Source organism: Elaeis guineensis, chromosome 13, assembly GCF_000442705.2.
Source record: "Elaeis guineensis isolate ETL-2024a chromosome 13, EG11, whole genome shotgun sequence".
In the NCBI taxonomy this organism is placed as follows: domain Eukaryota; kingdom Viridiplantae; phylum Streptophyta; class Magnoliopsida; order Arecales; family Arecaceae; genus Elaeis; species Elaeis guineensis.
The window spans coordinates 22,328,748-22,400,836 of NC_026005.2; the positions used below are offsets into that span (position 1 = coordinate 22,328,748).

Below are 72,089 nucleotides of genomic sequence, written 5' to 3' on the forward strand. Positions count from 1 at the left end.
GGTCCTTAGTATTTCTTAAATACTTCAGGATGGTTTTAACAACCTTCCAGTGATTCTTCCCTGGATCAGATTGGTATCTACTCACTACCCCTAGTGAGTATGCTACATCTGATCGTGTACATGTCATGGTGTACATGATAGATCCCACTGTCGAAGTATATGAAATCCTACCCATACGCTCTCTCTCTTGAGGTATTGTCGGACAATCCCTCTTCGAGAGAGAAATTCCATGGCCTATCGGTAGATAGCCTTTCTTGAAATTCTCCATGCTGAACCTCTTCAGCATAGTATCTATGTATGTAGACTGGGATAAACCAAGCAACCTCTTAGATCTATCCCTATAGATCCTCATCTCTAGGATGTAGGAAGCTTCTCCCAAATCCTTCATGGAGAACTGTGACGACAGCCAAATCTTTATTCTCTGTAATGTAGGGACATCATTTTCGATTAAGAGAATATCATCCACATACAATACAAGAAATATCACTACTGGACCATTAGCCCACTTATAAATGCAGGGCTCTTTTCCATTCTTAACGAAGCCATACGTCTTGATCGTCCTATCAAAACGTATGTTCCAACTCCGGGATGCCTGCTTAAGTCCATAAATGGACCTCTGTAGTCTGCACACCTTAGACTTAATAGTGGATGTGAATCCTTCATGTTGTATCACATACACCTCTTCATCCAGCTCTCCATTTAGGAAAGCTGTCTTCACATCCATCTGCCAGATTTCATAGTCCAGATGGACAGCTATTGCAAGCATAATCCGAATGGATTTGAGCATTGCCACAGAAAAAAATATCTCGTCATAGTCTATACCATAATGTTGACGATATCCCTTGGCAACCAGATGGGCTTTATAGGTTTTCACCTTTCCGTCTATGCCCCTCTTCCTCTTGAAGATCCACTTACACCCTATGGGTTTTACTCCTTCGGATGGGTCAACCAATGTCCACACATCGTTGACCTTCATGGACTTCATTTCGGATTTTATGACCTCTAGCCATTTCTCAGAGTCAGGTCTCTGCATTGCATCCATGTAGGTGATCGGATCTTCATCGTTTTCATCAAGTTCGATAGGATCTCCGTCCCGAACCAAAAAATCATAGTATCTGTCTGGTTGACGTGGTACTCTACCAGATCGCCTTAAGGGTGCATCAACAATGGGCTCCGAATTTGGTCTAACCAAATCCGGTTCAGGTTCAGCTACTTGTGTCAATTTTTTCACCTGCCGAACTTCCTCAAGTTCGATCTTAGAGGCAATAGTCCCTTCACCAAGGAATTTCTTTTCTAAAAAGATTGCCTTAAGGCTGACAAATACCTTTTGCTCATCAGCTAGATAGAAATAATACCGTTTGGTCTCTTTTGGGTACCCTATGAAATTATACTTGTCAGACCTAGGTCCAAGCTTGTCTGTAATTAAATGTTTAACATAAGCCGGACACCCCCAAACTCTTAGGTGCGAGAGTACTGGCTTACGTCCTATCCATATCTCATATGGTATTTTGATTACAGACTTACTCGAAACTCTATTTAGAAGGTAACAAGCCGATTCGAGTGCATATCCCCAGAAGGAGATCGGCAGACCAGCAAACTCCATCATGGATCGAACCATGTCCAACAAGGTCCGATTCCTCCTTTCAGATACACCATTATGCTGTGGTATTCCAGGAGGAGTTCATTGAAAGAGAATCTCATTCTCCCCAAGATATGTCAGAAACTCATTGGAAAGGTAATCACCTCCTCGATCAGATCGAAGAGTTTTAATACACTTTCCAGTTTATTTTTCTACCTCATTTCGGAATAGTTTGAACATTTCAAATGACTCTGACTTATGCTTCATTAAATAGACATACCCATACCTCGATAGGTCATCTGTGAAGGTTATGAAGTAGAAATATCCACCTCTTGCATTTGAGCTCATGGATCCACATATATCAGAATGTACCAGATCCAAGAGTTCACTGGCTCGCTCACCTTTTCTAGTAAAAGATGACTTGATCATTTTACCAAGAAGACAGGACTCACAGGTTGGAAGTGATTCATAATCACCTACTTCAAGAATTCCTTCTTGAGCCAACCTGTTTATCCTATTCTTATTGATATGACATAGCCTACAGTGCCAAAGGTAGACTTCTGACACATTATTTATTCTAGAACGTTTACCGGAGGTTTGAACCACATTAACAAGTTATGATAGAAAGTAAATTTTATTATAAAGTTGTCCAATAAACATTATAACACCATTCAAAATGATATTGCAAACGTTTTCTTTTATTAAAAATTGATAATCGTTCATGGTCAAAAGGCCTACAGAAATAATATTTAATAAAAAGCTTGGACAATAGTGACATTCACTCAGAATTATATTTCGAGAATTGATTACAAGGTTCATGATTCCTAATGCTAGAACTGGAACTTTGCTTCCATCTCCAACGTTCAGGAACCTCTCACCTTCATCAAATCTCCTACTGACCTGCAGACCCTGCATCGAATTGCAAATATGATAAGGGCTTCCGGTATCCAATACTCAGGCAGTAGTATCACAAATGAAAAAGTTGCAAGGTGTTATCATATAAGTACCTTGTTTCTTCTTTGGCCTGTTCGAATCCAGTGAGGCAATGTATAGAGGACAGTTCCTCTTCCAGTGCCCCTGCTTCTTGCAAAAGAAGCACTCCGCCTGGCTCTGGTCAGACTTGCGCTTCTTGGTCTGATCCTGTGCAGACGTCCCAGCATGCAGCTGCACCTTCTTATTCTTCTTCTTCTTGTTCTTCTTCCCTTTCTTAAAGGGTCGACGACCAGAAGAAGACCCTCCCACAACATTCACAGACTCCTTATGGAGCTGGTGATCTTTCTCAAAGTTCTACAGCAACCCCAACAAGCCGTGGTAGTTCACTACAGGCTTTGTCATTCGAAAATAAGTAAGGAAGGGAAGGAAGGACTTGGGCAGAGAATTAAGGATCGCATCCTTACCGAGCTGCTCGTGCAGAAAAAAATCCAGTTTACTTAGGCGCTCAATCATTTCGATCACGTACAGTACATGATCAGTGATTGAGGCTCCATCCCTCATCCGAGCATTGAAAATGGCACAACTAGTTTTGTGCCTTTCAACATCGTCAAACGTACCAAAAGAGTCGTTCAACATTTGAAGCATCTCCTGTGGCTGGACATTCTCGAACCTGCGACTGAACTCATCATTCATTGCCACCAGCATTATGCACCAGACGTTGGTACGGTCGTTGAGCCACTTCTGGTAAGTGTCTCGGACTGTCCCTCTAGCGTTCAGAGCTGGCTCCTCAGGTGTCGGATCCGTTACTACATAAAGGATCCGCTCATGCTCAAGGATAATTTTTAATTTTCGATATCAGCTATCAAAATTAGGTTCCATGAGCTTGTCATTATCTAATAATGATCGGAGCGACAAGGTAGTGGCCATAGCTGCATAAAGGAAAACCAGACCTATATTAGTACATAAATTATTAATACTAAAGACTTGGACTTTAGTCTAAAGTTTCTCTCAGTATTTTTACGAATTGGTAGCCTCAACCTTCAATTCGAAGAATTACTTTAATTCCTTAGTGGGTACTAGAATCCACACAGACTACACACGAGTCCAACTTTGGTTGGTCAACCCATGTGCATCTATGGGTAGGTTCATAATAAGTTATTTCTCTAAACAACTTCTAGTAATTAATTTTGTCCCAGAACCTAATCAGTAGACTTTGTCCTCCACTGAAAAAATCTGGTTAGGTCCAACCATTAACATGATTTGATTTGATGAATCGGACCAATAAATGATCAAGCCCGACTTTGGTCGGCCAACCTAACCACCATCAGAAAGACTCAAACCAAATTATCATACTATGAATGATAATTTCATTAGTCAATAAGCACCAGGCCTTTGGGCCTCCAATGATTATTAAACTAATGGACTCATTATCACTCACTTAATGGGAGGCTATGACTTAGTTATCAATATAACTTAATCATTTTTAGGACCTAATAATTTTTGAGAATTTTATTAAAGAATCGAAGAGAAAAAAATATCCAGCCAATTTCAATCCTCCCACTGACTTCACCAAGTCAGATTAAAAAGGATTTACTTAAAGCTGGCATTAAAAGCACCTAAATCAGTCAAACTGATTTACCTATTGACATGGGTGAGCCCTAATCACCAAGTGATCTAATCAAAACCTAATTCACCAGGTTGGCCAGATAAGTGAGATCAGTTGTGGGGATAAGCCATTAACTCATCAGAGATCAAATCACTGCGAGTAGCTCCCGCTTAAAAACCACTGGTCAAACTGCCAAACTTACCTTAGACACCAACTGGTTCATTAGTTTTAATTTGATCAACTTAGTAAATAGGGTTCCACCGCGTAGCCATGAATTAAGTCCATCTTGGTCTAGTTAAAGACATGGACCCATTCAACTACAACTATTGGAGTTGAGTCTAGAGTATCCTTGACCTAATCTAATTCAACTTTTGATTAGATTTGACCAATTACTCTAATTTAGTCCATTTCTTTAAGCTAACCTTAGGTCTAACCCAATTATGGACCTAATCCATCTAACCCATTGACCCACAAGTTTATGCAATTATCTTAGGTCTTAATTCACAATTCTAGACCTACTAGACAACACTTAATTTTTTTAATTAAGTATTTGGGCTGATGGATCAGGATTTGGTATTTCGAAAATAATTTTCAAATTTGAAAGGTTTTATTTTTTATTCACCAAATATGTTAACTCATTACACAAATAGATCAGCACATTTCATAAATAGCAATCCTATTACTAATTACATAACAGAAAATAACTCAATCAAAATAAATCATGAATATTCCTTTCGCTACTTCATCTGTATGGGATATAATTGCATCGGCACCCCTACCACCATAGGAGATCCCATCGAATGGGAAGAGAGGGCCTTTAAACCTTACTTTTCTCCTATGACCGGACGGTCATGGCAACCAACCCAATTCGATTACTTGCTACTTGGATCAAGTATATCTAAATATACTAATTTTAAAATTTAAATTTTAAATTTCAAATTTTAAATTTTGAATTTCAAATTTCAAATAAATTTCAAATTTTAAATTTTTGAATTTTAATTTTTGAATTTCAAATTTTAAATTTTAAATTTTAAATTTCAAATTTGAAATTTCAACCAAATTTCAAATTTCAAATTTCAAATTTTGAATTTCAAATTTTTGAATTTTGAATTTCAAATTTCAAATTTCAAAATTCAAATTTTAAATTTTGAATTTCAAATTTTTGAATTTTAAATTTTAAATTTCAAATTTGAAATTTCAATCAAATTTTGAATTTTAAATTTTTGAATTTTAAATTTTGAATTTCAAATTTCAAAATTCAAATTTCAAATTTTGAATTTCAAATTTTTGAATTTTGAATTTTGAACAACTTTCAAAATACAAATTTCAAACTTTAAACTTTTAGATTACAACTTAATCTACACATGCAAATATATATATCATATCTAAGAACCCGCTTTGATACCATTTGTGAGAAAAATTCAGTGCAGGGATAAAATGATAATTTTAAAACTTTTTCAAAATCATTATTTTACAGTAAAAATTATTAATTAATTTAATTAATTAATAAAAATTTATTCTATACTAGGATCTAAATATGATATATAGCATGCATGCATTTAAATTTGAAATTTGAATTTGAACAATAAACACTTTACTGTAATGTGTTCAGAACACAATATCTTTATGCGGATAGTAGATCGCCGTAATCTGATCACCGTCGGAAGAGTCTGATCATTATGATGTAGCTACACAGCATGTCTGACCTCTGTGGATCATCCACATGAAGCTCTCGGTCTGATCGACTCCTCACGAGTGCTAGCTCGTTGTAGAGCCCTTTCGATGGCCGATGCTGATCGAACTCCTTCGATTGATATCTGCTGATTCTTTGGATACTCTGAATCATCAGCAGATGTGCTTGAGAAGATGTTGAAGATCTTCCTAAAATTTGATGGGCTCACGACACTCGTAGCTCACCTTCTCACTTCCCGAACTCCAAGCTGAAACCCTGAAGAACTCACTGAAACCCTGCGCACACTTTTTCTTTCTTTTCTTTCTTTTTCTCTCGGAAGGATATAGACCTTCACCTTGCACACAAGGATTTCTCACGCCCAGATTTTCTCTCCAAAAATTTTCTTGCACACGTCCCACACTTCTCCTCCTTTTAAAACAACAACCAAGGTCTTATCCACGTGAGAGGATAAAGATGAGTAATTGCACATTTGAATTCAAATCAAATTTTGAATTCAAATGAAAACTAATTTATCCCTATCCACTAAGGGTGTGAGAAGAGGAGGGCGTGGCTTAATTTGTGCGTGAGTGATTTCATGAGAAACATTTTCTCGTGTAATAAATGGGGCGCTAAAAAAGGATAAGGTCAAGGCGCTAAGATTGGTTGCTCATTCAAATTCAAATTTTGTTTTGAATTTGAATGGTCAACCAATCATCCTTATCCACTCATTTGACGCATTAATGTAGGGCATGAGGAGAGCTTTGCATGAAAAAAAATTCATGAGAACTTCCTTCTCGTGAATTTAAATGGGCGCAGTGGAAGTGAGGTGGCGCAGGGAGAATAGGTCAAGGTGGTTTCATTATTTAAACCAACCTAATTGAACCAAATAAGTTAGGCCCAATTAAACTAATTTAAACCCAACTAAATTAAGCTTAATTAGGCTCAATAAAATTCTAATCAAATTAGGAATTGATTAAGTCCAACCCCTGATCAAATCAGGGACCAAACCATCTCGACGATTAGGTCAACTCTTAACCTAATCGGGTCAAATCCAACTGAATCCAATTCAATTGGACTTGATCCAAAAATAATTACTCAATCAAATTGAGTTAATTAGTGATCAAATCACTAATTAAATCTCTCATAAATATTAAGTCCAAATCCGATGGGTAATTGGACATCAGAATTCATCGATATGTAACCCTGATCGAAGAGTTCCAAACCAGTGGGACTCTTGACCCCGATACCCAAAATGTGTGGGACTCATGATCAGAGAATCTTGATTCTTGATCACAGAGTCTCAGACACATAGGACTCATAGTCCACGAGTATTAGGACTCTTCATCAGCCATCAGATCAGATAGGAACCTCTAATGTGTGTGACCCCGCAGGTTCGAACCTAAACCGGTAGCACAGGAACTAATTCCTGTACTAATCGAAATGACCATCTAGCAATGGTACCCGATGATCGGATAGGTCGAATAGTCACAATCGCAACACTCAAAACCTACGTGAATATGGTTACTGTATAATTCATCCTTTTGACCTCTGTGTTTAGGACGACTCAGGGTTAAACTGTCAACCCTGATTAGATCATCCGAATCGTGCTCAACTCAAACAGTCCTGTGACTCCTCACAAAGACTACCCTGGTCAAGGTTTTGCTAAATTGAAACATGACTATACACAGCTCCTGAACTGGAGTGGTCAATCCCATCTTGACACATGCACCGACAAGTCAAGTACTTGACTACACCTAGCAGCCTTCCGTCACTGAATTAGAAATTCAGGTAGTCCAGTGTCTAAGTGCAGTGAGTTGCTTGTAAGTCACCGTGACGGTCTCAGATCAGAGGAATATTTATACCCATATTCCATCAGAGCAAATCTTGACAGCAGAAATAGCTCCAGAGTCGGTCACGTTCAGTGCAGATGTACCCTTACATCTCACCTGTATGCCATACCAGTGTCTCCACACTCATTGGTTAAGAGGACAACCAACCTATATGGCATACAACGACCTATGCTTGATAAACGTTGTCATCCTTGGTAACAACGTATCATTTGGTCATGAACAGATTTAAGGACTAAACGATAAATCCTCCTTTGTCGAGTCTAAATAGTCCTAAAGACTTCACCACAATATAGGAGTTCATTAGAAGATGAAATATTTTGTGATGAAAAATACTAAAATAATTTTTATTAATTCATAATTCATGTACATATATAAAAATAAACACAACCATCAACAGGCTGACGATTGGCTTTGGGATACTATTCCCAACACATAATTCACGAGAAATTTTTTGATCTATTTTTCTAGATTATTGTTTTCCATCAGCATCAATTATCATTTACCCTACATCATGAAACTTTCTTGTAGGACACTTTGGAAGATGATGGATCATAGAAGAGCTCCCATATTTTTTTCCATCACATTTATACTGGCTTTTACATCCATTACAAGCTGCCCTTTCTACACCATCTTTGCCTTTTCCCATTTTTGTAAAATAATTTCAAACATCAGAATATTCTCTTTCCCTCTTATTTGATTTCTCAACCTCAGGTTCAGTTTCACTTTTACTATCTAATTTAGATTCTTCAGGTACTTCATCATCATCCACATTTACAACTGGATTTAATATACTCATAGACCCAGTCATGATGTAAGCAATCAGCCACATGCCCACATAATAGAGAAATAAGTTAATAATCTATCAATCAACAAAAAAAAATCAATTAAGACAACAATCAAACAAAACAAAAACATAAATAAAAGATTCAAATAGTAAAATCAGCAGTAAGCCAAAAGATTCATAGCAGGTACCAGGTTGTAAAATAAGTAGATAATGGAAACTGGGCGATGGCATTCGGATGCGGCCGCAGCAGCAGCTCTTCGATCTCTCCTCTCTTTCTCACACAAATGCACTATAGAGGGGTTGCTAGTATGTATAAGACTCGATGGTTGGTATGGCTCACGCAGACAAAAAAGTTAAAGGAGATTTGATTTCAAATTTGGGAGTAATTTCAATATATAAAAAAAAAGATGGGCCAGCCCGTCCTGACCTGCCACAATCCACAACCCAAATGGGGTGGGTTATTTAATCCGCTTTTAGATGGATGGCTAAAATATGAACCCAATCCGTTCTATTTACATAGTGAGATGAGCCAATCTAATGGGCCCAACCTAAATTGACAGCTCTAGTCTCACATTTAGCCGTCCTGATTTGATTAGGATAGTTATAGCTTTAATTTGACTTTTTTCGACCTCCTTTGGATAGGTTAATTTTTTTTTGTCCTCATTTGGATAAATATCATCCCTTTTCTAATCGGATATTATGAACTTGTTTGGATGAAATCCTTGATACTATCCTCGTTCGATCAGACTTCATAGCCTTGTTTGGATAGGTTTATCTTTTGATCAATTTGGTACCGATCTGATTTGAATATGAATTTCATTTATTATTATCCTCATTTGATCGATTTTCATTGATCTAGTGTGGATGAAAAAAAATTCTTCGACAGAAAAACTATCTTTATTCAGATAACCAAAAATTTATCTTCATTGAGACAAAAATTAAAGGTTTTATCAAAAGACTTTATTGATAGTACATTCTAAGATTTTTAGCATTTCATTTTTATGGAATAACTGTGCCATCTAAATTCTCAATTCGGTAAGCTTTTGGATGAATCACTTCTATAATTCGATAAGATCCTTCCTAATTCGAAGTAAGTTTCTCTTGTTCTATGAGTTTTGAGACTTCAGCTTGGTAAAGGACTAAATCTCCTTTATAAAAAGTTTTAGGCTTTACTTGAGCATTATATTATCTGTCTATTTTTTTCTTATAAGATGCCACACGGATCTGAGCTTTTTCTTGGATTTCATCAAGTAAATCTTGATCCGTTTTTAGCTGATCTGAATTATTTTCTTCATAAAAATTTTTTGTTCTGATCGTTGGTAAACCGATCTCTATAGGTATTATAACTTCTACTCAAAAAATGAGCTTAAAAGATATTTTCTCAATTAATTTTTGAGGTATAGTTCTGTATGCCCACAAAACACTATAAAGTTCTTCCGCTCAAAGATCTTTTGCTTCAGTGAGTCCTGTCTTCAGACCTTGAAGAATAGGTTTGTTGATGACTTCAGCTTCTCTGTTTGATGTGGATGTCCCACCAAAGTGAGTCAGTAATTTATATGAAGCTTGAAATAGAATTCTTTAAACTTTTGATTATAAAACTACCATCTGTTATCGGTGATTATGATTGGAGGCAAACTAAAATGGTAGATTATTAATTTTCATACAAATTTCTGTATTTTTTTTCAATGATTTATATCAGAGGTTCAGCTTCTATCCATTTGGTGAAGTAATCAATAGCTATAACCAAAAATTTTCTCTATCCCATAGCCATCGAGAAAGATCTAAGAATATACATTCTCCATATAGCGAAAGACTAAGGTACTACAATAGAAATGAGTTTGATTATAGGCTGATGTTGAATATTAGCATGCCTTTGATGTTAATCACATCTATTGATGGGTTGGCAGTATCCTTTTGGATGGTAGGCCAATAATAATCTTGTCGAATGACTTTGTAAGTTAGTGATCTGTCCCTCAAGTGATTACCGTAGATTCTTTTATGAACTTCTCGAAGAGCTTAATCAGTTTCTGATGGTCACAAACACCGAAGTAATGGAAATGAATATGATCTTTTATATAATCAATTATCTTGAATAACATACCATGGAGCCTATCTTTTAATTCTTCTTGTTTCAATTGGGTCAGTCGACAGGATTCCTCTCATAATATAATCTATTAACAGATCGATCCAACTTGGCTCATGCTTAATTTGGATAATTGACAAAGCTTCAATGCTAGGCTTTTCAAGAACATTAATAAGAACTTTTTGGTTGAGCTCAAAAAAATACGACATGGTCAAATGTGATAGGGCATCAACTCGAGCATTCTCTGATCTTGATATTTATATGACTTCTAAATTTTTAAAAATTTTTGATAGTTCTTTTATATTCTACAAATATTGAAATATTATAGAATCTTTAGTCTCAAATTGATGTCGTACCTATCCGATGATCCACTGTGAGTCGGTAAAGACTTTAAGTCTTTTAACATCAAGCTTCTTGGCCATTTTGAGTCCAACAAAAAGACTTTATATTCTGCTCTATTGTTCAAAGTGTTGAAGTTGAATCTCAGAGCTTGTTCGGTGATAACATCTTCTGGATTGGTCAGAATCAAACCAGCTCTACTTCCTTTAAAATTTGATGCTCCATCAATATGTAGCACCCAAGAAGAGTTTTCATTAATATCTTTAGGACCTTCCGAGATCGATTTTTCATCGGGGATAGAACATTCCATAATAAAATTAGCTAATATTTGAGCCTTTAATAAAGATCGAGGTTGGTAATGAATATCAAATTTATTCAATTCAATTACCTACTTGGCTATTCGGCCTGAAGCATCAAGTCATTATAAGACCGATTTCAAAGGTTGATCGGTGAGAACAATAACTGAATGAACTTGAAAATAAGGTTGAAGTCATCTAGCTGATATAAAGCGTAAATCATCTTTTCAATTTTAGAATATCGAGTTTCAGCATCTTAAAGTAATTTGCTAATATAATATATTGGCTTCTATGTTCCCACATCATCTCGAACTAAAATCAAACTAATAGCGTTAGTCGAAATAGATAAATATATGAATAATTCTTCATCTTCAATTGGCTTTGATAGCAATGAGGCTGTATCGAAGTACTCCATAAGATCATTAAAGGTAGCTCGGCACTCATCTGTCCAGTTAAAATCTTTGATTTCTCTCATAATTTTGAAGAAAGAAAAACAGTTCTTAGCCGATCTGGATATGAATCGATTGAGTTATACTATCCATCCAATACGTCGTGTACCTCCTTTATTTGCCTTAGATGTTTCATCTCGAGTAGTACTTGAATTTTTTTGGGATTAGCTTCGATTTCTCTTTGAGTTACAAAAAAATTCATAAAAATTTTTGATGTTACTCCAAAAGCATATTTGTTAGGGTTGAACTTCATTTGATATTTACGTAATTCTCCAAAAACTTTTTCTAGGTTGGTAATGTGCCGATCTGACTCAATATTTTTTACTAATATATCATCAACACAGACTTTCATATTGCAGTCAATCTGTTACTTGAAGATCTTGTTGACTAAATGCTGGTATGTATCACCTGTATTTTTAAGATCAAAAAATATCATTTTATAATAATACAAACCTCTTTCGGTGATAAAGTTTATATTTTTTTCATCTTTAGATGCCATTCTGATCTAATTATAGTTAGAAAAGGCATCCATGAAACTCAGTTATTTATGTCCTGAGGTGGCATTAACAAGCTGATCAATCTTTGAGAGACGAAAGGTATCTTTTGGACAGACTTTATTAAGATCAGTATAATCAATACAAATTCTTTATTTTTCATTTGTCTTTCTGACCATAACAATATTTGCTATCCACTTCGGATATTGCACTTTTCTGATGAATTCAACTTTTAGAAGCTTATCGACTTCTTCATCTATTACTTTTTATCTTTTTGGATTGAAGCTTCTTTTCTTTTGTCATACTGATTTATGCTTTAGATCAATATTCAGCTTGTGCATAATGACACCGATCGAGATTTTGAAAATGTCAAAGACTGACCAGGCAAAGATATTGGTATTTATCTGAAGAAAAGATACTAATTTTTTTCTTAGATCAAATTTTAGTTGAGATTTGATTCGAATAGTTTTCTCCGAATCTTCACCTAAAAAAACAATAATAAGTTGTTCGGTTCATTTTCCTTGATTTTTGCTAATCTCAACTTTATCATTTTGATTTGATATTTTGATCAGCAGAGCCTCTACTGGTTTCTTCATCTTTATAGCTATCAAGAAGTATTGCTTAGTAAGCATTTGATCTCTCCGCATCTCTCCGACTCTATTCTTGATCAAAAATCAGACTAACAAATGATATGTAGAAACTACAACCTTGAGGGCTTTGAGCCTAGATCGACCAAGAATAATATTATAAGCTGATGATATTTTGATAATCAGAGAAGTGAGCGACACAATGGATTGGTGAGATTCTCTTTTATGGTGACTAATCGAGTAATTTTTTCTTCCACAGCTGCAGAATCTCTAGAGAATCCGACCAGCTGGGCACTGATCTGTTTCAATTGACCTAATATATTCATTTTTTAGAACGCATTATAGAATAATACATCAGCGGAGCTTTCATTATCAACTAATAACCTTTTTACATCATATTTTGCTATTATCATAGAGATGACAACAGCATCATTATGAGGAGTTTGGACCCTTTTGATATTATCATGAGAAAACAAAATGGTATTGTCGATACACTATTGCTTCGGAGAAGGGTTCTTGGTTACTTCCGCTATTCTCCAAGCTCCATTGAGACCTAAGATCATGTTAATGACCCTAGTAGTGGGCTTGTTGAGCTTATTTTCATTGTGTAATCATTGTTCCGTAGTTTGGTTTATCCGATCTGAAATATACTTGCCAAGATGACCTTGACGAATCAGTACCTCAATCTCATCTTTAAGTTGTCGGTATTCTTCAATATTATGACCATGATTTCGATGGAAGTGGCAATACCTCCTTTTATCTCTTTTTATAGATGGCGCCTTCACAGGATTAGATCGATGAAGATATCCTTGATCTTCGATTTTCATTAGTATTTGCGTTCGAGAGCAGATAGTGAGGTGTAAGTATCAAATCATCGAGGTAGGCTTTTGGACCTCGAAATTTTTTGAGGTCGATTAGAATTATTTTCTTGTTGATTTTTGTGATCTTCTTCTTGAAACCATTTTTTTTGTTCTTTTCTTTCTTTGCCTGACGAAGTATGCACTCCTCTTCTTTAGCTGGAGCATATTTTTGAACTCGGATCAATATTTGCTCATAAGTATCCGGATAATTCTTATTAAGAAAAAAAATCAATCGATTGCTATGGAGTTCTTATTTCAAAACAACCATGCCAATGGACTCATTGAAGTTTTTTTACTTTCAATATGGTGGCATTAAAGCATGCCACATATTCTCGAAAAGATTCGCCCTCCCACTGTTTAACAGTAAAAAGACTATTAGTGTTCTTCAAATGGACTTGATTATTGTTGAAATAAGTAATAAACAGCTTTGCCAACTATTCAAAAGAGAAAAAAGATCCTGGTTGGAGTCTGGATAATCAAATTTTTGGGGATTTCTTAAGAGTCATAGGGAAGGCAACACAAAGTAGGGCATTAGACGCCCCTTGCAACCTCATAATGGACCTGAAACCTTCAAGATGGTCCAGAGGATCAGTGGAACCATCAAACGATTCCACCATAGGCATCTTGAATTGGGAGAGAACCGGTTCATTTAAGATTTCTTGGCAGAAGAGAGACCGCGGATTGAAGTCTCTTCTACTTTGGGGGTGGCTTCCAAGCTGCATTTTCATTAATCTTTTCTCAAGATCTTGAATATTTTGTCTAAGACTTTCTTTCCAGTGTGGTTTCTTGTTGAGCGAAGTAAATTCTACTTCCCAAGATTGATCAATATGATCAAGAAGATGATCGTGATGAAGATCCTGATGAACTGGCCGTTGGGTATGATGAGATTGAGCTTTTTGAGAGGCCGCTTCTTGATGCTGCTCAGTAGTACGCTGAAATTGCTGTACTGCAGTGATAAGAACTTAGACTTGTTGAATCAAAAGATTAAATTATTGTAGATCAACTGTAATCGGAAGTTGAATATTTTCCTGAGCATCTCCTAGAGAAGATGGCGTAGGCAAAAGATGATTTTGTGCCTCCTTGTTCACCATTTCTACCCAAATTTCTAGGAATAGTCTCCCTTTCCTCTAGCGCCAATCTGATATTGTAAGACTCCGAAAGATGGTTGACAAGATCAGTCTGGAACTGAATTGGAGTATTTTTTAATGCAATTTGGTGAACTCCACAAGAAATCCTATAAAAAAAAATCCTGGATCCGATGGGATACCCTTCAGATTAGGATCTTTCGATGATTAGGTCAGCTGGGAGCCTTGTGAATCAGCAGTAGAAATGAAAAGACTAGAAGACAAGAGAGAAGATTTTGGGAAAACAAAGTGAGGACTCTTATTTCCTTCAGTGGGGGAAGCTAAAAAAATTCAGCAGAATCTAAACATTGTGAGTTCTAATTTACCTTGTGGAAGGCATCCTATTCCTCCTTATACAGAGGGAGTTTTTATAGGCTATTAGGAGAATTTGTTAGGCTGTTAGTTTATTACAACAGAATGGCTAGCTGTATGGAGATCATGGGTTATTTGTCCATATGAAGATTAGTTGTAAAATAGTTGGAAGACAGTTATTACTGAACTAGATGCCAGCTGTGAGATAACCGTCTGTATTTCCAAAATTATATCGGTTACACTTTGATGTGCCTTAATGCAGCTCAATAAAAAGCTGAGCTGGGTATCATGTTTCATCAAGGATAAATTTAAATCATGTTAGATCGACGAACTGATAAGCTAAAGATTAATATATATCGATAGATCGGTATATAATCGATTTAATATGATCAAGAAATATATTTATAATTCAAATAGTTTTAATGCTAGCACGATGGTGAATTCGACCTATACGTATCAATGTGAATAATCTTAAAATAGGGGGATGCGCATCTAATAACTAAAATATAAGTTGATAATTGAGTTTAAGTAAATATAATACTTTAAATTTTATTTACAGGAATATATATATATATATATATATATATATATATATATATATATAATTAAAAAGTACAAAGACGTGCTGTTGCACGAGATTTCTTGAAAGCGGTCAGAAATGCGCGGTTGACTAGCTGGTGGGAGTGGCGGTGCCAGCGACGCAACCACGAAAAGCATATTCTCTCTCAATCAAAGGAAAAACGGTAAGATATGTTGCCGTCACCCTCGGGCTCGGGCGCCCGTCGGACGACCTCACGACACGCGTCGTTATCGTATCCTTACGGAGGTCCGGGACCCGAATCGAACGGACCAGAGAAGCCAGCGGTCGATTAGACCTTTCCCAATTCCCGATTCTGAAGGAGCTCTGGCCGAAGTACCAAGGTCGTTGCCTCTGACGCTTCTCTCTGTTCTGTCTTCGGGTTTTAATCTCTCTGTGAGTTCTCTCTGTCTCTCTACATATATTTCCACTCTGAAGCCTTTGTGACCTTCTTCACTCGTCCATTTCTCTTCTGAGTCCGAATTCCACTAACAAATTTGAGTATTTTTCAGTTCAACAAACAGTTGAACTCTAATATCTGGAAGTTGCTGCTAAACGTAGTGCTTTAAAACGATTGTGGTCGTCCCGTGATTCATTCTTCCTTTCTTTTACACTGATTTACCTTTTATATTGCTCCATTGATCGGCATGGGTAAAATACCCCTTTTTTTCCAGAAATTCATTCTTCTATTCTATCATCGATCTTTTATTATACGGCTTTTATTTGTTTATTTATTTATTTTGAACATTCCTAGATGTTGTGAAGATTGACCTCTCATAATGCAATGGTTTATATGCATCTTTGTGTGGTTGGATTTTCCATTTTTCCTACAGGATTGGGTTGAAAATCCTGTAGAATTTATAGATTGGGCCGGTACAACTAGCAACAGGCTACAGTCTGGGCTAGGAAAAATATGCAAAAAGAATTTTGGAGTGGGCCAGTCTGAATCCTATAAAGAGGGGAGAAAAAAATACCTCACACGTAGCCTGTGATCTTGCTGGTTGTGCTGGCCTAATCCATACAAGATTTTTAGCCCAATTATATAGGAGAATCCAAAATAGATCCTAGGTCTTATCTCTATTCTATATCGGGCAACGATGGGGGATTTGGTCTATGCTTTATATGCGGTGCTTCAAAGGGGTTTATTTGCAACAATCCCCGCCTCTAATGCATCTTTTAAGTTCATTGGTAGTTTGGTAGGCTATTTTCCTAGCGTATGAAAGGCATCTTGATGCTCATGCACACAAGTTATTACGTGACCAACGGTGGTCAATATCATTGTGTTTGGTGCACGCATTGGACGTGACCTTAATGATGATTATTGTGATTATAGAATTAACGCGTGGTTTAGTGATGATCCGTCGTTTTATCTTTAAGAAGCCATTCTAGCCATATGGATTCTGGGCTGGTATAACATTTGTATCAATATTTGAGATCCACAGCTTACCGGGGTATAATGATGAGTTGCTTTTTTTTTTTTCCCTTTTTTCGAAGACATCAAGTACTAGGAATATGTTACAAATTCCATTAATTTCACTGGTCGCCAACTTTCTGTTGGTCAAAATGGGAGGAAGCAGATCATATGATGATTAATCAGCGGTAAAATAGTAAAGGTATCCAATCACTAATATATGGTTGGACATAGTAATGGTCTGCCACCTTCTTCTAATAACCGGAAAGAAAAAGGATGGAGAAGAAGAAGAAGAAGAGTGCCCTATAATTAATAGGGGAAGCTACTAGCAATTGAAACTTACTGTCGTCAATATGCAAGATCATTATCAACGTATAGAACCTTGCAAACTCTCAAGGTGATGTGAATAAACATTGCAGACCATAGGTGCTATGAGAAATTTCAGTGGGGTGATAACAACATGAGCTTTGCTTTGTCCTTTGAAGTTTTGAACCGATACAGATCGATAGAGTTTCCAAATCTGACGTGGATGGTGAGATAAGACATTTAGGAGTTTCTTGTTGATTCTTGATCTTGCGCCTTGTAAAAGCTATCTTCTGCCACCTGAAATTTTCTTGCAGGAACATGAGGAAGAGAAGCATTTTTTTTTCCCGCTTTATTAAGTGAATCCTGATACAGATTTGAGATAGTAGAAATGAAAAGGAGAACAAGTGTGAGTAGTGAGCATGGGAATATCCATCTTCTTACTTGTAATGGTATGATTAATCTAGGAAATAATTTAGTGTGCAAGCAGGTTATTTGCAGATGGTTACTGTTGGGGAAACCCGCCGACCGACTGCCGGAGTGCCCGACCGCCCGACCGACGGCCCGGAGGGCCCGACTGCCGGAGGGCCCGACCGCCCGACCGGCTGACGACCCGACCGCCTCCGTCGGACGACTCCGACTGGCCGATAGGCCGACCGACCATCGGTCGGGGCGACCGACTGACGGGAACCATCAGCGGCTAACCGCCAGCCGTCCAACGGCCCGTCGCCGACTGGGGGTATGTCGGGCGTGACCATCCCGACCAGCCGAACCCCAAGGTTCAATGGCCGACTTACATGATGCTCGCCGACCAATGGAGGGGCCCGACACCACTTATCTGGCTACCGACTTTGGGTCGGTCGGCTCCTCCAACCGCCGTACAGCCGCCAGACGTTGTCAGCTCTGACACGGACATGCGGCACAGTTACCTAGGGGCATTGTCCCGCCGAGAGCCGGGTCAACCCTGGTGATTAGACGGCTGCACGGCGACATGACGTTTTCACGGCGGCTCTGACAGCCTACAGTGAGTTGACAGTTCCTCACTTGTCCGCGCCATTAATGACGGCGCCATACCTACTCCACTATATATACCGGGGAAGGCAACAGTGCAAGGGGATCCGCTCCGTCTCTCCCACAAACGCAGGCTCGCCCCTCTCTCTCTCTCTCTCTCTCGATTGAGCTCTCTGTCTACATTTCACTGTTGCCCAGTCACCTCTCTGACTTGACCGTCGGAGGGTCCCCGCCGGAGCCGCCTCCGGTCAGTGCGGACTTCCTTTTGCAGGTGCACGCTTCCCGGCGATCGGGCGACGAGGCGATTGGCCGCAACAGATTGGCGCGCCAGGTAGGGGTACAGCATGACAAAGACAAGAGCTCAACGATCGAGAGTCACCGGGTCGGCGAGGCGCTCTTCCCGCCGGGAAGAGGCCTCCCCGCCCCCACCGGCGGCGGAGCCTAGCTCTCCGCGCCCTGCAGTGACCACGGAGGCCCAGATTGCGGCCATCGTGCGGCAGATGACCGTGCTGACCGACGCAGTCAAAAGCCTCCAGCAACAACCGGCGGCCCGACCTATGCCTTCCAGGAGCAGCCGCCGACGGCCGCGCCGACCCCTGTCGCCTCCATGTGAGCGCTCCCAACAGCGCTCCCACGGAGAGGAGGAGGGACGACCACGGCGCGACGACCACGATCCCGGCGGCCCTCTCCTTCCCCGTTGGAACGGGCAAGGAAGGAGAAGCGGCCGCGCACACCGTCGGCCTCTCTCTCAGAATCTTCCGGAGGCTCCACCCCTGGGGTCTCCCAGCATCGACGAGCGGACGACTACGAGCGACGGTTCGAGGAAATCGACCGCCGACTCGCCAAACTGCAGATGGACGGTCAGAGGTCTTCGAACGACGTCGACTTCCAGACCGCCCAACCCCTCTCCCGACTGGTCCTCGACGAGCCGATTCTCAGTCGGTTCAAGATGCCGCACGTGGAGCCATACGACGGCTCCACCGACCCGGTCGACCACCTCGAGAGATACAAAGCTCTCATGACGATTCAAGGGGCAACCGACGCTCTTTTCTGCATCGGCTTTCCCGCAACGCTCCGCAAGGCTGCCAGGGCTTGGTACTCCGGTCTTCGATCGGGCAGTATCCATTCCTTTGCGCAGCTCGAGCACTCGTTCGTGGCCCATTTCAGCACCAGCCGAAAGCCACCGCGAACGTCGGACAGCCTTTTTTCCCTCAAGCAGGGGGAAAACGAGATGCTCCGACACTTCGTGGCGCGATTCAACGCGGCCACGCTCGAGGTCCGGGACCTCAACGAAGACATGGCAGTTTTAGCCATGAAGCGGGGCTTGAGGTCGTCCCGATTCACTTATTCTCTGGACAAGACCTCCCCCAAACGTATGCCGAGCTACTGGAGCGCGCATACAAGTATATGGCGCGGACGAAGGAGCGTCCGACCGACGCTTGGCAGAGCCCAGGGGTCCGAAGGAGAAGCGGAGAAAAGGTCGGGAGCCCGCCGAACCAAGCAGGCCCCCGACCAATAGTCGGCTTTCTCCACCCCGATAGATCCAAAAATCACCCCGGCGACAGACCTCGAGGCCGGTGCGTCCCAGGTATGACTCCTACACTCCTCTCTCCGCTCCCGTGCGCAGATCCTGATGGAGATCGAGGGGGAAGAGTACCTGCGACGGCCTCCGCCTCTGAAGGCAAAGGGCCTCGACCATCGGAAGTACTGCCGGTTCCATCGGAGCCATGGCCACGACACCGAGCGGTGCATCCAGTTGAAGGATGAGATCGAAAATCTCATCCTCGGGGGTATCTCGGCAAATTCTGGAAGGATCCGCCGACCCGACCGATTGCCGATCGACGCCCCCAGCCGACTGAAGAGGCGCCGACTAACCAGCCGACGGCCGGAGTCATCAACATGATCTCCAAGCGGCTGGGACCGGGGACGTCTACAGGAGGGGAGCCGACGAAAAAGCCGTGCCTGGACGACGTAATCACTTTCACAAAAGACGACGCTCGGGACATCCAGACTCCCCACGACGACGCTGTTGTTGTGTCGGCGACAATAGCCAATTATGATGTAAAACGAATTTTTGTTGATAATGGAAGTTCGACAAATATTTTGTTTTACTCGACCTTCTCCCGAATGCGACTGACAACTGACCGACTTAGGAGGATCCCTGTGCCCCTGATCGGCTTTGCCGGAGACACCGTCACGACAGAGGGAGAAATTACCCTGCCCGTGACGGTCGGCACCGAACCACGGCAAAGTACGGTCTCCCTCACTTTCGCGGTCGCCCAAGTTCCTTCGGCCTACAACGCCATACTCGGGCGACCCGGATTGAACGCCCTCAGGGCGATCGTCTCGACGTACCATCTCCTTGTTCGATTCCCGACCAAAAACGGAGTCGGGGAGATGCGCGGAGATCAACAGCTCGCTCGGCGATGCTTCCAAATCTCTGCTCAAAGCGCCGGGATGAAGGATCCTCTGACGATCGACAAACTGGACCAAAGGGAGGAGGAAGAACGGGGTTTGCCCGTCGAGCAGCTCGAGGCAATCCCGATTGGAGAAAATCCCGACAGGAAAGTTTGGGTCGGGTCTCAATTGCCCGACACCGAACGTCGCCGGCTGGCGGAGCTGCTGACGGCCAACGCCGACATATTCGCTTGGTCGGCAGCGGATATGTCGGGCATCCCTCCAGAAATAATTACTCACCAACTCAACATCGACCCGACGGTGAAGCCGGTGAGGCAGAAGAAAAGGTCCTTCGCCCCAGAAAGGCAGAAGGCCATCGACGAAGAAGTGGACAAGTTGCTCGAAGCAGGCTTCATTCGAGAATCCACGTATCCCGATTGGCTCGCCAATGTTGTCATGGTCAAGAAAGCCAACGGGAAGTGGAGGATCTGCATCGACTACACCGACCTCAACCGAGCCTGCCCGAAGGATAGCTTCCCGCTTCCGAAGATCGACCAGCTGGTGGATGCGACGTCCGGATTCTGACTTCTCAGCTTCATGGACGCCTTCGCCGGGTACAACCAGATCCGGATGGCACCTGAAGACGAAGAACACACCGCGTTCGTGACTCCCAAGGGCCTCTACTGTTACCGGGTGATGCCCTTCGGATTGAAGAACGCCGGCGCCACTTACCAGCGACTCGTCAACAAGGTCTTCAAAGACCAAATCGGATGCAACATGGAGGTGTACGTGGACGACATGCTGGTGAAGAGCACGCAGATCTCGGACCATGTTCAGGATCTCGAGGAGACCTTCCGCACCCTTCGACGGCACCGAATGAAGCTCAACCCGACCAAATGTGCCTTCGGGGTGACCTCGGGGAAGTTCCTCGGATTCCTCATTTCTCAGAGAGGGATCGAGGCCAACCCTGAGAAAATAAAGGCCATCCTCGACATGCGTCATCCGAACACCAAGAAGGAGGTCCAACAGCTGAACGAAAGAATCGTCGCTCTTAGCCGATTCATTTCCCGATCGGCTGAAAGGTGCCTCCCGTTCTTCAAGACTTTGCGTCAGACGAACGGTTTTTCTTGGTCGGATGAGTGCGAACGGGCCTTTGAAGACCTGAAAAGGTACTTGGCTTCCCCACCGCTGCTTGTAAAGCCGCAGGTCGGGGAGACCTTGTATCTCTACTTGGCCACATCTTCCGAGGCGATCAGTTCGGTGCTTGTTCGGGAAAGCGAGTGCCGAACTCATCAGCCCATCTACTACATCAGCAAAGTGCTCCACGGCGCTGAAGCCAGATACTCGGAGACGAAAAAATGATTTTCGCCCTGACCTTCTCCGCGCAACGGCTTCGACCATACTTCCAGGCCCACGCCATCGTGGTACTCACCAACCAGCCCCTGAGGGCCATACTGCGCCGACCCGACACATCAGGACGACTCGCTAAGTGGGCGATGAAGCTTAGCGAGTTCGACATTCAGTACCGACCAAGGCCTGCCTTGAAGGCTCAGGTCTTGGCCGACTTCATCGCCGAATGCCCAACGACCGACCGAGGGTCGGGAGCTGAAGACCCGGGACGAGACACGGTCTCTGAGCCAGACCCGATCTCCACCTGGGTACTCCACATCGATGGAGCCTCGAACGCTCAAGGAAGCGGGGCCGGGCTCCTGCTCACGAATTCGGATGGGGTGGTCACCGAATACGCCCTCCGATTCGACTTCAAGGCCTCCAACAATCAAGCCGAATACGAGGCACTCCTCGCAGGCTTGAGGATGGCGAAGGAGCTAGGCATCGACAGCCTCCGGGCATTCTCCGACTCCCAGCTGATCGTGGGGCAGGTCAAGGGCGACTTCGAGGCACGAGATCCGACCATGATCAAGTATCTTCAGAAAGTGAAGGACGTCGCGGCACACCTCGAGTATTTCGAGATCTCCCACATCCCCAGATCGGAGAATGCCTGCGCCGATGCTCTCTCCAGATTGGCAACGTCGGCCTATGACTCCTTGGGTCGGACCTTCGTCGAAAATCTTCAGCAGCCGAGCATCGATCGGGACGAAGAAGTGCAGCAGCTAACGTCCGAACCAAGTTGGATGGACCCGATCGTCCAGTACCTCACCGACGGGACCGGTCCCGAAGATCCCGCGGAGGCCAAGCGACTTCGATGGTCGGCATCGCAATATGTGATCGTGGACGGCCGACTCTACAAGAGGTCGTTCTCCCTCCCTCTGCTCAAGTGCTTGGGACCGGCCGACGCCGACTACGCTCTCCGAGAGGTTCATGAAGGAATTTGTGGGAATCACTTGGGGGGCAAGTCCTTAGCCTTCAAAGTCTTGCGACAAGGCTACTACTGGCTGACCATGAGGAAGGATGCGGCAGAGTTGGTCCGAAGGTGCGAGCCATGCCAGAAGTATGCCAATGTTCAGCACCAACCGGCCAGCCAAATCGCTCCCATTGTCGCTTCATGGCCCTTCGCTCAGTGGGGAGTCGATATTCTCGGCCCCTTCCCACCGGCGTCAGGCCAGAGGAAGTTCATCGTTGTCGCCATCGACTACTTCACGAAGTGGGTCGAGGCCGAGCCCTTGGCGCAGATCACCGAGCGGAAGATGGAGGACTTCGTCCAAAAGTCCATCATCTTCAGGTTCGGATTGCCGCACACCATCATCACCGACAATGGACGGCAATTCGACAACCAAGACTTCAAAGACTTCTGCGCCAGGTTCCACATCCGTCACCGACTAACTTCAGTCGGGCACCCACAATCCAACGGTGAGGTTGAGGTGACGAACCGAACCCTGCTCCATGGACTCAAGACCCGACTGAACGAAGCCAAAGGTCTCTGGGTCGACGAGCTGGGCTCCGTCCTGTGGGCTTACCGAACGACCCCCCGCGTCCCGACCGGGGAGTCGCCGTTCAGTTTGGCCTACGGGACAGAAGCTATGATCCCGCTCGAGATTGGCCGGCCATCTTCAAGGGTCGAGCAGTACCGCGAGCCGGACAACTCCGAAAGCCGGAGGGCCGACCTAGACCTCCTCCCCGAACTGCGAGATGAGGCTCAAATCTGAATGACCTCATACCGACAGAGGGTCGCCCGGTATTACAACGCCAAGGTCAGACCAAAGCTTTTAAGCCTGGCGACCTAGTCTTGAGGAAGGCGGAAGTCTCGAAGCCCTTGGAACAAGGGAAGTTGGCTCCGAATTGGGAGGGACCCTACAAGGTTGCTGACACCTTCGGGCCGAGAGCCTATCGGCTGGAGACCCTCGAGGGGAAGACCATCCCTCGGACTTGGAACGTCGATAACCTGAAGCTGTATTACCAGTGAATTTCGTGGTTGGAATACAAGTTCAGTTTTAAATTTTGAAATCTTGACCCTTCCACGTTCGACGATCCATCGGCCCCTTACCAGGACCGATGCACCTACGGGAGTCAATACTCCTTCGACGTTCGACGAGCCATCGGCCCCTTGCCAGGATCGATGCACCTACGGGAGTCGACAGCCCGTCTACGGTCGAACTTTCGGGCAGATCCATCGGCCGATAGACCGATCGGGCCCGACCAAAGAAAGGCTTAAAGCCCACGCGATTGTTGTCGCGATTTCCGACCAGGCTACGGCCGGTCGAGGGATATTCGGCTTACCACCGTTTATCACACGACGCGACCTTAGTCGCACACACGACTCGCCGATCGACCTACGGCCGGCTGAACGACATTCGGCTTGCCACCGTCTGTCAAAAGACATGGAACCCGACGCAGAGCATGGGGACCCGACTTACTATCGTACCCCCGACACTGCGCCGGACGATGATCGACTAAGTGCATCTACGGAAGTCCGACTGCCGAACCTTCGCCAGGTTCGGTCGGCTCCCGACTCAACGGATGGACCCGACTGACAACTTCGACTACCCGAAGCCGACCTAAAGTCGGGACACATTCTACTTTCAGGGCTATACAAGTTGTCGGAGTCCTACCGACTCATGTGGGTTAGTGGCTTACTTAAGTTAGCGACTAAAGTTCGACATCGCGGCTATAGCCGGCATTACAAATAACAAGGAGAGAAAGAAAGAAGTTCCATTCATTGATGAAAAGGAATTACAGAGTCGGGTCGAAGCCCGATTACATGTATTTTCAAAAAGACAAAAAGTAAAGATGGTCGGCAGGGCCGATCACCCGTCCTGGTCGATCTCTTCAACCGACGGAGGATCGGGGATGATCGGCGTCTCGGCCATAAGCGACGCTTGGTCGGCCGCCGAGGGATGGGCTTCGGTCGGCGAAGGAACTTCGGTCGGCACCTGCTCCGGGACGGCCTCCTCCACCACGATGACGCCCCCCGACGGCTGGTCGGCCATCTCTTCCGTTCCTTCTCCTTCGACTCCTTCCTCCTCGGCTAGCGGCGGGACGATGCGGCTGACGTCCACCTCCGGGTATAAGGCATGGACGGCGTCCCGACCGTCCTCGAAACCAACCCGGTAGGAGGCGAAGCCCGACTCAAGCATCTCCTCCCTGTACCGATCGGAGACCCGGAAGTCCTCCACAGCACGATCGGCCGACTCCCTCGCCGACCGTGCCTCGTCCTCGGCGCGGGCTAGCTCCTCCCTCGCCGACTCCGCCTCGGCCTTAGCCATTTCGGCGTCGACCTGGGCGATGGACAGCTCCTCTTCGGCTTCAGCGAGCTTCCCCAGGCTGACCCGAAGTTGCTCGCGTTGCCCTTGGAGTTCAGCGGTGGCCCCATCCCGTTCGTGCCGAAGGCGACGCACGGCCCGACCTTTGTGCTTGGCCGACTTTAGTTCGGCCATGAGCTGGGAGACCTCGTCCGTCAACTTGGCCTCCCGGTCGGCTGACTCCTGCAGTTGGTCGACTAGCCTCGCCCTTTCGGCCTCGGCCGCCACCGACCTTTCTTTGAAGGCTGCCCGAACGTCGCCGAACCTTCGGTATCCGGCCTCCAGTTCGGACATGGTGAAGATCAGCTGAAGGAAAAAAGCTTTGTCAGAATTATGTGGCAAGCAAAAATTCTTCTAAGGAAAAAGGTGACGCGAAGCTTACCTCCACCATTGTCGGGTAGAACCGCGACAACATCTCGGTCACCTGCCGAGACCGTAACGACTGCACGTCGGTGGGGAGGAGGATCCCCTGGCACAACCTCCTCGCAAGGTTGTGGTCGGCCAAGGCCGACGCACCCTCGGGGTAGTATGCGCTGGGGGGCATCGATCTGTCCTCCTCCGAGGGCTCCATCGGGGCTTTCCCCCGATCAGCTACCCCGACCGATGGGGCTGGCAGCGATGGGACGCTGGAGTTCGACCCGGCGCCCCCCGTTGCGCCAGCAGACGCCTCCGGGTGATGTTCGGTTTCCCGAACGTCGTCCGGCTCCACCCGCACCGGCGAAGCCGCCGACACTCCTTCAGCCGCTTCCTCGGTCGGCCTCTCTCCGACTTGGACAGTCGGAGCCGCGAGGGCTATAATCGGCTCCGACTCTTCGGTCGCCGACGCTTCAACGGTCGGCGGGGCTGGGGTTGGTCTCTTGGAAGGGCGCGAAGGGCCGGCCCCCGACGCTGGCCTCTTCCTCGCGGCGGCAAACTGCCGAATCTCGGCATCAGTCGACCTCATCCTCGGTGGTGTCCCTGCAATGCCGACAAGAGAATTAATGGCTGGGCCAAAAGCCGACCAAAAGACGGACAAAAAGAGAAGCCGGAGAATCGGACGATACCTATTCGGGGGACCAGACTCAAGCCGGCGTCATAGAGAGCTTGTTCGGTAACAAGCTCCCTTTGCTTCGGTACCGACATGTCCTTCAGTCGGTGAAAGTCCTCCCGGTCGTCCACATCCACCCGACTGTTGTCGTTGGCCTCTGTTCGGGGTATACCCCAACGAGAAGGAAAGCCCCAGGAAGAAGAAGAGGAAACAAAGAAAAACTGGTTCTTCCATCCATGAATGGACGATGGAAGACCAGTTATGAAAGCAAGACCCTTCCGGGGGTTGAAGAGCCACCACCCTCGGGCTTTAGGGTAGGGTCGGAGCACAAAGAAGGCCCGGAAGAGTGAAACACGGGGGTTGGTCGGCAAGAGCTGACACAACAGCGCGAAAGAAATGATTAACCGAACAGAGTTCGGCGCCAGTTGCGCCGGACAGAGTCCGTAGTAATCAAGCAGATTCCGGACGAACTCCGAAATTGGAAGTCGAAGACCCGCGCGAAGGTCTTCAACGTACAGCGCCAGATCGCCAGGCGGAGGGTTGTTGACCCGACCGCCGGCCCCTGGAGCGGAGAGCCGAAACTGCTCCGGGATGCGATAGTGCTCCCGAAGCTGATCGACGTTCGGCTCCGAAAGCGAGGAGACCTCATCTTCCGGAGCCGATCGGGAGTCGTCGGTCGGGTTCCCCGATCGAGCTCCCTGAGTCGGTTTCCTGGTCATTATGCAGGGACCGAAAGAGGAGAAAGAGAAGAAAGGAAGGAAGAAGGAAAAGGGGGACCACGAACCGAATGGACCCTCCGCAGGCGAAGAAGAGCTCTGCCCGCGACGACTGAGAAATCGCCCGGACAGAGTTTTCCCAGCAAAATGTTGCAAATGTGGGTCAGGGTCCGGGAGGTCCTATATATATAGGGCCGACCGACGGCCGAGATCCTTCCGCGCCGACCGAAGACCTGCGGATGCGCGACGCGTGGTGCCCACCGGTTGGCGGAAGATTCGGCGCGCCCCGCCCCGGGACGGCCGCACCGCCCGCATTAAATGCCGGAGGGGGCGCCGCCCAACCACCTGGACACGCGGCACGCGGTGCGCGGCCCTGCATTCACGCACCCGCGCCGGTTCGCGTTCCCGATGGGACGCCTGACAGTGGCCCTCTCTTCCGCGATCGACATCGGATATCCGATCGACTGACGCCGTATCGTCCGGCGCCCGATCTTCTGACACCGACGTAACGACTGACGACGACAAGACGTGGCGTCTGACATCTGACGCTGACGTGACCTCTGACATCGACTGGACGTCCGGATCGCTGGGCATTCGTGGGGCGTCTGACATCGGATCATCCGACAGTACGGTCGGATCTACACGTGCGACAAATCCACTCCCAGTCGTCCGGGATTGCTGCCCGAATGGAAGCATCGTCCTGCCCACCACCCGACTTGGGAGTGGAGGGGGGCAACTGTTGGGGAAACCCGCCGACCGACTGCCGGAGTGCCCAACCGCCGGAGGGCCCGACCGCCCGACCGACGGCCCGGAGGGCCCGACTGCCGGAGGGCCCGACCGCCCGACCGGCTGACGACCCGACCGCCTCCGTCGGACGACTCCGACTGGCCGATAGGCCGACCGACCATCGGTCGGGGCGACCGACTGACGGGAACCATCAGCGGCTAACCGCCAGCCGTCTAACGGCCCGTCGCCGACTGGGGGTATGTCGGGCGTGACCATCCCGACCAGCCGAACCCCAAGGTTCAATGGCCGACTTACATGATGCTCGCCGACCAATGGAGGGGCCCGACACCACTTATCTGGCTACCGACTTTGGGTCGGTCGGCTCCTCCAACCGCCGTACAGCCGCCAGACGTTGTCAGCTCTGACACGGACATGCGGCACAGTTACCTAGGGGCATTGTCCCGCCGAGAGCCGGGTCAACCCTGGTGATTAGACGGCTGCACGGCGACATGACGTTTTCACGGCGGCTCTGACAGCCTACAGTGAGTTGACAGTTCCTCACTTGTCCGCGCCATTAATGACGGCGCCATACCTACTCCACTATATATACCGGGGAAGGCAACAGTGCAAGGGGATCCGCTCCGTCTCTCCCACAAACGCAGGCTCGCCCCTCTCTCTCTCTCTCTCTCTCTCTCGATTGAGCTCTCTGTCTACATTTCACTGTTGCCCAGTCACCTCTCTGACTTGACCGTCGGAGGGTCCCCGCCGGAGCCGCCTCCGGTCAGTGCGGACTTCCTTTTGCAGGTGCACGCTTCCCGGCGATCGGGCGACGAGGCGATTGGCCGCAATAGTTACAAATCCAAATCTTTAAATTCTTGATTTTAAACTGCTGATCATCTGTGAGGAACAAGCTCCCAAGTATTGCTATGTTAAAGCAATGAGACTTGAGAGCATTCCCAGCTTGCTGTTTAGGTGGATTAAATTAAATCTTGTAATAGTAATTCTTTCTCCAACTCCTAGTTTGTTCAATTTCTATTAAAAAAAAAAAGCTCTCTCTCTCTATTTTTATAACCCTGTCTGTTATATCATAATGCTTAATGCTACTATGCATCCATTCTTCTTCTTTTCCCTATTGGTGTGATGAGGTAGGAATGGGTGGTATATGGAATTGATATATGCATGTTGATTAGTTTGTCTTCTTCCAATAACTTGATCTCTTTCAAATTTTATGCTTCACATGTCTCTCTTGCATCGTCTCAGTTGTCAAGACAACATAATGAATGAAAGGTGCCATCCTATTTGTTTATTTTTTTATTGTTAAGCCAGACATGGCTGGAACAGCTGATGGTGGTGGCCATTCAAGTTTCCCTCATGTTGTCCTCAATGAACGCATACTTTCTTCCATGTCGCGGAAGTCTATTGCTGCTCATCCATGGCATGATTTAGAAATAGGTATATCATATCTCTCACATCTTTTTTCTTCCCCACTTCGTTTGGTATAAGCATTCTTTGTTCTATATGGTTTGATTGTCGAATATCAACCTGGCATTGTTTTGTGTTTTTGGTTTTCATCCTTCATCTTTATAGCTGTCATAGGGTTGAGTCCTTCATGTTTCTAGCTCTACTTAGCATGTACAAATTGTCTCATGAAATTTCTGAATTCACTAATCCTTCTTTTATTTAAATTTATACTTTTCTGTTTAACTTATTGACTGCATTATTTTGTGCAGGACCTGGAGCTCCTGCAGTTTTCAACTGTGTAAGTTTATATGGTAACCAAGAGTGTAGCACAATTATGTAAGAATTCAATGATATATGTGTTCTCTGCTACTTATCATCAGGTTTTGCTGCACTCAGCCTCCATCTTGTATTCCTTATGTCCGTGAACTGTATATAACATCGATTCATATGTTTGTAGTAGACTATGCAGTTATTCTTTTTATGCATAACTTGGGTCAGGCTTTGCATATTTCTTTGTTATTCCCTTTACTGTCTCCTCTCTCTTTTTCTTTTTCTTTTTTTTTTTGCCCGGTTGGTGGCTCAGGGAGGGGTCTCCTTTGAGAAAAACATGGTGGGTAATGCTGCATACCAGGTTTGGACCTGGAGCCCAGTGTTCTCCTGAATTGCTGTTTGTCATTGTTGTCTGAAGATATCTCACTTTTTGTACTTTATATGAAAACAAGAGGATTCTGTAACACTTTGCTGTAAATAGGTAAAGCTTGTTGCTTTTATAGATACCTTCTGTCCGAGTATTAAAGTCTCAAATATGTTTTAAAGCCCTATACATAGTTTTTTTTCCTTCACAACTGGGAATGTTATTATTATTATTTTTTTTCAAGTTCCTAATCTTCACATTAGTTATTACTCATGATTGGTAATGTGATGCATCACATATTAAGGATGCATGTCGACAATTGAATTTGACTTCATAATGTGCATGGGCACCCATAGAAACCTAAAATTAAACAAGATGACGAATGAGAGAAGATCAAGCATTGAATCCAGTATCATCATTAGCGCTATTATCTATGATTTAGTTATGGTGTTATACTGCATAGTGACAAATATGCTGCCATGAGGGCATTGACTTGACTATACCTTGTTTCATTTGCTATATAAAGTGAAGGCAATTCCATACATCTCAGAGCTCCTGTGATTTTGTACATGGCCTGAGCCACACATATTTATGTTCTTGATTGCTGTAAAGTGGCTTATAAAATTTCATCTGCCATTCTGCCTTGTTTTAATGGATGGAAGCAAGGATTGCAAGAACCATGTTAGCTTGATGACAAGGATATTTAGTTTCAGTATTAAATAATTGTTGAGCCCTTAAAGATACCTAACCTGCATAGTGAAGGTATGTAGTTTCAGTGATTTCAAGAGAGCAAATTCAAATAGCAATTCTCCTTTTGAGTTTATCAGTCATCCTCATCCTAGTTAACTTATATCAAGCACAGACTTTTAAAACACTTGCTGAAATATCATCTGTAGTTCCAGCTACTTCTCAAGATATGAACACTATTGTTTGACTTCTGATATATTAACCAAATTAGAAGAAGGTTTCTTACTCGACCTTTATTTCAAATTGCTTCAGGTAGTTGAAATTGCTAGAGGTAGCAAGGTTAAGTATGAACTAGACAAGCATAGCGGTCTTATCAAGGTGAGGAACTTTTACATAACCTGTATTTTGCAGTTTGTTATGAATTTATTGCTCTAATGATCACCCCTTCCCTTTTTTTCTTTTGTGTGTGTGCGTGCGCGTGTGTTCTTCTGATTAGAAAAACACATATATCATGCCTTTTGTACTCTGATAGTTTTGTGTTTAGCATAACAAAATTTTGTTTTAAACCAGAAGTTCACTTTCTGATTTCTGAAGTGTCATGTGATTGCTTCATAACAGAATGATGAGGCAAAAGGATAGAAGGGGTTTTGTTATTGTATGCATTGGAATGTTGTACCATACGATGGATGATAGCAGAGATGAGGATTTTGGAGGGATATATGATATCATGGAAGGTAATAAGTGAAAGAATTTATGAAGCCTTACTATTTATAAAGGCCAAAGACAACTCTGATGTGAAGATAGTCATCCAGATTTATAAGTATAGGGTCTAAAAAACAGAGAACAAGATTTAAGAAAACTAGGATTGGAGGTTGCAGGAAGGATCTTCTGGAGACATGCGTTAAAGATATGGCTTATTGTACCGTACAGAAATATATGGTAAAGCTATACTCATAAGTCTGGCCCCAAATTAGATGGATTAAGCCTTAACGGTAATGGTTTTCAATGTAGCTCTGTGTGACCTGAGAGAAGCAATATATGCCAAGGCATCTTGGATGAAAATAATACCGAATTCAATGTCTAATGAGAATACAATGCTGAACACAGTAACTAGAAAATAATAGAGTGATGCAGATACATCCATGTTCTTCAAAAGGTTTATAATCATCCAAAAAAAATGACATGCAACAATGGTGGCCGCTATATCAGGTTGATCGTGTTCTTTACTCTTCAGTTGTGTACCCACACAACTATGGTTTCATCCCTCGGACAATCTGTGAGGATAGTGACCCCATGGATGTGCTTATATTGATGCAGGTATTTTGTTTCTCTGACCTGTTCATTTCAAGACAGCAACGGACTCATTAAATTTTAGCCTTTGACATCATTAAAATATCTCTTTCTGTACAGGAGCCAGTGCTGTCTGGTTCTTTTTTGCGTGCCCGTGCTATTGGGTTGATGCCGATGATTGATCAGGTGAGACTCTTTTTTGGTTTTCATCCCTTACACTACAGTTACAAATTAAACTCTGAAAACTATGACCTGGTTTTCTTTTTCATTATTATTTTGTTAATATTCTCAAGCAGCATACAGACATAGATGTTGTTTTTACATGGTTTTTAAGAAAGTTATAAATTTACATGTTTGTATGTTTAGATAAATATGATAGATGTTGATGCCAATGATTGATCAGGTGAGGTTTTTGTTTTCATCCCTTACATTACAGTTACAAATTAACCTGTGAAAACTATGACTTGGTCCTCCTTGTTCCTTATTATTTTAATAATATTCTCAAGCTGCATGCAAATATAGAAAGAAACTAGATGTTATGTGGTTTTACATGATTTTTAAGAAAGTTATAATTTGACAAAGTTAAATGTTTGGATAAGTATAATAGATTTAAAAAAATAAAAACAATAAAATCGGTAGTTAAAATAGAGCATTCAGCATTCGTCCATGATTCTTCTTTTCCTCTGTACTCTTTACCTCCTTGCCTATCTCACACCAAAGTACCTGTCCAAGGAAAATACAAACTTAATCCCTACTTTCAAAAGTAACAATTTTCCATGTTGAGCGAAACAAGAAACTTGGCTGTTATAATTCTTATATCATTCAGTGTCCTTTTAGGGGGAGAAGGATGATAAGATAATAGCTGTCTGTGCTGATGATCCTGAGTTTCGTCACTACAAGGACATCAAAGATCTTCCTCCTCATCGCCTTGCTGAAATTCGCCGCTTCTTTGAAGATTGTATCCACTCAAGCATATTCATATTTTTATGTATAGGAACTTAACTGATTTACATAACAATGTGTTGCTTACGATCATTGGAAGAAGGAAAAAAAAATGGTGCATCCATTTGATTTATCCGTTCAGATTTAACTCCTTGGAACTACAGACAAGAAGAATGAGAACAAAGAAGTTGCAGTCAATGACTTCCTTCCAGCTGAAGATGCCATCAAAGCAATCAAATATTCAATGTGAGTTTGATGTGTTCATATTGGAAACTTAGGAGCACCAGATCTGATTTTCTTTAATTTAATTTACTTAAATTATTCAATTTGGGTTTTTTTTTTTTTTTAATCTCTTATGCAGGGATCTGTATGCTTCCTACATCGTTGAAAGCTTGAGGCAGTGAATTTTTCCACCACCGATTATGCATCAGTATATCATTAGCAAACATATGCAGTCAATGCAATATATAATGTTTCTACCTCTCCTTGTATCAGGAGTCTTTTGAAACTCGTATATTTATCCTATTCTGATGCATAACTCTTGCTGCTTTTCTGCCCATGGTTGTCCAAATAATTAGCATCACTTTTTTTGCACTTATTAAAAAGTAAGATTTCAAAAATCGGTATCAAGATTCATACTGATTTTTGATCGATACGATATCATATCGGATCGTATGGATAATAAAAAATTTTAAAAAAATTTCATCTAATGGTCAAAAAAATAAAAAAATCAAATCGAATCATTTTGGTGTTGTGTCACATCATACTGAATCAAATCATTTGATATCGGATGGTTCAGATCGATACCGTATCAAATCGATCGATTCGATTCAAATCATTTTTTGAAAAATTAATTTAAATCGAATCGATTTTTCATCGATATAATATAATATGGATGTATCAATCGATTTGAATCGGAATATCATGTTAGAAAATTTGCTCATACGTACACATCTTTCTTCATGGCTTCATTTCCATCGCCACAATGTATCACGTGATCGGTTAAGATTATCGTATGCTAAAAAGGTTTCTTCCAGCCAAGTGTTTATACTCTGACTTCTTGGCAGTTTCAGTGGATGATGAATGTTGCGATGACCGTTAATGTTGGTTTAACTTGCTAAAATGAACACACAGGATTAATTTTAGTTATTTCTGTTAAATTCTCTACTTGATAAATGCACCTGGGTGTCTTTGGTGATTATTTATAACAGCTTATACCGGTAAAAACATAAAGAGAGGGAAGTCAGAATTCCATTGGAGACTACTTTTCTTCTCTTCCATGATGATCACCAACTCTAAAGATTGTGAGACAAATCCCTAATACGAAGACATGATAGAATAGGTGACTGGATAACTAGAGTAAATGGATATTGTTGCTGCAAGATTTCGGTTGAAGCTGATGTGGTCAAAAATGATTGTCGATCTAAGAATCGGGCGGTTGGAAGGAATATGTAAGAGAAGTTTGTACAGATTAGGGGTTCTTTGACCATTGGATCGGTGGTACCATGCTGGTGTCCTCAGCGTATGATTGAGGATGATATTCGGAGACCAAGTTTGATGAAGTCCGCTTACTGATCAAGATGTCGAGATGACGTTCATTATTGTAGTCTATCTCGATACCTCAATCGATCCAAAGAAGATGTCCAAAGATGAGTCTCGAGGATAATGAACAAGGTAGTATGACTTCGTAATAGGCATCTTATGAAGAGATGTGAAGTTGTCTTTGAACATACACTATATAAAGGATAATTATTGCCGATTCTCCATCCTTTATTGGCCAATATTTCTCTTGTGTGAAGTTTGTTCATCAAAGCCAATCATAAGAAAATTTTTATCTTTTCTAGCACATTAACTTTCCAAATTATGTTGTAAAACTGCCAACGTATACCACTATAATTGATAAATCTGTAGCAAGATTGAACGCTATAATTTCCATTTCTACAAGGTTTTCCACATTGGAACATCAGACAAGCTTGAAGGGTAGACAGTAAAAAATAGATCCATTAGCTGATTCATCTGTATTATTCAAAGATAAAAAGAGATCTAAAAACTTTGATATTCCAATTTTGCTCTTTGCGACACCAATCAGTTGCAACTAAAGAATTTTGCTTTACAGCTTTACAAAGCCCATGAAAAAGAGATGCAAGAGGTACAGGGCTAATCCATGTATTTTTCAAAATCTAATTATTTTATCCTTACCAAGTTTGAAAATATTTCAAAAAGCATTTAAATCTTTAGAAATTTCCATCCAAATAGAAGAAGTCTTGCATGGTTTTCTCCTAATCAGCATGCCAAATATGCTCCTAAATAGTATGTTGTATTAATTTATTCTTCCATGAAGTCTCTTTCAAAGAAAAATCAATTGGGCTTTTATGTAATTTTATTTTAAAAAAAAAGTGAGAGATTCTAAATTTAAAAAGTCAAAAACTACTTTTCAAAAAAAAAAAAAAAGTCAAAAACTAGGTCATTTTTATGGATGTGATTACCAAAACTCTATTTATATATATTTCTTTGTTAATATTAATGAGTTTGTTAATGTTGATGATTGTCTTGTACGTTTCCTTGGTGTATGTTATTCATAATTTATTGATGGTTCCTCCAATACATTGGTGGAAATCTGATCCAGTCAACCACGCTTCAGATAGGACAGAATAAATACGTCCTCATGCGATCAATCCCCCCGTTTGTAAGATGTTGAAACATGGATGCATGAAATGTCCCGTTTCCTGTGTCTTGGCCATCACAATCACCGGATGGTAGGTTGATGCTGTCCTTTTTTTTTTGGTTGATGCTCGCCTTTGTCAGCTAGGGAGGCTCTAATTATGAATCATGTGCTTCTTTGTGACAAGGAAGGAGACTCCAACCAGTGCTTCTCTTCTCCTCTTTCATTGCTGTGGGGATGTTCTTATTCTCTCAACTTTCTCAGTGTAATGATGGGTAGGTCAATATCTTTCCAATTAAGGACACAGGCTTGCGTCTGTATTGGAATCCTAATGCGTTCTCTCTTCTCGTCTTAAGGGAAGGGTATTTTAGCTTACGGAACCATTCCTCCAGTACAGCTCCAAAAAAGCCAGGGAAGACCAAATAGCTACAAGTTCAAAGGATAAGAGAATGTTGTCAAGGCAAACAGATTGGTGAAAAATAGAGGATGAAAATTGTTTAGAAGAGAAATGTGAGAGCTTGTGTTGAGAGATGACAGATGAGGTCGATCTTGGTATAAATAAAATTAGAAGATTTTTTTTTTCCTTTTTTTTTTTTTCATGAAACCAACCTCAAAACTTGCTTATGATATATTAAGTGCAGCGCAAGATTCTCAAATGACTTCACTTATCCAAGCTCACACATTTAGGATTGGCCCTGAGTTAATTTGGTAGTTGCAGCTATAGTCAATTTTCTTCCAACTAAAGAAATGCAGGAAACAAAGGTTAGGCCAGTTCATGTCATGTTGGATTTGAATAACTTCTACTTGACCTGACTAGAGTCCTTTGGCAGTGCATTATATGTTGTCCATATGAAGATAGGACACCACCCTCTTATAGATAGTGACCTTTATAATATAAACCTGCAGCTTGGAGTTTGGAATTTGCATTGTTGCTGGCCTCCGTTGGTGAGCCATGTTACCTGCTTGCAGGGTAGTGCTAGGTTCAGAAGACAGATGATAAAAGAATCTCATGTTGCATCCACCTGCTTTCGGCTGGTGGGAAGAGCAAAAAAGCCTACAAATAGGTGCATTTTTTTGTTGTTTCCTTTTGGCTTTTCCACTGACTCCATCCTTTTTTTTTTCCTGCCTGATGAATGGCTGAACCCCATGCTGCCTAACTTTGGTGAACTTTTACTATTCTTACATGATTGCCTATGTGATTAAGTGTAATCATTTATTGGCGCATGATGGGCAGCCTGAGTGCAGGCAAAAGCGACTCCATTTCTGTCCATGAAAATTTGACCCCTTCTTTGATTATAAAAATAAACTAAACCCATAATTCACTCTTCCCAGCTCAGCATAGTGCATGTAGGCCCTACATGTCAATGTCGGTATTTTTTTTTGGATGGGGGTGGGGGGAGGGGGGGTGGGGAATACACCTATTCTGAAAGATGCCAAAATGTGAGCGTCGCAGTGATTTTAACCGCAAGCAGTGAGAAATTTTTTGATGACTAGCATAACATCCTAAGTAACACACAGACAAACACATGTATGCATATATATAAACACATAATATATATTTACAAGCATGATATTTTGACTGTTATATTGATTCTTGAAGTATATTACAGCTGTTATAAGAGCTCCATGCAGTATGCATGGTTTGCATTTCACCCTGAAAATGTTATGGAATATAGAACCCATTATGATATCATTTTGTTATTATTCTTCATTACAAAAGCTAATAATGACTGCTATGACATAACAATAGTACCATGATGGAAAGAATATGTTGAGATTTTACTTTTAGCCTAAATGCTCCATCATAGCATTCTGATGGCAGACAACTGTTTGAGTCTTCATCATCATATAGAGTAGTACCGGCATTATTCAAATAACAATTCTTTCTGTTAATCTTTTTTTTTTTCCCCTCAAATCCTTTTTGGTAATCTTAATGGATTGGCAATGAGTATGGTTATATCCTATAACTATTATTGTGATGCATTATTTGGTGCTTCCTGCCCCTTGGTGTTTTTACCAGAGCAGAGAACGAACGTGGCAGTGTCCCCACTCACCTCTCTGCCCACATGCTTCGCCTATAAAGAAGGATCATCAGTGCCCTCCCCAGTGTCCACCTAGATATGTCTTCTTTTTTTTTTTCTTCTTCTTGTTTCATTTCTTCTTCATTTAAACAACCTAGATATAGCTTTGAATATAGCTTAAAGAGAGTCAAACGTAGAAGGGAAATATTTTAGCAACAGAGGAATCCCACGTAAATAAGCAACAGTTAATTAGACCAGGACCACAACTTGAGTGAGATACCCTAGAAATTACTTGCATCCAAGTTGTGGCCAAATGTTAACTCGGTTCAGGGAATCACCAGACATGAAGGACCACAGTCAGCAATAATGCAGAAAAGAAAAAATAAAAGTCATGTTTTCATTATAGCTAGGGAAGGGTTATGGTGGGAGGTGTGCAGTTAGTAAACGATTCAAGGCATTGCTCCCAACAAATGCAGATAATATGGAATCAGGTTCAGAAATTTTTCTATAGACAACAAAAATTATAAGTTAACAGTGTTAACAATAATTAAGAATTACTAGCAATACTAGCTGATAGAGTTGATGGTAATAGAAAAAAATAAAATAAAATAATTTCTGCCAAGATAATTCAACTTTTTTTAGCATAATTTTGACAATTTCATTTAACAATTGAAAGCTATAGTTATCCTCAGGGAATTGACTATTGGAGGATTGTACGTGTGCAGTTTTCTATATGAGGACTGAGTTTCATCTTGTTCAACCAAACTTAGTTTGACGTAGCACGGTCTTGGAAAATTGAGTTATAACCCAGCAGTTGCATTTCAAAGGCGACTTTATGTTCACACCATGGGAGGTGTTTTCCAAGTAATTGATTCAGATACTTATAAACAATAGTGCTTCTGATGTTATTAAACAGGAAGAAGAAGAAGAAGAAGTCTTGGTTAATGCACGTACGGCGTCTTCTCCACTATTGGTGATGTAGCTTGATTTCGAGAAAGGTAGCTTTTTGATGTAGAAGCCACTGCTTCAAAACCATTGACTAATATCCGATTAGGCGGATGCAAGTATCGAAAAGAAAATACTATGATCATATCCTTTAGAAAATTCCGATGGCTTGAATTTTAGACTATCCGCTGCCCGCACTTGGAGACCAGCTCTGCTTTTCTCACTCTAAGGAGTGGTTATTTGTTTTTGTTTTTGGTAAAAAATAGTGTATTCAATCAATTCTTGTGTGTGAATACAATGTAAAAAGTCAGAAAATAAAATATCCCCAAAAGAGCCTGAGATTATCCCCCAATCCACAAGAACTCTTCCGATTGCTCTGCAGCATAGATGCCATCCAGTCGACTGTAATATTCGCCTTTCAAAAGATATGCTTGACCTCACACACGATAACTCAATAATAGCATAAAAATATCCTTCAAAAGAGGATGAGTATGATCTCTTCAGATACAGTCCTGAATCCAGATCACCACCATAGTCGAGTCACCTTCAATGATGAGATCATCGGCTCTCAGAATTTGCTTGACATATAGAATCCTTGCCTAAATAGTACGGAGTTCCACCGCAGATACCATAGGTGCGAAAAGATGGCTTCCTCCGGTCGCTACCAACCAGGACAATACAAAATAACACGTACAATGTTGGACGAAAAGGAAAAAGTGGGAGCATGATACATGCTTGTTAATTTGTATGCTTTGCTTCATGGCTGGATTGGTCTACCAATTTAACAGTGGACTTGGTCTAAATAAAAATTATAATTTTCTAAGAGCAGGTGAGAAGCTGAAAGATGGATTAAGACATTTCTGAGGTATATATTTTTCTATCTAAAAAATATAGAAAGTCACTCTCTCAGATCTAGCAAGATCGGTGGAGGTTTATAAGAAAGTTATCTGGCTTTTCCAAGGGATGCTGAGAACACAACGCACGGATGTAAACTTGCTGGACTAGATAACCAAATTATTTGGTTTTATCATCGGTTCCTTGTTGGCACCCACAAATGAAACATGGACCATTGACTAAGGTGCTCATAGAAGATGCTTTATTCCCTTTTTGTCTTCCTTTGTTCCAAGAACTCCAGTTGGCGGATTGTAAGTTGGATGAGAACGCAATCGCATTATTTTTGGCTCACAAAAAAATGAGATGGCAACATCAGGCGTCTGTCTCTCTTGTATCTTTTTATTTGTTTTCTCCAATTTTCTCTTTTATGGTAACATCACCAGCAAAATTATCTAAGTCAAAATTTATGTACTTCTTTTTCTCATGCTAGAGATATACCAACACACATTTGGTTAATGTGCCGATTCATTTTATTTTATTTTTTCAAAGAATGGACTCGGTTGATGGGGACCCCGATTCAAAATTTATTTAGTTGGAAAAAGGGGAAGCAGATGCTCCACCCGCAGGGCATTCCAAATGTTCGTGACAAATCTAAATTTATAGAAGATTCTAAGTCATTCTCTCTTTTAAGTCAATATATATTTTTTTTGGTAGAATCTTTTCAGGCAATATAGCAGGCATACAAAAGAGGATGAATTGGATAAGCTCAATTGTGGAGGTGGACAATTGAAAGAGCACTTGATTCTTTATCTCTTTTCAAGTACTCCAGCATGTTGCACAAATAAAGATATCCAACATTTTATTATATGTAGAGACAAATTTCTCCAACCTAACTTGCTCTCGAGTTTTGAAGCACTTCCAATAGTAGCTAGAGACAATAGAAGAGCAATTTGGGACATGAGCTATTTCCTATTTCAGTATGGTGCTGATATGAGAGGTTTCGAGTACTTATTATGTCACATAATGCAATTTAGTAACGTTCAACCAGCTACACAAAAAGCATGCGCTGTGGCTGTTATGGTCGTCTCTTCATCATAAAAAAGATAAAGAAATGAACAAAATGGAAGCAAGATATCATAATACATAGTCTAATATTGCTTATAAAACATGCTTGTTGCTCCTTTTTTCTTTAAAAAAAATTATGAATTGTCTTAGCATTCATCATTTAAACATGACGGTTTTATAAATGATTCGGTCAATCATCACTATTGAATACATTTAAACTTGTAGGGCAAGTCAACAGTATTGTACTCTCAGCCCATCAATATATCTTCTCACATGAATCACGGATCTATATGCTTATAATGAGACAATCAAATTTACTTCCATCCATCAAACTAACTAAAATCTCAGAGAATTATATTCTACGGATAACAACTCAGCTAACTTGGTTTGCATATGGACAAAACATATATTTAGAAAAAAACTTATTTTTTTTGAAAAAATTTATTGATAAATAACACACACACAAACACACATATATATATATATATATAAATATATAGTCATATTAGAATCAGATTGATCGAATTTAAATTCAGATCCAATCATATCAAAATTCTATAATAGAAGTTCTACATCGATCGTTCAAACCGTCGAATGTGATCTAATATCTTAAAACTACTTACACACAAAAAAAATTATATGATTTGAAAATCTCTAATTTATGCATCAAGTAGTCAAAAATCAGACTTTCTAAATAAAATTAAATTAGATATATTTTTTGATAACTTGATACATAGATTAAAAATTTTTAAATCATATATTTTTTTATGTGCAAATATTTTTGAGATAGTAGATCACTTAAATTATTGATGAAAAATTCATATCGTCTAATTTTGATATGATCAAATCTGAATTCAAATTTAATCGACTTCATTCAAATCCATTCCTCTCTCTCTCTCTCTCTCTCTCTCTCTCTCTCTATATATATATATATATATATATATATATATATGATGGTACTTAAGCAACAAAAGGTAATAAAACGTAGTGCTTAAGTGATAACATAAATCTTAGAGAAAAAAAGGTTACATGGTTGGGTAAGCAGCAGCTTATTGATTGGCATGTGACTAACCAGTCTGGCTAACTTGTAACTTTCTTTTACTGCTGTACCTTGCCATTTCTTTTTAATTGTACCTTTGCAGCCTATATGACGCGGCATATGGGATCCACCACCGACCCAGGGATCCGTGTCCTCCCACCGAGGGTCCCGTTAATAAATTTTTCACGTACTTAATTTGCGAAATCAATCCCCGCACCCTGCGGTCTTAGGGTTCGGTTGTATCTTTCGCACGAGGGAATGACTGATGTTCTTTCACGATATTGACCGTTGGATCACATCCCGCACATCTCTCAACGCAGTCCGAACTCCATTCATCGTTTGCACAGATCACGAAGCGTCCATTGCGAGATCCAATGGTGATTCCCGCGAAGGAAGGTGGATCCTTCTTTCGCGCGAAAGATACAACCCCCGTCCTCAGTATTTATAGCGGCGGGGGTGACTGAAGCCCAAGAACCCTGCCTCCGAGAGAGAGCGAGGTCGATGGGGGCCGAAGGAGAGATGCCCTGCCCGCTCCTCCGCAAGAAGGACGGGCCATCTCCTCCCCCCCATTCCCCTCCTCCTCCTCGTCCAGCGCCACTGGCCATTCTCGGCCTCCAGCCCTCCGCCCTCGTCGACCACGTCGCCAGGGTCGATTGGTCGCTTCTCGATCGGATCCCCGGCGACCGCGGCGGCTCTCAGCAGGTCTATAAACATCAAAACCTTCATTGCCCCGTCGCCGCTATCTTTTTACTGTTCTGGTTCTTGTTTCGGGGTTCAATCGTGTCTCCTATGCGCTCGCTGTTGGATTCTGTTCCTAGTTTTAATAATTCTCTGTTCCGTAGCTTTTTTTGCCTCCTTTATTCGGGAGGGATTACTGTTCGTTTGGTTTCTTTCCATATTTTTTAAGGTCTTGGTGCGAAATCTTCATGGACACGACGTGAATTTGCTCAATTGGTTATCGTGTGATGGTATTTTGGGTGCAAACTCGAATTTCTGTATGTATTTTTGCTTTTGTGCTGTTTCCTTATGAGATTTTCAGGTCCTTCCATGAGCTGTCAACGAGCATAATTTGAGTCTGCTCTTGGTTTAATCGGTCATGGTGCTTTATGTGGTTTTCTGGGTGCTAAAAGAAAAAAAAGCTATAGAAAAACTCTGTGTTTATTTAATTGAATGCATGTATTTTTCTTGACGCAATATCACTCTTTTTCTAATTTGCATAGTTTGAGTTTGACCTTTGGTGATGTTTGGTTCGGCTCTCTTTTTATTTTGGAGTCGTCAATTTTCGTTTCTCTCTCTCTCTCTCTCTCTCACTGTGCGTGTGCTTGTGTGTTCCTTTGTAGCTATTTGCTGAAATCAGCTCCTTGTTGTCCATTTCCCACTGAATTTTTATTACTGGTAGGTTTTATTTGATCATACTTATATCATCATACCTCATAAGAATTAAATCAAAGCTTATATCAGGGCTTGAGTGCATAGACTCATTCTATGGATAAGATAATTTCATTGACCTGCTCCCAACCTGCCATCCCTTCGTGAACCGGGGATGAGAGAGTAAAACACTTAACAAATCACAAGGTAGGTGGCATATTGAAACCCACCTTAATAGTTAGACAGTTCAAGCACTGATTGTACTAGGAGGCAACCTTCAAGATCCTCTATAGACATACAGGCTCTAGGCAAGCAGTGAAAAAGGCTGGGTTTGACACAGTAAACAACATCCAATCCTCTTTGCGCAAACCATGCCATCAAGTGACAATTAAAAGAACAACCTCATTGCTGATGTTAGATATCTTGTTTTAAGCACAATGATGTATCATTCTACAATACAATAAATATCTGTCTGCTTAGCGTTTTTACCTTTATCTTGCATGTACTTATGTGATGTAATTGGTAACTCCAAACAGGTCAATATTGAGGATTTGAATCATATTTTAAGTGAAGTCAATACCCACATTCTGCCATTTCTTAATGACCTTTCTCCTATAAGGACAATAGCTGGGGGTAGTGTTGCCAATACCATCAGGGGACTGACCGCAGGCTTTGGAGTCCCAAGTGGAATGATTGGTGCTTTTGGTGATGATGAGCAAGGTTGTATGTTCGTTCATAATATGAGCTTTAGTGGTGTGGATGTTTCGAGATTAAGAATGAAGAAGGGACCTACCGGGCAGGTGAGTAGGTTGCAAATTTGTGTCCTTTTTTGTGATTCAGCTGTCTAAAAGAAATATTTAATTCAATTTTGCCTGTTATAGTGTGCATGTTTGGTTGATGCCGATGGTAACCGTACCATGAGGCCATGTCTATCAAATGCTGTTAAGCTCCAGGTATGCATGCTTCCGTATGCTTCTCCTGTTTGTACTTTAGAGGAATGATATGGATGTGCTTATGTGTCTTTTGTGCATATGTTATATCTATCAGGCCAATGAGTTAACGAGAGAGGATTTTAGAGGTTCAAAGGTATTTTTTTCACGTTCAAGCCAATAATATCTTTATAACCCAATGCTGATTTCTATTTTGCTGATATATCATGTTATATGCAGTGGTTGGTGTTAAGATATGCACATTTCAATTTGGAAATAATCAATACTGCTATTAAACTTGCTAAACAAGAGGGGGTTTCTGTTTCAATGGACTTAGCCAGTTTTGAGGTACAACCATAAAATTATTGACTTAATTCTTTGAGTATGAAATGTTTTGGTCTTAATTGTATTGGCTTGGAATTCTTGGTCATGTGCAGATGGTTAGAGACTCCAGGACACACCTCATAAGCTTATTGGAGACTGGTAACATTGATCTTTGTTTTGCCAATGAGGATGAAGCTAGAGAGCTTATAAGGTGACTCTTGCTGTCTTGCAGTGCGACTTAGATAAATGTTAAGCATATTAAGCATTCTTAGTGATTGTAAAATCCCATTTTGCTATTGGAAGAAGGCTTCTAAACCACTAAATTTTATATAAAATGGAATAACTATTGAAATTTTGTGGGGATGTTTGAACACACATTCTGATGCATATTCCGGGATGCAATGTTGACCTTCGCTAGAGGGTGAGTCTTGGCACAATGGTAGGGTTGCTCTATTCTGACATAGGTGTCATGGGTTTGAAATATGGGAATAGTCTCTCTACATACAGAGGGGTAAGGCTGCATACATCTGACTCTTCTTAGACCCCATAGTGGTGATTGTCTCATACTTTGAACCATCCTTTTTTACAATATTGACCTTTGCCGACTATTTATGGATCAAACTTAGAATGTTTTGCTAGGAAAAAATGAAGAATTCATTTCTTCTCAGAGTCCCTCAGTCTGAGAAGAATTCATTTCTTCTCTTAAGGTTATCTAAGTTTTTGTACATGATTTATTTTCAAGTCAAATAGCCATTGATACTTCTCCAAAACAAAGTGTCTTTTTTAGGTGAGAGTCCCTCAGTTTCTCTCATGCTAAACAGTTCGGAGGGAGCACACAACAATTGATAAAACAGAGTGAATATTGTGAGAGAGAAAACTAATGACTAAAATTTGTCAATATATGTTCATGATGGGATATGCTTGTGCACTGCTTCAGGGGAGAACCAAAAGCAGATCAAGAGGATGCACTAAGTTTTCTGGCCAAACATTGCAAATGGGCTGTTGTGACCCTTGCCTCTAAGGGATGCATGGCAAAGCATGGTAAAGAGGTCAGTACTTTCTTTCTGTCTTTTGTTTGTTTGTTTGTTTGTGGGGTGCAAGGTGGTTGTTGGATTCAGGGAGGTTTTGGGAATGCCTATTGTTCAGAAATAATTTGGTAATAAAAAGTTGTAAATGATGTGCAATATATGATAGAAAAACTAATGTAGTAGATGTAACATATCCTTGACAGTGACTGGAACTACGACAAGAACATATGCCATATTAAATGAATTAAACTGATATATTCCATGTTTTCATGAAATATTAATAATAAATATTGGTGGATATCCAGAATAGTGTGAGTGATGTGATTATTTTCATCCTAGACAAGTCCTAGTTAATATGATCGACTAATGCAAAATAACAGTGTTCTTTATATGTTCGTGCATTCATGAGAAAATAGAACATGCTCCAAGTTGTATTCTGTTTGCAATCAACAAATTCAATACACAAAACAAAGATAAATATAGCAAATAAAGCACAGTACTGCAGCAGGACCAGGCCAAAAGATAAATCAATAAGTTTCAGCATTTGGTAACCTGAAACAATTGGTATGTTTCAGGTTGTCCGAGTTCCAGCGATAGGGGAGGCACATGCTATCGATGCCACAGGAGCTGGTGATCTCTTTGCAAGTGGTTTTTTGTACGGGTTGGTAAAAGGGCTTCCACTTGAAGACTGCTGCAAGATGGGCTCCTGTAGTGGTGGCTCTGTGATCCGATCTCTTGGTGGTGAAGTGAGACCTGAAAGCTGGCAGTGGATGTATAAGCAGATGCAGGCGAACGGCCTGTTGCTTCCGGATCTTAAAAACTAGTTCTCTACTTATTTTGGAATACTAAGACCCAACTTGGGTTAGGCCGCGTTTTGTGAAAAAATGCAGCATAATGTTGCACTTTGGGGGGCCAGTCCTGGTGGTTACGATTTGTACTTGATTAACTTTGTGCGAATGGCAGCACAATGTGTATGGGACTAGGGTGAAAGTTGAACTTTTGCTGGTAAAAGATGCTCCAATTGGTTGAGCTAAGTGGTCCAGCACGACACGGTTGGATTCTATTTACTTTGCTAATATTGTTTAGTTTCATCTGTTTCATGTCTAAAGAATCTGGCATGTCAAATATAGGTGCCATCATATATGTAAGAAATTTTCCTTGTTTGGTTGCTAGTTGAAATTGTTCCAGGTGAAACTTTTCAGTATCCAAGCGGCCTGGCAGCCTCTAGTTTCTAAATTAATGGAAGGCAATAGATAGCGGTAAACTGCTTAAGAAACGGCATCACTTTCCGTATCGGAACGGGCTGGACAAGCATAGGCCTGAGAGGCTGAGACTTCCATTCACCCTTATGTTTGAACATAATAATAATAATAATAATAATAATAATAATAATAATAATAATAATAATCTGTCACCAACCCTTTGTTTAATCGAGGTATATTTGGAATGTTGTCACAAGAAATTTACAGCATTCATGATTGGAAAAAGTGATATAGCTTGTTTTTCTTCAATCATTGATACAAAATCAGTAAGGCAAAAAGCATAGCGAGGCTCATACAGATAGCAAACCAGGCTTTTTAAAACCAAATATATCACATCCATGATTGAAGATTGACTCTTGGCAAAGGTCAAGCCAAACATTAATCAAGCAACACATTTGTTCGCTAATTTTAGACAAGATATGAAAGCTAGCAGTGAGAGGACATCATCTTAGGCACAGAGATCTCTGACGGCAAGAGCCAAAGCCTATCAAATAGGGCAGAGTATGTCCGCCTAACCGACAACAACACTAGCCAAAGCCTACCTCGCTGCACCAAGGAAATCTAATCTAAAACCTCATGCTTCTTAAAGAAATCTGAACCTGAACAAGCTGAACTTAATACATTAATGCCCATGATTCCCTGCAAAGAATTATCTCTATCATCAAAGTAATGTTCCAAAAGAATTGGGATCAACAATAACAAATTTCTTAGAAGTAAATTAAACTGTTGATTTCAAGCTAAGTTTGTAAGTCAACTGATTATCTCAACCACAGGACAAATCCTCATAAATTGAAGCATGAATCATGCAAAGAAAAAACAGAGCTGATTTTTTAAGAGTACACTGAATCACATGAATCTCAAACATCATTTCTTCATCATGTTCACACCAAACTGGGGTTATAATTCGATCCGAATCAAATATCCATTGGTGCTGCTTCTGAGCTCTTATCCTCTTGCATGGCACCCTGATCGGCTGCAGCTTCCTCCCTAATTTCCATTGAATCGATCATCTCCTGTATGGTTTTCTGATCGATCACATGAAATGGCTCTCCAACTCCAACAATGGCAACAGTGCAGATGGCACTAGTCAACTTCTCACTCTGCAGTGTTTCTTTAATGGCAAAAAGGGCATCTTTTATCAGTTCTTCACGAGAGTAGCTGTTGAAAGCCTTAAATCTGCGCTCCAAATAGGTCTTTGCAGCTTGCGAGCGGGATCCTATTGCAAATGCCTGATACTCAAAGTAGTTTCCACTAGGGCAGTTATAATATAGGTGGGCTCCAGTTTCATCCAATCCAGCCACCAGCAGGCCCACCCCATAGGGCCTTTTCCAGGAACGTTGGGTGCAGACCTGCAGTTGGCAATAGCAGTAATGAAAACCATGTCCTCATGAAAGAACCTAAGAACCCAGAATTCTCTTTAAGATCTTAAAATATAGCTTGGTAAGCTTCAAAGAGTTAAGGACAAGAAATGACTAGATTTAGGAAAATGAATGGCTGCATAAGATCAACACATTACAGGTAGACTACTAAACTATTTAAAATCAACAAGCAAAAAGTACATGGGCAGGAAACAAAAGATTGCCATGCCAGAAGATCATGGACCTTTAAATCGAATTCAAGAAAACCTATAGTTTAAATTGGAGCCTATCCATCCATAAAACATCTTTCACAAGGCTTCTGAAGAAAATTCACAAGAGGACGTGCAAATATCTAGAGGTGCTGATGGGAATAATTTCAAGAAAGGCTGACAGAATCAGTTTAGTATCAATTTGGAAATCAGAATTGCAAAATCTGAACACAGATCGACCGAGTGAAACATCACTCAAAGGATTCAATTTGATTGCTATTCATACATTTTTAGTGAAATGTCAAGTGAAAAACAGGTGTAAAACAGAGTGTGTCCACAAGTGAAGTTCCACATCAAATGTGAAGCTCGACCAATGTGCTCTGATTTCTGATGCACATTGTATTAAAAAAAGGCTCACATATTTCGTTGATATCAAAATTAAAAGGTAATTGAAAATCATTTGCTGAAAATGTTAGAACACTCAGCAGCCACACACAATTAAGTCGGTATATTTCTGTATTTAGCATAGTCGATTAATAATGAAGCAAAATTATGCACTCCTGAGAACAAAGAATAAAAGATTCTAAAATGCACTTTGTTTATCCAGCAAGCTCAGCATAAAAAGACAAATATCCTCAATGATACAACAGAAGTATGAAATAAATTCCACGGGGCAAAAACAGAATGAAAAAACATCTAACCTGTCAAATGTGAATCTGGTACCATGAGTTCACTTTTGCTAACACCAAATCAAGTGAATTGTTGATAAATTTGAGACACTTTCAATTTTCTTTTTCCTCATCTTTTGAAAATGGCTAAAGTAATAAACTATCGTGCAAATTGAGGAATTAACTAGATTAACTAGTTTAAGGAATCATGGTACAGAATCTCTCTCCTTATTAATCTCATATGACATTTTGAGATTTAGACCGGACCAGAATATTTTCCATTGCATCTACATTCAACCGATACAACAGCACAAGCATTAGTGAGCTTGCTCTTTGAGCTGACAGCTCTCAATAAAGGGGGTTCCAAACAGTCATAGTTGTGTACATTAAAATTTCACCTACGATACTGAAAATGGACTCCTACAATCCTAGGTTCTATCATCCAAGCATTTTATCGTGTGAATTTCTTTATGACTATTCTTCAATTTTTTATTTGAAGAAGGTCGCATTTCCTATCAACATCTATCTGTACTCGATGACTTGTATGTACATCTTTAAGTTTCCAAGGCATCCAGCAATCAAACACCTGAAAACACTTCACTACATTTACCTTCTTCAAACCTAATAGCTATCTTCATCATCATTAAGCTCTTCTATACATTAATCCATGGTCTTGAACGAGTGCAATTGGTATCACTTTGTTACCACATTGGAATTGGAACCATATTTCAATTTCTATTCCTATCAAGTTATCATTTCATATAGTTTTTGAGTGGCAACAGCATTTAATGTCATGCTCCAGATCCGAAATCGAGAGTCAGGGGTCATGGCAACCGCAGCATATTCATGAAGAACTCTCCCCACAAACATGTAAGATATCTCATTACAATATCACAAAGCAACAAAAGAACAAAATTCAAATAATTGATATTCAACTTTAATTCAAATAACTAAATTAAATATTTTACAAAATAAAATTCTATAGTTTTTCATCAACTTCAATAAATCCTAATCTGAAATAAAAATATCAAATTCTGCTTCTACTTCATTCTCCCATTTAGAATCACCAAGTCAAGCTAGTCCTCTAAATCTATAAAAACAGTAAAATATAGAGTAATGAGCTAGACAGTCTAATAAGCAATGTATACTTGAGTTAGATAAATTCAGCAATATTAATATATTGAAAAATAAACTTATAAGGTACATCAATTCAAACATACAACATTAATCCAAATAAAAACCATGCAAATTTAGTCTTTCAAATTTATTTTCATTCATAAATTAATTTCTTTCAAAACATCTGGTTTATCTCGATAGCCATAAACTATGACCACACTTATATCTTATAGTTAGACCAAATAAGTTCAGAATAGATAAGATGTCAATATATAACCTCTACTGATAGAATATCAATATACCAGCACATAACTCCCACCGACAAGATGTCGATATACCAGTATATAACCTCCCCTGGCAGAATGTTGATATATCAGCGCATAACCCCTACTAACAGAATGTTGATATACTAGCGCATAATCTTTACTAGTAGAATGTCAATATACTAACGCATAATCCCTACTGATAGGATGTCGATGTACCAGCATATAATTTTCACTGATAGAATGTCGATATACCAACACACAACCCCTATTGATATCAATGTACCAGAGTACAACCTCCACTGGCAGGATATTGATATACCGACATATAACCCCCATTGATAGGATTTCAATACATAGTTAGGCTGCGAGTCAAAATCTATCTCAATTCAAATCTCTCTTTTTGATAAAATCAGTTATGTATTTCAATCAAATAATGCACAAAATCATTCGGAATCAAAATCAATCAATCACAACTCCATAATAGAATTAATGCATTCGATAATGCATCAAACAATATTCTATAATGAAGTAAAATCAATAAATAAATATCATGCTTCATATTCATAAATCATAAATAATACGATTCAAAATTCAATGATATAAATACTATATAATTTGCCGATAAATCTAGAAAAAGAGCGGCATGACTTACCTCATACGTACTCTAATAAATCTATACAATTTTATAATTTTTTTTTTTAAATCTTCAATTCATAGATCATATCGTAGTACTCCACTGTTGGATATCTTATTATCGACATAATTACATCCCTATACATAATTAAGTCCAATAATCAGAAAAGATTCATATAATCAAGGATGACATGATGAACAATAGTCGTAACCCACGGTCTGGGCTGGTCAATCATGTTAACTTTATCTAATCAAGGATGATTAAATCAGTATTATTCAGTAAGAGTCAAGATAGATGTTGGTATGTCATCCACGATCAGAGTTCAGCTCAATTAAATAATTTCATTTCATCAAGATTATTAAAAATGCAAGGATTCAATAGAGGCCAATAAAAATTAGATCCTAAAATACTTGACAAAAGCTCAGATAGTACGGAGCTACCTAATCAATAAGATGATTCGAAGTCTCTATTGAATTAACTCGGATTCAAAAGAATAAGAGAAGAACTCTTCACTGGATTCATAAATCAAAAGTAGAGAGAGAATATCAAAGGAGAGAAATTAACAAGATGGAATAAGATCAATTAGATGACATTGTCTGATATCTCGATCAATTCGATTAAGATGATTTAATCAAATTATGATTGAACTAGTGTATATGTGGTCTAACGAAAAACATGAATAATCAAATTTAGAAGAATCTAGTCTGATCAGTGTCGGTGCTGGCATGCTGTCCAACGACCATGGATGAGAACCCTTTTCCCTAGGATCAGACCAAAGTTATTGAAAATAAATAAATAATCCCTTTACTAAATGAATCCTAGAGAGAGGAATTTATGAAGAGAGAAAATAGAGAGAGAAAGTCATAGAGAGAACTAGAGAGAGAAAAACTTTTCTTTATTTTTTCTTTATTTTTCTTTTCTTTTTCTTTCTTCCTTTTTTTTCTTTTCTTCTTCCTTGCAGAATAGGGGACTTGCATCCTCCTCAAGACAGAGGAGACTCATGGCCGGAATGGCTATGGCTGGTGGCAGCTAGGCCATGGTGATGCAGCCAGAGTTTATCCAACTAAGGCTACAAAATGGGTTGGGTTGACCTATGACTCGACCCGATCCGACCAGCATAGATCCAACTCAAACCGTTTAAAAGACCCACAGTTTCGGATCAGGTTCTAAAATTAGATCTGTTCTATTTTTCGGATCAGATCTGGATTTACTGAATTTTGATCCAATCCAACTCGATCCAAACCCAATACGAAATCCGAATACTCACCTGAACGACTGAACCCAAACCCATCTCATAAGGCTGTTCATTTATGTAATTGCAACACCATCAAAATCCAATGCTGCAAAAGCAAGCAAGAAGAGGCGCTCATTAAAAAATCTGGTCTTTTTGGCCAGTTTTATTTAGAGATGCCTTTAGAAACTGAAAATTATAGTTTGGGATGAGATTTTTCATCCTACTTCAACATTGTCTTGTTTAATTGCTAGGACCAGCAGGAAACAGTAACGGTTTAGTATGGTCCATGTATTTCAATTATAGATTTCCAACATGATTTAAATAATAAAGGGATTTTAACCGTAGTAAGCTTTGAAATTAAAAGTTAAATACAGCAAGCTTTTCACTTACTTGTTTCCTATAAATGAAGGGAAGAACTGATTCGTTAACAAAAGAAGTTGGTTAAGTCTGGTAATAATGCAAATAAAGTTGCTTATAGATCTTCTACCTATTGATCTTGTTATTTATAATCTAGACCGGAATTGACCTGGACCCGAACTAGAACCGAACCCATATTTCATGGATTGGACCGGATAATATATGGACCCGATCCAACCCGAATGATCCATTGGGTCAAGAAATTTGATCATGGATCCAACCCAACTCGACCCAATGTTCTATTGGACTGGATTTGGATCCGAAATTTAGACCCGATCAAGGAATCAGATCGGATCGGAGTCACTCATGATCCGATCTGACTCGACCCATTTGCACTCCTACGCCCAACCAACGGTCGACGGCATCGAAAAATCAAACAAAACAAATGAAGAATAGGGAAACACAAAATCAAAATAGGGCATCCTTTCCTCAATTTAAATTTGACAATAGCCAGCTGAAACCATGATTTAGGGGTTAAGAAATATGTGGAGGATAAATCAACAGATTTTGGGATTTTTACCTCTTTCCCGACAATATTTGGCCATGATTTCCAACAAACTCAATGAAAATCTCCAAAAAAATAAACCTCCGATTATGATCTGGTGACCAGTAGTGGGCATTTCACAAGGGACTTCATCCCTTTAAATAGAGGTGGTGGAGGGGAGAAGCCTGGAGAAGTTCGACTCCCATCATGATTTGGAATCGAAGACGAAGGAGGAAGACTCCTACTGTAATTTCCAGCACGTGCGTTGCATGTGCTAGCTTTTCCAACTTTTTTTTTTGTGGCAGATCTAAGATTTGTGAGGTTGCTAGATTGGGGTATTACATTTAAACAACACAAGACAAGAAAAGCAATTATAACAGAACAGAAATATCAGGGATGTTCATAGCTACAATAATGATCAGGATGCATTATATACCTAATAGAATCAAAAGAAGTACAATACATGCACATTGTGTTTCCTAGCCTAAGTTTGATAGGAATGTGTGGCAGTCTTGTCTGTATTCACTAATAAGACTAGTTGGAACATAAATTTAATATTAGCACTTCAGTAATATGAACCGCTAAAGTTATAAGATTTTCTTCTTCTTTTTATTTCTTTCTATTTTGTGTGTGTTCTTTTTTCTTTTTCTTTTTTCTTTGGTGGGGGAAGCGGGGTGGGGTAAATATAATATAATACAAGACTCATTTCAAACAATTTTCTTTTATATTAGATAAATAAACTTTCAAGCTATGTAATAAAAGCTCATACTTTAAAAGTGGATTATCCTTATATATCTCAAGAGAACTAACTACTAAATAGATATTTAGTTTATTCACATGCCTATCAGGGTTATGTGCTTAACAGACTCTTTTTATTTCCGATGAGATTCAGAGGTATTGGAACATGGATTGCATTAAAATCCACTTTAGGCCACTAAATAATTTGACAATTTTATTGTGGGTGGAACATGAAATTTGATAGAATAATATTTTGGAAACACACTACTTCAGTTCATAGCATTTCAAGAACCAATCAAATCTCTTAAACAAGTTTTGATTGTTTAAGAGACATGATTGGTTTTTAAACATGTATCATAAATAACAAGCCCTTTCAGAATTGATATTTTTGCTAAGCAACAGAGCAAGCTCACGCATTTGATCCAGCCCAGCCATACACTTGTTTCTCCTTGCTATACCATCCCAAGGCCGAGAGGAAGAAAGAGGGCAACAGGTAGTCTACAATCACTATCCACCTTTTCTAGAACTCATTTTCCTTCATTAGGATTTTCTCTAACCAAAAGCCCTCCTAAAGCTATGAGATTTTAAATCATCCAAGACTTTTCATTCAAATCTCGCCATCCAAGAAACATGATCTTGAATGCTACCTATATATTAAGTATGTATGAAAGACCAATGAATTATAAGTTCCTAATAGATACTAACTATCAACTCTTTAAAATGAACATCTTGGTGATCCAAGCAGCTGAAAGCATCCATTTAATTCCACTATAATGGTTTTACATTACCAAATAGATTGTTAATACCTAGGAATCTTAGGACTCAGAAAATTTTAGCAGCTCGAAGAACTGTAGGAGAGAGGAGCTGTGGGAGATTCAATACAAAGTGATGGAGCATTGATTAAGATGATATGGACATAAACACCCAAAAAAAAACTCAAAAAACTCTAGCAAGGAAGGCATTTGAGTAGAAAAAAAGGAAGACAAGACCTCGAACAATATGGATGGAAGATGTGAAATAATATACCAAAAAGCTCACAATAATATCAAATCTACACCTAGATAGCGATGCTTGTCAAATGAGAATTCAAAACGTCACTGCTCAAATAATTGAAATGAGACTTGATGGTCATCATATAAGTTCATTCAAATATTGTCTCGACAGTTAAAAAGGCACAAGCCTCCACACGAGTATATCCTAAAAGATACCTAATTAACCACTTACGTTGTAAATTTTAGCTTGTTATAAGAATCAAGCAACTTTCAAAATAACATCCGAAAAGAAAGAGCATAACATCAAAGAGACACTAGCATTAGGAAGAGGGAGCATAACATCGAACAAGAAGTGGTCATTATCCATAATGAAAGCAATTCATCTCATTCCATTCCAGATTCTATTAAATTTGCTGAAGAAGAAAGAGATCAAGAAAGAAATCTCGAGAAGGATGGATAGGATATTGGGATGAGTGGGGTTTAGGGTTGCGAAGACTATGAACCTGGGCCTTGTCGGCAAGGTGGACGACGAGGCGGGAGACAGGGAGGGGGATTCGTAGACGAAGGCATGGTTGATGCACTCGGAGCGAAGGAAGCGGGAGAGGACGCGGCCGTCGGCGGTGAGGCCGGCGATGGCGACGCCGACGTGGTCGTCCACCTTGAAGACCTTCTTCTGGTGGGAGGAGAGCTCGGAGGCCGCCTTGTTCACCGTGGCCAGCGCCACGTGGGTCGCCGACCGGAGACCGATCGCCGCCGACCCTTGCTTCACCGCCTCCATCGCGTATTCCACTTGGAACAGCCGCCCCGCGGGGCTCCATGTCGTCACGTCGGTGTCGTACTGATTCCGGAACATCTTCGATTCTTCTACGACTGAAACAAAGGCTCTGCCCTTCTTCGATCGCCGCTCTTCTACTTCCACGACTACTGCCGGTGGATACTGTGGGGGACTTATTTTGTTGCAGTTGGGATTTTAATTTGGGGCATTTTTATTTAGATCTACCGGGCTGCCTGTGTTTGCTTGTTTCCCAAGGTGACCGGAAATGGTTCTTCTAGTGGTGCCCAAAGGGCTATAGTTTGGGGAACAAGGCCATCATCATCAACACGGTGGAAGCCTGCTTAATGGACGGGCCCTACCAGATTCAGACCAGGCTCCACCTAAGACTCCTTTAATTTTTTGCAGGGCAGAATCCGGCCCGGCCCGACATTCGGGCTGACTTTCAAGACTGAGCCCGCTATTTGATAGGCTTCAGACTTTCAGACAGGGCCACCGGCCTAAGAACCTCTCTCTCCTTAAAAATAAAAAATAAAAAATAAAAAGCACTTGAAGGGAGGGAGAAGGAGAAGGAGAAGGAGATGGAGGGGAGTAGGGAGGAGGGGGGGGCAGTCGGAGTTGTGGAGGATAGGAGGAGGGGATGGGGGACGGTTGGGCAGTGAGAGGAGGACGGGACGAGGAGGAGGGGGAGGTGGGAAGGGAACAACTGGGGTGGTGAGAGGAGGAGGAGGAGGAGTGGGAGGTGGCTGGGGTGGTGAGAGGAGGAGGAGGAGTGGGAGGTGGCTGGGGTGGTGAGAGGAGGAGGAGGTGGGAGAAGGGAAGGGGAGGTCTAAACAGGAGATAGGAATTAAAAAAATCATACAAAGTGAGCATCGGAGAAGGAATATAGAGTGGGTTTCTATTTCGCCATATTTCTCTGTGTTCTTGTAAAACGAAATTCAAAGACATAGAACTCCTCTTACTAATGGAGCCATCTGTCCCGTGCTTAAAAAAAATAAAAATCAAAATAAAAAAAAAAAAAAAAAAAAAATCTCACACAACATATCCTTCCTTCCTTATTTTTAGAATATATTTTTTATAATTTTTAAAATATACTTTTTACTAGAACGTACTAAATAGACAGGTGATAGCAAACTAATGCATAATTCTTAATAAATCAATATATAATTTTTAAAACATGATATTTATAAATATACAGTACGCAACTATATTATATATACTTAATAAATTGATCATCTAGCAATACAATACACTCCTTCAAGTAAATTGATATATAATTTTTAAAATATTATATTTACTATTATATACTATATGGCTAGATAATACATATTTATTGACTTTTCTGGTATATATTGTAAGCTTCTTTAGTATACATTTATTAATAATTTAACATATATTTTTAAATAAATTAATATATAATTTTTAAAATATATTTGTAGCAATATATACTATATGGCCATGTAATGCACATCAAGTAAATTAGTTACTTAACAAACTAATATATATCTCTAAATAAATCGATATATAACTTTTAAAATATAATGCTCATCGATACCGATATATGATATATGGTTTCTTAGTTTTGTCTAGAATAAAAAATTATATACATAATATTTCTTAAATTTCATGAACTTTTAAGTATAAAAATTTTAGAAAAGAGAGAAAAATTTGGAAGACAAAAAAAAAATCTTGAATAGAAAGAAGACCTTAGGATAGAAGAGATAGCTTGACGAGGAAGAGGGTGGATACAGAGGCTTGATAAAGAACAACAAGAATATCATGTGTAATTTTCTTTCTTTTATTAAGCTTTTTTATACTATAAAACTCATAACTATATTAATAGGAGAAAATTTTAATTTTAATTTTTTTTTCTTTAAGATAAGTGCCAGATAGAGCTGAAATCAGATTGGATATGGATCGGATACCAATATATCCATATTCATATTTATTTTTTTGATGAATATAAATATGGATACGGATATTAGTCAAATATAATAATTCATATTTATATTTATTTTAAATAGATATAGATACAAATCAGATATTGAAAATATGGATATAAGTATGGATATAAGTCGGATAATTAAATTTTATGACTACAAAATTAAAGATACTACTAAATGGATGATAAATCGAGTTAATAATATATTAATATGGTTATATATATTTTTTTAAAAATTAATAAATACTGTACAAAATTATATAGAATTATAGATAAAATCGGATATTTAGATACAGATCGGATAATTGTCTATCCATATCCATATTTATTTTTTTTATGGATATGGATATAGATACAGATATTAGTCGGATGCTAAAATTTTTATCTATATCTGAATAGTATGAAAATTGATATGGATGAATATTATCCATACCATTTTCATCCCAAGTGCTAGAAGAAATGTAACAAATTAGGAAGCCCATCTCATGTCTCCTAATCTAGTGCATGCTCCTTGTGACTTTTGTTCCAAAGACAGAAAAAGAAATTGAGTATAACAATTTAGAGTAGGTATTTTAAGTTACCATGATACCAACCGTGTAGTTGATAATATCGGGCTAGCAATGATGGCTTAAAAAGATAAGTTATGGAGAAATGAAATAGTGTAGCTTCCTATTACATAAGTCGAAAATTTTTTTATCCACCATCCTCGATAGAGAAAAATTGAGGTGGCATGCATGCTTCATCGAATGGGCCACGTAGTGCAATTAATAATAAGGGTTGCACTAGTTTCCAAAATTGCAGGGATTTAAAGCAGCTCAACTTTTGTTTTTCAAATTTTTTCTAGTAAAAATATCCTTTTCCTCCAAAATGTCATCTTTAACTCTATTTTATTTATATTTGGTCAGGATGTCATAGATAATAATAGGATATTATAACATTCAACAGGATATCATATAAAATAACAGAATATTATAATAACTCATAGAATGTCATAGCAATAACAGAAAGTGATAATAATCAATAGGATACCATAGAAAGCAATAATCAATAGGATATCATAAAAAGCAATTGAATGTCATATACTTGGTATGATAGTAGCGCATCTAGAAATTTTTCTTATCGATATCCTTTTTATAATAAGTTATCATACAAAAATATACATAAAATATTAAGAATTGAAAAATATAGCATTACAATTGCATCAAAATAAATAAATAATATATATTTAATAATGTCTCCCTATATGCTTTCATATTTTAAAAGCGATGCATAATAGTTTCATCAGTGATTATTTCAAATACATCTCTTTCAATGAATGCCAGCAAACAATCATTCAAGAATTGATTATACATTCGATTCCACGATTCAGACTTGACATACTTTATTGCTGAAAAGGCTCTTTCCATACTAGCGGTCGCAACGGGCAAAATCAAAGCTAACTTCAAAAGTAGAAACATTGAGAGATAAAGAAAATATTTTCAGATCTCTACTAACCTTCTACAAAGATCATCAAGCCCTTTAAGATTTACAAATTCATCATGTGATCATATATCAGCAATATAGTTTTTAAGTTAAGGCTCAAGGGCTCTGATATCAACTCTAAAAAAGTCATAAGGATAAAACTCAACCATCCTCATCAACTTGGATACATCAAAAGCACAGAATGAGTTCCTAAGACTCAAGCAAGCCACACAAAGAAGCAACTCATTACTTATCTCATTGAAATGATTATTAAGCTCCTGTAATTGTATATCTATAACTATATAGAATATTTCTACCTGATAATGATGCAAATTGGTGTTTTGCCCAGCTTTGCACTTTGATTTTCTTAGGAGCATATAAATGTCATTCATGTCAAGGATGTCAATATCCTATTGACCACAAAAAGTATAAGCTTTCTCCAACAAAGAGTCTCATTCAACTTCTCTCATAATCTGCAATCTTTGCTTAGATACTTTTACAAGTCGCATTGCATTTACAATATCTTGCTTTTCTTTTTCAAAGCTAGTTATAGCTCCTCTATAATGCCAAGTATATCCAACATCAAATGCATGATGAAAAACAAAATAAAATGACTCTGATAAGATCATGAGAGAATGTGCTTCCTTTTTATGCTCTGCATTTGAAGCATCTTTATAAATATACTCAAGTACTTTAATCATATTCGGATACATCTCAGCCAAGTTCAAAAGTAATTTATAGTGAGAACCCCATCTTATGTCATCTGTGCTTTTTAGAGCAAGTTCTTGATTTAACCTTTGTCCACTTTCAATTTTACCACTACTTATTACCTCCGCAATTTTTTTGGTACTTATTTCTTGAATTGCATCTTGTCGCTTGTAGGAGGCTCTAATTATAATTGTCACATGAGAAATAGTACAAATCCGATTCGGATGATGCTATAAATTTGGATCGTATCCAAGGCTCAAAGAGATGCCAATCACTTCAAGGGGATCGGAGGTCTTCGTTGATCATTTCAAGGGGATCAAACCTTCAAAGAAGGAAGAGAATAGAAGATAGGTGGAAGGAGAATAATTCTTGATTGATTCAAAAAGACCCCGGGGGTTACATATTTATAGGCCTATGACAGTTTTTTTCTTGCACTACAAGCAAACTAAATAAAGAAGTGGATCAAGAAGATAAGAAAATTGAGCAAGAGGCCTAAACTAACTTTTTCTTAAGGCCCAAACAAAATAATTAAGAACAAAGACTTAAAAGAAAAATGAATCAAAAAGCTTTGTATCATTGCACCCTCCTCGATTTTGACCTTATCCTCAAGGTTGAAAATCTAGAAAGTGCTCTTACAACTTGTACTAACTTTTTCAAGTTGTATCCTCGGATGGCAAGTGAGCCCATTGGACTAGCACCTTAGTTATAGCATAATTTCGATGCTTGTGCTTTTCCATGCATTAGTCCAAAATAGTAACGGATTGAATTTTTAGTGTACCATCTTCCAGATCTAATAGTTGTGATACTGTTACATCATTTAAGGCCACCTTCTTTTTTAGAAATGAGACATGAAAGACGATAAATTTTTTATCCAAAAGATAATTCAAGCTTGTAAGCAACCCATCCAATCTTCTCTAGAACCTTGTAGGGACCATAAAATTATGAAGATAACTCTAGATTGTTGTGAACAGCGACAGTAGTCTGTCGATAGGATTGTAATCGGAGATATACCATATCTCCCACCTTAAATTTTTTTTTCTAAATGGTGTTTGTCAGCATATAGCTTCATTTGAGCTTGAGCTTCATTAAGATTCTCTCAAAGCAAGCATAGGATGCGATCTCGATCGTTTAATTCTTGCTCTACTGCATCTATGTTGGTGGTTCTTGAAATGTAGGAGAGCACTGTGGGTGGTGTTTGCCCATAAACTACTTCGTATGGAGATATTTTGGTAGAAGAATGATGGCTTGTATTATACCAACACTCGGCCCACGGAAACCACTTGACCCATATCTTAGGTTGTTGTCCTGCAAAACACCTAAGGTAAGATTCCAAACAATGATTAATAACTTCTGTCTGACCGTTTAATTGAGGGTGGTACGAGGAGCTCATAGCTAATCTATTTCCTTGGAGTTTGAATAGCTCCCTCCAAAAAGAATCGGTGAATAATAGATCTCGATCGCTAACAATTGAAGTTGGTATCCAATATAGTTTGAACACATGCTCCACAAATAGTTGTGCAATTTGGGGGGCCTTGTAAGGGTGGGCAATTGGGATAAAATGTGTATATTTGAGAGTTGATCAACAGTAACCATTATAGTTATTTTTTCATGAGATACGAGAAGTCCATCAATGAAGTCCATAGAGATATCTGATCAAATGTGCTGTGAAATACGTAACGATTGCAGAAGTCTTAGTGGTAATATCATCTCATTTTTATTCTGTTGATCAATATCGCATAAAGCTACGTGCCTCTTGATATCCTTCTTAATGCCCTTCCAATAGAAGGTTTTAGTAACCTTCTTATATGTTTTGTAAAAGTCAGAATGGCCTGCGAAGAAGCCCTCCATTGAAGGTGTAATTAGGTACCTTGTTTGGTTCATTTTGAATCTTTTGAATGATATTTTGTAGGGATTCATCATACTTGATTTCTTCTTGAACTTGTTGGACCCAACTAGAAAGTGGTCACGAGATGGTGAGTAGTTGAGCCTCCATTTTTTGAGATAATGCATCAATTGCTGAATTTTAAGCTCTTTTTTTGTACTTGATTTCATAGCTAAAATTCAAAAGCTTGGCTATCCACTTTTGCTACATCTCAAAAGACAATCGTTGGTTCATCAAATATCGAAGACTGTGATGATCAGTGTAAATGGTGAAGCATCTCTCCATCAAGTATTATCGTCATTTTTAGACAGCATGTAGTATGGCCATCATTTCCTTCTCATAAGTTGATAGCCCCAAATGCTTTTCGAAGAGGGCTTTGCTGGTGAAGGCTAACGGTCATCCTTCTTGTATCCAGATAGCTCTGATACCTACGCCCGAGGCATCACTCTCAATAATAATAATCTCCTTCAAAAAATCTGGCAAGGCCAAGACTAGAGCCGAGATCATAACTTGCTTTAGATCATTAAAAGCCGACTCTGCCCCCTCACTCCATTGGAAAGAATTTCTTTTTGAATAGGGCACTAATCTTGCCATAATTTTTAATGAATTTGTGGTAGTACTCGATAAGACCAAGAAAACCTCGCAATCTTTTAAGATTTCTAGGGATCGGCCATTTCAACATTAAATTGATCTTTTGAAGATCAGTTGCTACTCCATCCTGAGAGATGACATGCCCCAAGTGCTCCATCTGTTTCTTACCAAAAGAACACTTTGACTGTTTGATGAACAATTTATTCTCTCGAAGGGTGTGAAAGATTACCTCCAAGTGAGAGAGATGGTCTTCCCAAGTATGGCTATACATACGAATGTTGTTGAAAAATACTAAGATGAACTATTGTAAGAAGGGCTTGAAGACATCATTCATAAGACTCTGAAAAGTAGAGGGATCGTTAATCAGTCCAAATGGCATAACTAAAAATTCAAAGTGACCTTCATGAGTTCTAAAGGCCATCTTGTAAATGTTTTCTTTATGCACTCGAACTTGATGGTAGTCTGATCTTAAGTCAAGCTTCGAAAAGATTGCTGCTCCATATAACTCGTTCAATAATTCATCTATGGTTGGGATTGAAAACTTGTCCTTGATGGTTATGTTGTTAAGTACTTTATAGTCAACGCACATCCTTTAAGATCCATCCTTCTTTCGCACCATCAATGCTAACGATGAGTATGGACTCTAATTAAGCCGAATAATTTCACTAGCCAACATCTCTCGGGATTGCCACTCTATCTCCCCCTTTTAATAGTGAGGATAGTGATAAGGCCAAATATTTGGAGGAGTGCTGTCCGATAGGATTGGAATTCGATGATCATGCGCTCGTTGAGGAGAAAGTGAGGAAGAAGTAGCCAATAAGTCATTAAAGGTCTTCAACAGAGTTTGTAGATCTCTTGACAATTTCTTATCCACTTCTTTTCCTTCCAAGGAGTGAAGGGTCATATAGATGGCACGCCCCCTTTTAGATAGGATCTTCTCAATGGCATGATTGCTTACAATTTGTGAAGCTAGCATCTGAGAACCTAGCTCTTAGAGTATATTGCTGCCCATGTGATATGAACTGCATAGAAAGACTTAAGAAATCCCAAAGAATAGGCCCGAGAGTACGTAACTCAATGGGCCCTGAGTACTACCTCATATCCTCTAAATGAAAGCACGTAAAAATCAGAATGAAATTAAAATTCTTGGATAGAAATTGGTATATTAGTACATTTATCACTTGTTGCAAGTTTTTCTCCATTAGCCACCATTACTTCGAAGGGTTTCTCCTTGTTGATGCAACATTGGATCTTTTTGGAAAGTGTTGGATCAATAAAATTGTGAGTGCTGCCAGAATCAATGAGGATGGTAATCGGCTGCCACTTTATCATTCTTTTCACCTGCATTGTCTCGAGAGAGAGGGATCCAGAGATGGCATGCATCAAGATCTTCGATGATATCTCTTCAAAAATTTCTGAAGCTTCTTCTTTTTCTTTAGAGGGAAACTCCTTTTCTTCATCTGACTTGCCTTCAATTAAAAATAGCTACTTTGTTTTGTAGCAATAACTGGGGCTATACTTTTCATCATAACTATAGCATAGGCCTTTTTTCCTATTTGCTTTAGCTTCGACTGGAGTCAAGCGCTTGATAGATGGCATGGAGATTCCTTCTTTAAAAGTTAGTGTTATTAGTGTAGTTGTAGAAGTTGCCACTCGAACTAGTGTGAGTCTTCCCAAGTGGCGTTGTGCCAACAACTTTTTCTCCTAAAGACGGGCTAAGCAATAGCACCCGATAAAGTTTTAGGTTGAAAAGCCCGTACCTCATGTCGGATGTCATCTCGCAACCCACTTATATAGCAACTTATATAGAACTGTTAGGTGAGCCCAATAGTCCGATTGGTGAGCATCTCAAAGTGGCTTGTGTAGTCTCTGACAAACTGTGTGGGATCTTGACACAATTTGATCAACTACCCTATATAGTCTTCATACAGAAAAGGCCTGACATGGGTACAAAGGGCCTCCACAAATTTCTTCCAATTTTTCATCCCTTGGCTCATCTTATACCATTGTAAGGCTTCTTTCTCCATATGCTATGAAGCGAGAAGGATCTTTTGGGAGTCTTCAATTTGATTAAATTTGAAGAACTGTTTAGCTCAATAGATCCACCCCGTTGGATCTTCACCATCAAAGTGAGAGAAATCTAGCAATATAACTTTTGGTTGTACTATTATGGCTTCATCTCAAGAATTAAATGAATGTGGAGAGGGAGTGGGAAGCAAAGAACTCTTATCAGAGCTTAGAGTTGATTTTTGTTCTTCGATGGCGGTATGGGATTTGATTTGCTCATTGAGATCGAAGATCAAATCTTTGATATCCTGCATCTCTCCTTCAAGCCGGCCAAAATGGCTGTCAAGTTTGGTCAGATGTGCCTCCGTAGTATTTTTGAAGTCTTCATCCATCTGCTTGATCTTTAATCTTGTTTGCATACACTTGATGGTGGTGATGGGTGCAGAAGATAACTTGGGATGGCAGCAGTACGAGAGGGTAACCTGGCTCTAATACCAAATGGTACGAACCCGATTCAGATAATGCGACGAATCTGGATCGTATCCAAGGATCAGAGAGATGCCGATCACTTCGAGAGGATCGAAGGCCTCCGTTGATCACTTTGAGGGGATCAAACTTTTAGAGAAGGAAGAGAATAGAAGATAGGTAGAAGAAGAATAATTTTTGATTGATTCAAAATGACCCCAAGGGTTACATATTTATAAGCCTATGATAGCCTTTTTCTTACAGTACAAGCAAACTAAATAAAGAAGTGGATTAAGAAGATAAGAAAATTGATCAAGAGGCCTAAATTAGCTTTTTCTTGAAGCCTAAGCAAAATAATTAAGGAAAAAGACTTAAAAGGAAGACGAATCAAAAAGATGTGTATCAAGAAATCAAGTCAAAGAACCAAATGATGTCAACATGATTCTTTGCCATAGCTACAAGTGTCAACTGAAATTGGTGAACAAAATAATGAATAGAATATGCAAACTCATTTTCTCTCAAAATCAAAGTTTTGAGACCATTGAACTCAACTTGTATATTACTTGCTCCATCATAGCCTTGCCCATGCATTCTTGATGCACTCAACTAATGTTCATAAAGCAAGAAATCAATTGCTGACTTAAGAGATGATGTGGAAGTATTAGTAACATGTACAATGCTCACAAAACTCTCTTTAATAGATCCTATGTCATCAACATGACATAATACAACGGCCATTTGTTCTTTTCGAGATACATTACTGGATTCATCAACTAATATCCTAAATAAATCATTTTCAAGATCCTCAATGATGATATTAAGAGTCTCTTGTAGCTGCGTTTGCAATATCTTTCTGAATATTAGGGGTTGTCATTTGTTGATTCTCAGGAGCATTATTCAACACCATTGCAGCTATTTTATCATTCAAAGAGGCAATAACTTTTATAAGTTCAAAATAATTTTCTCTATTATTTGAATCCTCGGATTCGTCATGGCCACAAAAAGGCAATCCTTGATGCAATAAAAATCTCATATAAACAACTGAAACATATAATCGAATTCGATATTCATTCTTAGCTTGCTCTAATTGCTTATGAAGACAAACATAGATAGATTGGTTTTCTCTCATCAAATCCTCATATTTCTTGAGAGCTTTGTTATGGAAACGGTTACATTCACCAACATGATTAATTAAAATTTTCTTCTTATTCCAATATGCAGATCCCTCTAAAACAAAAGCTTCACCTCCACCTTCCTTTCCTTCAGGCTTAAATAAGTAACAACACAAGCAATACAATGCATCTTTCGATATTCTATATTCCAATATTTACTGTACATATCAAACCAATCTGGACAAAACTTATGTCACTTTTCTTCAATCAATCTGTATAAAAAATTATGCTCATGAGGTTGATAGGAGTCTCTTTGCAAATATTTTCTCCTTATTTCATCTCTTTTATTAGGATAATATTTTGAATTTTTTTTCTTAGACCTAGCTCAACCTTAAGATTTTTTAAATCAATAGTTTCCTGAGTACTAGAATTAGAATTGTTGACACTTGCCCTTTTTTGGGATTGAGATAAAGAAATTTTTTTTATCAAAAATCTCCCCATAGGTTAGCTAGCCAAAGTAATTATTAAATATAATTAGCTTATATCTTGAGAGCATAATTTTTTTTTCTAAATCATTCAAACCAACACCTCATCGTCTCACAATATCAACCAAAATTACAACTGTCCCAACAAGCATCAACATAAAAAAATTTTAGAAAAGAAATACAGTAACATACCAATATTTAATCATCTCACAAGTTACAGTATTAATTTATATAATTCTTAATTAATTATAAAAATCAATTTCATTGTTCAATCTCTAATTCTATATTAAATTAATTTTCATCCACAAAATTAAATTAGAATTTCTAATTAAAGATTTAAGATTTGTAATTGTGATTGTATCTTGATTGAACTCGAGCAATTAGCCACTTAGTCATCACTGCATGTCTGCATGAAACTACTACTGCCCACTCGATTGATCGTCGATTGTCTGAATTATCTTTACTGTCAGAACACCGTCCAAGCAAATTTGCCTGAGAAGCCTACATGCTTTGAACTTTCAGAGAGAGAGAGAGAGAATTTTTTTTTAAAATAAAGTACTGTAATTGAGTTTTTTATTCAGAAAGTTGAACAGACTTTTTTTTTTTTAATGGGAATAGCTTTAGCCTTCAACATATTAATACTCCCTAGGCAAGTAAGTAAATATTTTCTATATTTTTGTTGGTAGAGGACCACTATTAGTAAAGGTGGTCACTTTTTTTTATTGAGTATAAGTCATAGATGAGTCAGAGAATCATGAGTATCCCCCAGTTATTGCATGTTAAATACTATAATGTCCCCATAAGACTTTGAGAAGTATCCTTTTATTAAGGATAGAGATGTCCTTTCATATTAATTATATTATATATATAAAAAATTTATTAGGAGTTGAGATGTATCATGTGACACACCTCTCCTCTACGTAAATCCATCAATGTGGTATGATATCCTGTGCCAGTAATATTACTTTTCGATAATTATTTATAGGATGCAAATTCTATCATAAAGAATAAGAGAAAGTGATAATAATCAATAAGTTGTCATAAAAAAGTAATAATCAATAGGATATCATAAAAAAGTAATTGGATGCCATATGCTTGGTATGAATCCTATGTCAGTAATATTACTTTTCGATAATTATTCATAGGATGCAAAAGAATGTCATATCATTATTATGACATTCTGTTATTTTCTATAACATGTTGATCATTATGATGTCCTGTTATTATTTGTAACATTTTGATCAAACATAAATAAAATAGAGTAAAAGATGGTATTTTATAGAGAAAGAGTATTTTTATCAAAAAAAATTTAAAAAAAAACTGTGCTACATTAAAACCTTGCAACATTGGAAATCCGCACAATCTTCGTTATTAATTTAGCTATGCGGCTTAATCTGATGAAGTGATGCGCTCTCTCAGTTTTTTTCCATCGGCAGTGGTAGATAAGGAATTTCACATAAGCCCCACCGTAGGCTACAAGTGGAAGCCGAGACCGGGATAGCCAAGTCTGAGGCCTATTTGGGTCTTTTTGTCCACAAAGTTACCGAACGTAATTGTGGGCCCGGCCTTACTGAGGCCTTTGGAACTTTGGGGCAGCAGTTAATGGCCCATTGAGTGTATATAGAAGCTGATGGGTTGCACAGGACGAGCAAAAGTAAATAACAGTAGCCATGACTGGGTTCATCATTGTGGTGCAACTGCTGTCGGTCTTCCACTGTGGGCTTGGCTCTTTGATCGCTAATTGGATGATTTGGTGGTGCTGCCTTTGGCTGTTGTACCCAAGTAAGTCTCGTGAATGCTTGCTCCACCTAACTTTGGATGACTTGATGCCAACGTTCCCTCAGCCAAACAGATGTTAAGATCAGCCACACCTAACTACTTTACACGTATGACTTCTGATCGCCGGCACACGCGCGTGCCATTAAATTCCTCTCTTCCTTCTTTTTATATTTAAAATATATATTTCGACCAGCACATCCTATTGCTCGGAAGGCAGAGTGCAAGAGATGCGGGAAAGAAAATAAGATAATAAAGATCACAAGCTCGTTTCTCATTGAACTGATGATATATGTGCCAGCAAGCAAGCAATCAAAACCCACATGGAATAGCTAGATGTGATTTATGGTGAACTAGAGATATGATATTATGATTCCGATTGCATATATATATATATATATATTTTTAATTGGATAATTTTTTAATATTTATATATTATCTTAATAATGCAGCTGGTGATCAAGAGCAAGTGTCATGGGAATTACGTTTTAATGGAAACAAATCAGATAAAAGTTATGCGACCCTTGCTAGATTAGATAGGGTTTGACCATAATGAATCACACACCAAATATAGAAGGATGGTCGGAAGAGGTAGGATTCAGCCATGATGTAAATGGTAGATCAAAGAATTGGGACCTATAGCCCCAGTAACTTTTGATGCACTAATGCATGTGCGTCCCATGCTGAAGGCCATTTTGATCTGGTTCACGATTACACTACAAAATGATCAGATGATACGTGAAAGCGAACTGTTGAAACAAGGATCGTAACAATGTGGGGAGATTACAGGGGTTGTGTTCACTTGTTTTGTTTCTTAGTAAAAATAATGAAGTGCTCCATGTAAAGAGCTCTTGGAGAATCAAACGATGCATTTTATCTTATTTTGATTTATCGTAATTCTTGTATCAGATCTTTACCACCATGATCCAGCACTATACCTTTATCTCTATCCATATCTATCTCTTTTGAATGATGAAGGTTCTTGTAGCTAACGGATCATGTGGCGTGTCCAGATGGGGCGAAAAGAGTGCGAATGCTAGCTAGCTAGATCCAGCTAATTATCAGGATTTTGAAAAGACGGAACCTTGTAGTCTTCTAACTCACACATTAAGACATAACATGGTTCACGTCCCGGTCAGCTCTCAGCTCCTTTCCGAGCGTCCACCATCCTAGCTAGTACGAGAGGGGACCTTGTTCCCAGCGTCACGTGCAAGAAGAGTCGCACTCGTTATCAAGGCGAATCCTTGTTTGTTCGTGCTTCCTATTCCAGCATGCCAGAGGAGAAACTAAGAACGATGTTGACGGTAGAATGAAGAGTGGGAAAGAGATGGGGGCTCCTGGGTTGCATTATTTGAAGCCGCGATGTGGCCAACACGAGGGTCCCCTGGGGGCTGTCCTTTCATTTTAGTTCCTGCAAGTCCATCGGGGAAATAAGATCCCAATCTTTGAATGGACAAGGCATTTGTCTGTCATTCTCAGTGGTGCATGCCGAGCCAGATCAGGACGTGGCCATCCTGCGTGGGTCCCCAACCTGTTGTGTGTCGTCCAGCCAAGTGCCAAATGGAGCTTAAGCGGCTCTCTCTCTCTCTTTTTTTTTTTCCTTTGGTGAGAACGCGCCTTTTCTTTTCAAAATCAAGAAAGAGGCCGGCAAACGGCCAAACCAGGATAAAGCTACGAGTAACAGAGAGATCGAGTTATACTCTCTCTCTTTCTCTCTGTATGTGTGCGCGTGTGAAAGCGCTTGCCTGCTTGAAATTTGTTCCATCCAGCTGTGCACGGTACGTTGGCTCGCCGTTCCAGGTTTTGATCTTGCTTGATATATAAACCTAATATGAACTAGATTTGAGTCTAGAATTGAAGCTCAATTGGAGGATCCTGCTTATTGGTCAATCAATTATGTGGCTTTAGGTGAAGACTAAACTTTGGAATCTCGAGCTTTTCTGACGCCGATCTAACCTGGGACATCAAACCGGATCGAACACCATCAAATCATTTATTGGGAAGTTAGTTCAAGTTCCATGTTCGATCCATGGATCAGGATTTCAGATAGAAGCTTGGTCCGATTGGGTCGGTAGCCGGTTGCATTTGAGTCTATTTGACCCTTTAATGACTCGTTATTTTGGCACGAGAGACTAGCGGTAAAAGGTATGAAATATAATTGGATAATTGTTGATGCTCGGATGGAATAATATCTTCAACATGCTTTCTTTGTTTCTTTTTTAATCCTTAACATACAATAAAGATCAATTTATTCTGATTGTTCACCGATCAACAAAGCAATTTTTATTTTATCTTCTGAATAGCGTACGTGGTGGCAACTTTTATCAATATTCAAGGGACTGGAAAAAGAAAGGCAAAGCAGTCACAAAAGTCCATTCTTAAAGACCAGGAATAACACTTTTGGTTAATTTATTAGAATGTTCTTAACCTTCTAACCAAAAAAAAAAATAAAGATAGAGAATTTTTTTAATGAAAAGAGAGAGGAGAATTTATAATGCTATATATGTCAAGATTATCATATCCTGGCCATGCTATGGATCGAAAAAGGAGCACACCAAAGTAGAAGTTCTCGGTGGGGCTAGTTTTCAAGTGCTATTTTTAAAGCATTATATGATGCAAAGTCCTGGCTAATGATGGCCAATCTCCAAGCTCAAAACTACATGCGGAGGTTGATACGGGTGATGTCGTGGCATGCTTAAATTCTCTTCAAACCATACTTGAAGGGAAAATTAGTAAAGGGCAGCCCACAGACTTTACATGCGTTTTCTTTCTTTATATACTGGATCCAAAGAACTCTACACCTTGTCTTTTCCTCCCTACGAAGAGGCCCCTGCCTGCGTATATGACATGCAGGCGGCGACAGAAGAAACGGCGTTCTGAACCAATATTACATAATTGCGGTGGGGAATATGTTGAACTTAGGCTATGAGCCAAAGAGAAATGCACCTCCCAACCTATGAAAACTCTATTTTGTTTCCATATGCAATTGGAAAGAAAAGCCACGAGCATTGACGTGAAGGACTCTTATGCCCGTGATACTACTTTTCCATGTAAGGAAAGATGGAAGTCCCCGTTGGAGTTGCCTTCGTAAAGCCACCTCATATGTGTCAGTGCTGGTTGGTATCCAATGTTTAAATTTCAATGCATGTTCCAAGATGATGCCTAGTTGGCCTTTTGTTCATGGAGGCCGTTCATTTTAGCATTAATCCTCTCATGTTCTTCAAAGTAGCTGACGATCTCTTTCAAGCTGCAGGATTGAACTAACCTTTCCATTTTGCAACACATTACTTGCAAAAAAAACAAAAAAAGACATTCTAGGTGTGAAGCTCGTATATGTCAAATGACTATTGGCTTTCACAGTTCATTCCTCAGACTTCAATTTAACTAGTAGACCTATGAAAGATCTGCTACGATATACAAGTCTTAAATCCTATGCCTAATTGGATCCACTTCTGTCACTACAGTTGTTTGAGGCCCACACACCAGTGTGGCTTTCAGATCGGTCCATGCAATAAATTAAATGATTCGTTGGCTAGGTTCGTATTGGATACCTGAGCAGGCAAGAAAGAGGGGACATGGAATATTTAGACAGAGATCCCTCACTTGGAATTTATTGGAAATCCAGGATTTTTAGAACTCGCTGTGCAGTACAACCGAGTTGATGAGTAATTCGATAGCAGCATACTAATTATAGACCAGCAAGAATAGGAGTACCTTCCTGGCGTGGAACAGATACATCCGGCCTTCATATTTGCATGCACTAACTCAATTAACATGTTAGTATATATCAGTAAATCTCTTTAAAAAATATGCTAGCTATGCATCTTATTACTATAATTATTCAGCATGGTTTGCCGAATTGATCCGAACTAGATGATTTGGTCTCTATTGAATCGAATCGATGTTGAGCCAGAATAATTAGACTTGGTCGGATCGATTTTATCATAAAATTTTTTCTTCGATTTACCTCCGATTCATTTACTAAATTTGAAATGGTTCGAGCGACAAATTTTTCTCCATCCTCAAACTATATGATTGTGTTTTAAAAGAAACCCTCCTCCCAGACTTGCAAATTCTTTTCAGCAACTACTTGTGATAGCTTTTGAATGTCTTTCTTCTCTCACAATAACATTGATAAATTTCTCTCTCTCTCTTTCTCTTCTTCCTTTTCTTTCTTTTTTTTTTTCACTTCAAAAGTTAGAATTTTTTTTGACTCTCCTCTGACTCTCCCACTTCTTCTCTCTTCCTCCTACTCCAAGGGTGAGGGTTTGTGTTTCCCTCCGCCCCCTCTTTTCTTCTCTCTCTCTCTCTAATTCTTCCTATTTCAGTACTAACACATCAAACTAGTAACCAGTCGGTATGTCTTCATGTACTAATTTGAATGTTGCTACCAAGAATGTCCAAGAAGAAACTTATATTTCACTTGGAAAGCAAAAACAAACCTATGG

At 39.9% G+C, this 72,089-nt stretch overlaps 3 protein-coding genes across 10 annotated transcripts; 2 read left to right on the forward strand and 1 right to left on the reverse strand.

The window, feature by feature from the left end:
* Positions 1 to 15,784: 15,784 nt before the first annotated feature.
* Positions 15,785 to 33,404, forward strand: LOC105033300 (soluble inorganic pyrophosphatase). Of its 8 annotated transcripts, none has more exons than XM_073247506.1 (10): positions 15,785 to 15,941; positions 29,156 to 29,285; positions 29,564 to 29,592; positions 29,878 to 29,925; positions 30,928 to 30,993; positions 31,825 to 31,932; positions 32,026 to 32,091; positions 32,743 to 32,863; positions 33,012 to 33,093; positions 33,209 to 33,404. In XM_073247506.1, exons 2-10 carry the CDS (start codon positions 29,162 to 29,164, stop codon positions 33,249 to 33,251), a joined length of 687 nt encoding a protein of 228 aa, XP_073103607.1. In that variant the 5' UTR covers positions 15,785 to 15,941; positions 29,156 to 29,161; the 3' UTR covers positions 33,252 to 33,404. The 8 variants fall into 8 exon arrangements, with proteins under 8 accessions (XP_073103607.1, XP_073103608.1, XP_010906338.1 ...); XM_073247507.1 differs by having other exon boundaries at positions 29,160 to 29,285; XM_073247505.1 differs by lacking the exon at positions 15,785 to 15,941 and adding an exon at positions 15,989 to 16,196 and having other exon boundaries at positions 29,160 to 29,285.
* An 8,465-nt stretch (positions 33,405 to 41,869) lies between these two features.
* LOC105033299 (uncharacterized) lies at positions 41,870 to 46,234 on the forward strand. Its single transcript, XM_010908035.4, has 8 exons — positions 41,870 to 42,115; positions 43,318 to 43,581; positions 43,663 to 43,734; positions 43,829 to 43,867; positions 43,951 to 44,058; positions 44,148 to 44,245; positions 44,972 to 45,083; positions 45,638 to 46,234. The coding sequence occupies exons 1-8, from the start codon at positions 41,915 to 41,917 to the stop codon at positions 45,884 to 45,886; spliced, it is 1,143 nt and encodes a 380-aa protein (XP_010906337.1). The 5' UTR covers positions 41,870 to 41,914; the 3' UTR covers positions 45,887 to 46,234.
* A 773-nt stretch (positions 46,235 to 47,007) lies between these two features.
* Positions 47,008 to 55,489, reverse strand: LOC105033297 (proteasome subunit alpha type-1). Its single transcript, XM_010908034.4, is given in 3 exon segments — positions 47,008 to 47,673; positions 54,944 to 54,993; positions 54,996 to 55,489. Coding segments are annotated over 3 exon segments (783 nt in total). The 5' UTR covers positions 55,294 to 55,489; the 3' UTR covers positions 47,008 to 47,238.
* Positions 55,490 to 72,089: the final 16,600 nt, after the last annotated feature.

Bases quoted from the DNA above. Each gene is read 5' to 3' on its own strand.
- LOC105033300 (XM_073247505.1), top strand. The intron at 30,994-31,824 runs GTGAGGAACTTT...CCGCTATATCAG, and splicing joins AGCATAGCGGTCTTATCAAG to GTTGATCGTGTTCTTTACTC. The intron at 31,933-32,025 runs GTATTTTGTTTC...CTTTCTGTACAG, and splicing joins ATGTGCTTATATTGATGCAG to GAGCCAGTGCTGTCTGGTTC.
- LOC105033299 (XM_010908035.4), top strand. From the start codon at position 41,915: ATGGGGGCCGAAGGAGAGATGCCCTGCCCGCTCCTCCGCAAGAAGGAC. The intron at 42,116-43,317 runs GTCTATAAACAT...AACTCCAAACAG, and splicing joins ACCGCGGCGGCTCTCAGCAG to GTCAATATTGAGGATTTGAA. The intron at 44,059-44,147 runs GTACAACCATAA...GGTCATGTGCAG, and splicing joins TGGACTTAGCCAGTTTTGAG to ATGGTTAGAGACTCCAGGAC.